General features: G+C 46.3%; 1 protein-coding gene and 1 long non-coding RNA gene across 2 annotated transcripts in view; one reads left to right on the top strand and one right to left on the bottom strand.

Moving 5' to 3' along the window:
• CTPS1 (CTP synthase 1) overlaps positions 1-2586 on the bottom strand; it is a 17325-nt gene extending 14739 nt beyond the window's left edge. Inside the window, exons 1-4 of the mRNA XM_035345490.1 lie at positions 2401-2586; positions 1884-2061; positions 1360-1530; positions 494-594 (exon numbers count right to left, since the gene is read on the bottom strand). Of these exons, the coding sequence (XP_035201381.1) occupies positions 494-594; positions 1360-1530; positions 1884-2049 (438 nt within the window). The 5' untranslated portion in view covers positions 2050-2061; positions 2401-2586. The remainder of the gene's footprint in view (positions 1-493; positions 595-1359; positions 1531-1883; positions 2062-2400) is intronic.
• A 14732-nt stretch (positions 2587-17318) lies between these two features.
• On the top strand, positions 17319-44623 carry LOC118177621. Its single transcript, XR_004755879.1, has 4 exons — positions 17319-17646; positions 21925-21931; positions 33913-33919; positions 44613-44623. It is a non-coding gene; the product is annotated as an uncharacterized LOC118177621 (long non-coding RNA).
• Positions 44624-72089: the final 27466 nt, after the last annotated feature.

Genomic DNA, 72089 nt, shown 5'->3' with positions numbered 1-72089 from the left:
TGATGACACATACGGTGTGCAGGCAACAGAACAGGGTTCATCACTACTGACTCATGCAATTTATTCTTCTATGTCTATGCTGGAGGTAGTCACTCCAAGGGTCATGTTACTGCTAAGGAGAGACAAGTACTTGTCACCAGACGGTCACTTACCTACCCTTCCCCTATCCAAGTAGGATGAGGGCACAGCACAATTAACTCAGACTTCAATGTATAAAATTACGAGAGCTAAAATTCATTCCATAAACTAATCTGGATTATTCTAGAGAACAAAGGACCTAAAAAATATAACTGTCCAGGACCTAAGCCTTTCTGTATACGGATTCAGACACAGAGCAACCAGAAGATTAAAGTGAGGCTAACAAGGGAGATTTTTAACCATCTCAACATGCAAAGTCAAACATGACTGAAAATTAAAGTTTTATTAAACAAAATATATGTATAGTTCAGTTTATTCCACACAGAAACAAAGCTATGTTTTAAGAGCTACAAACCTCAATCACACACACTTGGGGTTCAATACCATCTTCATCTACAGGAATTCGTGCCTGCCTCATTACCCATTCTTGTATAGCATCTGTGATGTGGGGAACAACTGAAGAATAAACCATGGAAAGGGTTAAAATCACAACCTATCTCATTACAGACCAAATTATTGAAAATAACTAGCCAGTGCTTCCCATATCACATCAGCACTGATACATGTCTTTAAAGAAGTATGCATTTTTGAAGTGGCTATTCTTGGCTGTGATTTTCAAGAGAGGTGCTTTGGCAGGAAATGTAATCCTGCTTCAATTTAAGCATATGTAAACAATGATCCTTTTTAAGATGGAAGCTTCCAGTAAATTCAGTTCAATGTACTAAGCAGAAAGTTAGCCTGTTTTAAACCATCTATAAATTTTTTTTATCCAAAACAGCTGTGGAGGATGCTTAAAAAGAAAAGACTGATCTAACCCTCAGAGATCCTTTGGGTGTTCTTAAGACATGACAGTATCATTTAAATGAGTTACCAACAACAGTACCAGTCTTAACAAGCTACCAAATAATCCACAGATAGATTGGTGTGAAGTCTGTTCACATTTAGGATTGGCTGCTAGGAAGTTGGATCCAAGCCCAAGATATAGGTCATACAACAGGCAGTATGCTCCTGAGCACTGTACAGTTTTGAGGGGGGTAACAGGTAAACTTTAGCATGCACCCCAAAATTTGCACTGACGTGCCTTCTCACATCAAAATCGTCACAAAGACAGCATAGATCAGAAAAAAAAAGACCTCGAATTAAGATGGAATTCAAAAGCATCTGACCCGTACAGAAATATGGATCGTATATCTAAACACCAGAAGCAAAGCTTCACATCACCTTGGACAGTTTTGCCAAGATAGTCTCCCTTCCTCTCCTTGTTGATGACATACTGGTAAATCTTCCCGGTAGTCAGATTGTTGTCTTTGGTGAGTCGGATATCAAGGAAGCGCTCGTAGTTACCAAGGTCCAGGTCCACCTCCCCTCCGTCATCGAGCACAAACACCTCGCCTGCAGGACACAGAAAGGCACAAGCACACACATCACAGAGCCATAGTCCGCATCAGCAACTTGCTGATTTTGCATGTGACAGCTAAAGAATCCAACACAGGGTAACACCTCTTTGGTTGCTACAGCAAATTCAGGAGCAGCTAATAAAACTAGAAGGCTTGCCCAACAAAGAAGACTAACGCACTGATGACCGAACCCATTTACCAGGCACCGGCTTCATTTGCAGCGATAAAAGACCAGAGTCCAAAGCCTGCGAGAGCCCAGCTTGGCTGCAGGCTGCCTCGCACAGGCTCCGCGGGCAGGTCCCAGCCGCAGGAGCCGCCAAACACCGGGCGCTGCTCGGGGCCGCTCACCGTGCTCGTAGGGGGAGAAGGTGCCCGCGTCGATGTTGATGTAGGGGTCGATCTTGATGGAGGTGACGTGCAGTCCGCTGGACTTGAGAATGGTGCCGATGCTGCTGGCGATGATCCCCTTGCCGATGCCCGAGATCACGCCGCCCGTCACCAGGATGTACTTCATCTGCCCGCCGGCCTGCGACGCCTCACGGCCTCAGCGGGGGCCGCACGGCCGTGGCACCCGGCGAGGCTGCGCCAGCCCCGCTCAGAGCCCCCGGCCCTGTGCCCCCGCCGCCTGCAGCCCCCCGGCACCCCCATCCTGACACCTCCCATACCGTCCCCCCCCCCCCCCCCCCCCCCCCCCGCTCCCGCCGCGGGGCGCGGCCCCCCCCGCCCCTCATCCGGCCTCCCCCCCCGCGCCTGCCCGCGTGGTCCCGCCCGCCCTCCACCTCCTCCCCCCCCCGCCCGAAATGCCCGCGTGGTCCCGCCCGCTCGCGCCTGCCGCGCGCCCCCTCCCCACGCCGCCGCCCCTCACCTGTTCCCGCCGGGCACTCGCGGCGGCAGCGGGAGCAGCGGCGGCGGCAGCGGCGCGCGGAGGGCGCGGGGCGGGGCGGGGAGAGCAGAACGGAGCGGCCAGGGGTGCGCGCGCGCGCCGAGCCGCTGCCAGCCGGCGAAGTGCTGAGGCGCATGAGGCCGGCGCGCGGCGGGGCGCAAGCGCGGGCCTCCCTCGGACGCCTGCGCAGTGAGGCGGCGTGGGGGGGGTGAGAGGAGCCGCGCTTCAGCCCTGACGGGGCGGGGCCCAGTAGCGGCCGCCCCGCCGCAGGGCCCGGCCCTCGCTCCCAGAGCCGTTAAAGTGGGGAAGGCCGCCGGGAGCGCCCGGTCCAAGCGCCCCCTGCCACCGCCACCAGCACTGAGCCGTGTCCCTAAGCACGTCCCCTGACACCGAGCCGTTGTCCCGTCCCGTCCTGGTCGTCATCGCCCGGCGCTACTGCGGGTCCTGGCCCCGCGGGGCTCGCGGCGCCTCCTGAGGGCGAGCGGGGCACTGAGGGGTGTGGGGGGGGGCCCGGCACCCGCGGGCTGGGTGCTAAGAACTGCTCAGCACTCACTGGAGAAGCGGAAAAGAACTCGCGAGGCCCAAAGAATTATACGGGTTTCTTTGCAGTTGTTTCTGTGCTCTTTTCCAGCAGGCTCGTGAGCGGGACTTGGGCAGCTGGCTCCTGCAGCGACGGGACAAAGCCCGAGAAAAGGGGGCTAAGGAAAAGGAAAAGCGCCCAGGGAAAGCCTGGCTGTGCCCGACAAGCCCTGCGTGTTGTCCCCTGCCCGTTGTTGGCTGGTGGGCTCTCGTGATGGATTTCTCCCGATGGCTGAGCAGAGCAGCCGGCTGTGGTGTCAGGATGCTGCTCTTGATGCTCCACGTGTGTTTTCTGCTTACTGCTTGCTCAGTTTTATCTGGTCATAAATTATCCCAGACGTACTTAGCCGTAGTTACCGAGTTGTTCTGTGTACGCCTTAATCACCTATCTTGTCTGTGGCAAATGTCACTGCTTACATGGAAGTACAGTTGTGAGAAACAAATCACTAGATCTCTTGGTTTCGTCTTATTACCTAATGCTGCCTCAAACTTTTTATCTCCTTCGGTTTTCCTCTACCTTTCTTTTCTCTGTCATGCCCCATCCTTGCAATTGGGGTTTGGCCTCTGAAGAGCTCACTGACATTTTGGTGGGTGTTGTGCACATCAGAGAACTTTGTGTATATAATCACACAGATAAATGTGTTTCTACTGAAATTCATTTCTCCCTGTCCTTTCTGTCATCCCAGTACTCTGCCAGCTGCTCTGCCTGAGCTCAGAGGCAGCCCTGACCTGTCCCTAAGAGCCTGAGATAATACCTGGGGTGAGCCAAGCCCTCTGAGTCACGTGAAATCAAATGCCCTTTACTTTTATTTTAAAACCTTGCTGTTTGTCCTTATTGCACATTTATAATGTTCTTGTACATATATTTTTGACCGTGCCATGCAGTTTGAAAACTTCACCAAAAAACATGTGAAGCAGTTACCCTGGTGCACCCTCCCAGACAGGAAAGCATTGGCAGCACCCAGCCGTGCACCAGAATTAAGATTTACACCGCATTAGCACACAGGCAGGAGGTGCACCTCCTCCACCCCTTTGCTCTCCTCTGTGCTGTGCAGGGCACGCCAAAGCAGCCTCTGCAGAAAGCGGTACTTGGTACAGATGCAGAGAAATGTCCACTAGATGGTGGAATTGGACAGTAAAAGAAGAGTTTCCGAAGTAACAAAGAACCGGGGCCGAGCTACCTCGGCACCAAGCGGCGGGGCACCACGCGTGCCCTGCGAATGGCAGGCGGCATCTGCTCGCACCCTGGGTTTCAAGGGGTCTGTATGTTTCCTCCGTCCTGCCTGTTGCTGAAAGTCAAGTAAGATTTCTGGCAGAGACTTTGCTGAAAGTCATACAAGATTTCTGGCAGAGTTAAGGGGTGAGATCAGATGTCCATGTTTCAGTCCACAACATAACTCTGACAGGATCACTCTCTCTTGCAGAGAACAGATGACACAGACTCTCACCGAAGCATAACTTTCCCTCAGGTTCCTTTGACTTGGAAAAAAAAGTAGGATCCTTCTTCCATTTTAGGAGCAGAACATATGTGATTGTCAGCGGGAGAGAATATACTACTAACACAGCAATGTGTGCGAACTGTGGGGACCTGACCTTGGCTGGAGGAGAGCTGAGCACAGCTCAGCGCATGCAGAAGGAGCTCCGCTGATAAAGTACAAAAGAAACAGAGGAATTGGCATGAGAGGACACCAGCATGAGCAGAGGGTGTAAGAATTCAAATGACAGGAGAGTTTTTAGGCCAGCATGGCTGGCAGAGAAAGACTACATCACACGGGTAATGCTTTTGTAAATCTTTTCCAAGCAAGCCAGGCAGGGAGAGAAAAGAGGTAAGGAGAAAGGAAAGAGGAAAGAAAGATTCCAGAAAGAATGAAGGAAATTCATGTTGGCACCAAACTCCGAGACAGGAAGACTGCGCTTGGGAGATTCTTGAATGGACTGTTACAGGAATGAAACTGAGCTCGCAAGGAAAGCTCACAGAAGCAGCTGAGCCTGCGCTCTGCCCGGATCAACTGCAGCTTGGAGATACATCCTGCAGTCAGCTGAGGGGAGAGATCCATGGGGTCAGTGTCAGCTGGGGCTTTTGTGGTCAGTGCCCAAAGTCAAAGGACTGTAACAAAAGGCTTTGCCTCTACCAGCATTTCTGGCTGCGTGCTGGTAGCAGGAATAGGATGTCAGCAGGACTGTTGTGGTTGTTTAGGATCTGGATGGGGTTTGAGCTACCACATCTAACACCTTCTTATTAAAATCCTGAGTATCTGCAAAACATCTGGCTGTGTTGGGTAGCAGGTATACTAGAATATAAATTAGAACAGAGCAGAAGACCCCATGAAGAGCTTGGCACTATCAGGGTGCCATTTCTTTATCCAGTGTGAAGGGTGATAGCTGCTCCACAATGCTGTCATTTCAAAGACATGCCAGTCTGAAATGTCTTCCATTCTCTTACACTGATTTTTATGGACACAAACATTTTGAACCTAATTCTGCAAGTGGTCTCCTTTCTCTACCCTTTAGTTTCTAATTTAGAAGAGGCAAGAAGCTGAGGAATTTAATTTCCTTTCAGAATGCATATATATGCTACCTTTTTTGGTTGGTAATTAGTGTATCATGTAAGGAGTGTGAAATCTCTCAAAGTGGACTGCATGGAAAAGGATGCGTCATTCCTTGTTCATATAGTCTTAAAGGGAGCAAAATCCTGCTGTAAGTACTCTGTGAGATTTTACATGATTGGGTTATTCATCTGTATGAAAATTATGAGAAATACAGTGACTTTCAGTTAATTCGGTTCTCAGATAATTTGAACTTCTATCTAATTCAGTCAAAACTCCAGAAATACAACTCTCTCCTTCCTTGAAATAAAACCATTTACACTCTATTCCTACTGGCTGATCTAACTGTAAGTGGGTTTTTCATTTAGAGGCCACTTCACAGCTATTTTTTATACTGTTTTTGCTTAACTGTCAATGAAGAAATATTCACATACTTGAGCTACTAATTTCTGCCTAAATTTATAACAGTTCCCTGCACAAAATGAGTCATTATAGAAGAAACCATCAAGTTCAGTCAAAGGATTTTAGTGTGCTTTCCTGCTGAGCTGCAGTCACACTAATACTTCCAGCTCATTTTGTTAAACGTTCCTGCAAACCCCCCTCCATGCCTGCAGATAAGGCAGGCTGTTATGTATGAGCAGCTTATAAACTTGAATCCTTGCTGAGAAGAGTCCAACATTACGAAAGAATAAAGAGCTCAAAGGAAGTGAAGGTGTGAAAAGACAGACACCACCTGCATGCTGAGCTACCCACACCTCGGCACGGATACGGTGAGAACAGCTGCAAGCTATACAACCTGTGATATACTGACTGAGCGTGCAGGGGTAACAAGATTTATTTGTTTCAGCCAGGAAGAGCAGAAGAAACTGGGTCAGGAACAGAGGAAAGCTCTGCACAAGCACACCTGGGTTGTTTTCAGATATAAATGAGTGCTATTCGTCGCCTTTGTTTTAGGAGAAATGGAACAGCAAGCGGTCCTGCAAATGGCCGAGCCAGGTGGCCAGAGTATCGGGAGCGTAAACTCAGCAATATTCGCCACATGGTGAAACAGTTGGCATTTTTATTTGATCTCTCTCTCTTGATCTCTCTAGCATAAGGCTGAGCATGGTCTTAAGAGTCCAGTAGTGAGAAGGAGATGTGCCGCAATAGCAGATCAGAGAGCAAGCTTTTGTCCCTGCCATCACCCCAGGGCTGCAATCCCGCTGTGTCTGCAGAGGGGCAATCTGGATGGGCCAGAGGAATTTTAATCCTGAATGATTTCCACATTCCTTCCAGCATGGCAAAGGATTCTGCTGAGGCATCAACTGCCTTGTCCAGCTCAGCCTGTCCTACATCTGATACGTTAATTGAGGATTTAATTGAGGAATTAATTAAGGCATTCTGCTGGTTACCACAACATAATCAGTCAGCTTCCCAGAGCCAGAGCCCTCCAGTGCATTTGGACGCGGTCCTTTAAACAACTAAATACCATCAACATCCTTTGAAATCCTGAAGTGGTAGGTGCTGGAAACCTCAGAGATAGTCCTTTTTGCAAGACTCACTGTCCCTTTTATTCTCACAGTGCTTGCTTAATGGCTTAACTGTGTTGTGTTGCCTGCAGCTCAAGGGAGAAAGTTCACTTAGGAAGCAGAACTGCTGAAAAGTCTTTTTTTTCTTCGTGTGCTAGTTTTGCAGCTGCAGCTGATTGTGCTTTTTATTAGATCTGATTCTGGCATTTGTCTTAGTATCCCAGAAAGATGTTTAGCTTTTGTTCTCAAAAGAATACAATACCCAGAGAGATTTCTAGCTTCGTTTAGTGCATTTGTGCAAATTGTAGCTGTACTATGTAATGCAGCTGCAAGGTAATAACTGGACTTTGATTAAATTTGACTTCCTGAGCTGTAACATGTAAAACCAAAAACTTGAAGGGATTATCTCAAAACCTTAGGGGCTTATTCTGGTTTCATTCAAATTGGTGTGAATGGGAAAAAGATAATGGGCTAATCATGGGTTGAGGGGGCAGAAGCAGGTGTGCACTTTCTTTCCTTTACTAGACTTTTATAGTCTAGTAGACTATATACAACATATACACTTATATATACTTATATATACACTTATCGTCTAGTAGACTACTGTACAACTGCAGAATGTTGTTCCAAGCAATTTTAAAATCTTTCTTTCCTTGTCTTTCGTCATCCCTAAATTATAAATAATGTACTCCAAAGAGGAGCAAACACTTCGAACTTACCAGGTCTCTGCCTTGGTGACTTGGCTGTTTAAGATAAAGATTTCTTTGGGCTGACACCATGGGTATTTTATTAGTATGAATGAAGCATGTTCCTGTCCATGTAGACTTTACATTATTCAAGTTGCTAATAGGCTTTTGTACCCACAGTTGTGTTGTCCTCCTAGCAGAACAAAGGTCTTGATGCTCTTGCTACAGGTTCAGATACCATTCCCAGCTGTCTGAATGTGAATGATCCAAAAATATTTTTTTTCTCCAGGAAAGTGATAAATGAAAAACTGAAAAGAGTTTCTGTGAGTCTCAGCTCAGGTTTTGGCCTCAATAATTTCTAATGGAGTGAAAGAGGACTTTTGCTTTTAGCTACTGAGAGTGAGACTGGACTTCTCACCAAGTCTCAAAGGTGAAGCTGTGCATCTTCATCTCCACTATTCCATGTTGGCACAACCTCTAAGTAATGAGAACCTGAGACTGCATGAGGCCCCTAAGTATCACTGGAGCTTAATGGCAATACTGTTTTTTACTGTCTCCATATTTCAAGACAAATCAGGTTGTTTCACGATTACAGGAACTGAAAAGCCTATTTTTTCCAGGTTTATGTGCTATGGCCCTGACTACATTTAATTGAAATAATGCCCTCTTCCATGACCACGTGGCTCTACCCATGACCCCAGACCACGCCACAGCACCCCTTTTCCTCTAGGTGCCCAAACACAATTCCCTCAGCTCTCTGCCCTGTCTCCTGTACCACTGCAGGACCTCCATGCCCTGTCCAGGGCCCTCAGGCCCATCCACTGTGCTACAGCCACCCCTCACCTACCATAATTCACCCACTGAGTAGGTCCGTGAGCTCATGCTGCGGCTGTCCCGAGGCAACACGTGCAATACCTGACCAGCGAGGGTAAGTGCACATACCCTGACATGGGGCTGCACAGACAACGAGGGTAAGTGTCCTGGTTGGCCTGCTGGCTGTTGCCCAGCAGAATGCAAAGTCTTCCACTACTGGTATGCTTGTGTTCTAGACAGCTGTTGTTTTTTGTATTTACATGAAGTTAGGACCTTTGAGATCTTTACCTCTCTGACAACATTTACAGAAAATTCTCAACAGAGTAAATTGGACTGACAGACATCCCCTCGGATAGACGTTAGTGGGCTACTCCCATGACTCCACATACATCTTGGTACTGTAATTTTTTTTCTCTGTTTCCACCTTTCTACAGAGGGGAACCCATCTCTGTGTTCCCTGAGTAGGGAGCATGTTCTCCTGTACAGCATGGACCTCTTGCAGTAAGGTTTGGTCCTGGCATGCAGTACCACACACTGCTGTCCTCCCTGGTGGCAGGGGGTGCTGGTGCCGGTTCTGTGCAGCTGCGGAGTCCAGGGAGGGGACCACACTTCAGTCGTTGGAGGATGAAAGGTAACCTCAGGACCGGAAAGGTGATATTCAGAGAGATGCGTGCCAATCTCGCCTGTACTTAACAACAAGATGACTTTGATCAGCCATGATATAAACTCTGCTCACTTGTGTTAGATGCTCAGCCAACAATGTTGTTCTGAAGGATCTGAACCCCTGGCTAGGCCAAATCCACATACTGTCCTTCTAACCGCCCATACATCAACATGAAGGAGTATCCTTCCATCCTGCTTTGTGGGCTGCCATAGTACTTCTCTCAACACTGGCAGGACACCTAGTTTTCCACAGCTCTTGGCTGACAAAACCATGCACCAAGGAAGTATGTGGCTGCTACTAAGCCCATCAACATCAACAGTCATTGTGTCAGCCTTCCAGCAGGAATTACTTCCCAAACATGAGATCAGTTGTCTTAAACACATCATCACACAAAGCAATACCGTTATGTCTGATCACAGCTAACTCAGTCACACCATTGTATCAGATGTGCTTGCCAATTCACAAATTGATCTAAAGATGAGGTGTAATGGATGATGTCCCTTCCCTGCTGAAGTACGGGCACTCATCTGCTTACTGTTTCACTTCTCAAGGGGTCTTTCAAGGAGTTGGCAGCAGGCCAGTGACATATTAGGGTAGATCACCGAAGAGGTGTGCCGCGCATTTCCGGTGTGGTGAGGAACTCCATTATTTAGAAGAAAAAGATAAATCTACACAAATGAGAGATGGAGTCTTGATGGACAGACAATGAACCTGAATGGAGTCCCTGAAGGAGTCCAAGAGATTCTCCAAAAGTCAATCACACATCAGGAAATTTATTCTCAGCAAATGCTGGCTGAGATGATGGATTTGCAGAAAGACAGGGCCCCAACCCCCCTGTGTCTGAATTTAGTGAAAGACATTCCAGATAACTCTCACTGTCAATATTTCATTTCTTCACTTTTGACTAACATGAATGTATTTGTAACCAGTTGTTGCATGTACTTGTTGGTCTGAACAGAGAAGCATGGCTGCACATCTGTCTGCTCCAGGACTCTCTCCACAGCTCACCCGCAGCACTTTCAGTGCAGACCCTACACAAAGGCTGCTGGGTCCTTTGCTCCCCACGCTTCATCCTCTATACTTTCCAGCTTTGCTGTGCAAGAGCCTTGATCTGACACACAGGTTTGGGGCTTTTTCCCAACAAAAAATAATGAAAACTTTTCTGGATACTTGAAGTACAAGACTTTATGAAAAATACAGTCCATGAAGCAAAGCCATGCAGATGATCTATTTTCAAGGAAGGAGAATGTCTAATTATTTACATATGTTCACAGCAATGCAAAGGTTTGAAATGAAGATTTGAAACCAGAATCATGCTTCTCAAAAGCTCTGCGCTGAGCTGGAAAGTGCTTCCTGCATTTTGCCTCTGGAGGGCAGAAATGTCTGCAAAGAGCAGAGGACAGGAGGTGCCTTCTTATACCAAGTGGTGGAATGGCTGTGGCCACCGGGGTAGCACAGTGGCTCAAGTAATTTCAGTGAGGGCACACTGCTATGGGTCGCGTTGAGCCTTGGTGCACTCCAACACCCAGACAGCCTGCTGCTCAGCCAGCTGGGTCCCAGACTAATGTGAGGGATTATTCAGCCCCACGTGCTGGACTTTGCATTTCTCCATAGTCAGCTCACAAGGCTTCTGTTTGACTGGACCCCCAGTTTCCGAGGTCCCTGTGAAAAGACATTGTCTCATTTATGCATTGGCCGCACACCCTAATTTTGTATCGTGTGCATTTGGTGAGGATGTTCTCTGTGTCATTTTCCAGATGTTGACTGAAGTAAACCCCAGTGTTACCCTGGGGACACTCACTCCTCACAGGTATCCCACCGGTATCCCACAGATATCCTCACAGGTATCCCACTCCTCACAGGTATGCCCACCAGACAGGTATCAGTCCATCGCTGATCACCATTAAGCCTGGTGGTCTGGCCAGTTTTCAGCCACCTAAGTATAGGTTTGCCCAGCCTGCACTGCATCACCTTCCAGATCAGACTTCAGCAGGACACAGCATCAAAAGCTTTAATGAAGTTAAGACATATTGCATCTACAATGTTCACCTTGTCTGTAGTCAGTTATTTAGTTGTAGAAGGCAATGAAGTTGCCTGACCATGATTTACCCTTGGTAGGCCTGTTCTGACTGTTTCTGGCTGCTTCCTCATCCTTCACTGGTCTGGATAAGGACCCCTTAGAGGACACGCTCCATGACCTTTCCAGGCACCGAGGTGAGGCTGGTAGGCTCTAGTTCCCAGTTCTTGTCCCAGCTGATGCAAATTCAAAATGAATACAAAACCCTGCCTAACTTGCCTAACTCGATGTCCCTAGTTATTTCTTCTTGCTTCAAATGACAAATTCACCCTAGTGAATACAGGTATTATGCAGCATGAAGTTTGCAAAGCTGTTTTGGGTCGGAGGTGCTTTCCAAGCTAACAGTCCTGTTGTCTCTCTGTTCAGCCAGGCAGCTGCTTCAGCTGTGCTTGTTCCAAATTGCAGCATGATGTTAATTTTCTAAGATCTGCCTATCAAGGAGGATTTTATTTCAGTTGGCGAAAGACAAAGCACTGAAACAGCTACAGCTGAGACAAAGATGGAAATTAACATTTGTAAAGGGAGAAAGGGACAAAAGAAATGTTGGTGACAAGGAAGAAAGTGAAACAAAATTGAAATCATTGTTATTATCTGACTACAAAGGAGAAGGATGCTGTTCCAGAGAAGACTCCTGCCACTGCCAGCCTGCTGCCTGGGACCCACTCCAGGGGGAAGAAGTTTTTCCACATCCATCTAGGAATGGGGCACAGCTGTGAGCATAAGGGACTGACTTGCTCACTGTCAGCCCTGGAGAAGTGGCTGCTTAAAAGGTCCACTCCCATGCTATTCAACAACAGAGCTGTGCATACCCTTTTGTTAGGCAGGATGTTTCAAAGTGCTCCCCCAAGAAGAAGGAGAATCCTGAAGATGACTGCCCGAGCCGGGTTGCCGACTACTGACTGACCCTTAATCTTCACTTGTTGCTGGGAGGTGGTGAATTAGGCAGAAGCAGTCCTAATGCAGTGACTAGGAGAATATTACTTGTGCCTTGTGACAATGTCCACTGGAAACACACATTCCTCCTCCTTTTCTTTCCAGGAGCTTTTAGAGTTACCCGTGCTGTGTGCCAACGACTACACAGCAAGTAGCCATGATGGCACACACGCACACAAGGCGCTCTGTTGACATCCCACCATGATGGATGCCCTCTTGCAGGTTGGCAGTCATGGCCCTCACGTTGGTACAGATGAGCATCTCTGTCAAGAATCAGAAATCAGTTCGTTTGGGGGAGTTTTGGCAAGACCACAGGCACCAAGCCTGGGAGCACAAGTGGCCATAAACTTGAGTGGCTCCTGGCTTTGGTTTTGCGGGTGGACTAAATCCCCGTGACAACATTGCCCTGACTGTGAAGGCTGAGGACACACAACACTTGCTGAATACCAGCTGTGAAATAGCAAGTGCTCTTCTAGAAGGATGTGACTGTTTCTGAAATGCTTGTAAGTCTCAATTCTCACCCTCTCAGGGCAGGTACTCTCCTGTCTGCACCCTTCCTGTGCCTAGATGTCCCCGGGCACTGGTAGTGTTTGTTTCGTCAAGGGGAACTGTGTTTTGTTTGTTTGGTCAAGGTAGTTTGATCAAGGGGAACTGATTTGTGCTTGGATCTACACTGGACATGAGTGGGCTGGTGTGGAGATCATGGGGCAATGTGGCTACGCTGTCTGTCTATAGGTCTTATTCCAGTGGTCCTTGTGTAATCCTGAGCCTGGAGATGACTTGGGGCCCTCCCTGCCCTGGAGCAGTTGCACATCAGGGAACTCACTTCATAGACCCAGAGTCAATAGAAACTTTTGGACCATAAATAAATAAATAAATAAATAAATAAATAAATAAATAAATAAAGTCTTCTTTACATGAAGATGGAACAGTTCTTCAAATTGCAGCTACTACCTGCACCTCGGCAGCAGATTCCCCTGGCAGCAGGCACATGCTTTAACAGCGAAAGCTCTGCCGAAGGACAGATGTGAGGATTTCTGTGTTGCTGGGAATGAGCTTTGCTGGGGGAACCACAGGGACTCATTTACAAGTAATGAATCATGAAGCAGCAGGAAGCTAGCTAGCCAAGAAAAAGTGTGAGCTCTGCAATTAGCTATGGAGTGCTTAGGTGAATAACAAAGGGATGCGATACTAAGGCATAAAGCAGGTCTCAGAGCAGTTAGAGCTGGGAGTGTTGCAAGACTAATTTCTGTAAGCCACAGTTTTCCCAAAAAGCTTTTAGTCAAGGAAATTGCTGGTTTCTATTGAACCAAAACAGAACACATGTGCATGTAGTGATCAGGCAAAACAGCTGACAACTTTTAATTCATGTTTAAATTTATGAGTGACCCAGATCAGTGAAAGCTAGGAAATTATCTAAGCCAAGGTAAGGCAGCAAGCATGAGATATGGCCAATGGAGTCAGTGAAGGATGGATTTCCACTACGTAGGAGACAATTGTTGTGGGTGATCAGCTTACAGTGCAGATGAGAGTGGGACAGATCAGAAAACGTGGTATTAACCCCTGGGTATGGGTAGGGGCTGGATGTTTGGGTGACCAGGAGCCAGAGCTGTGTGCAGGAGCTGGCACTATTCCTGTTGTAGGTGCCCCGGGGAATGAGACCTCTCTTTGTAAGGAGCTAGGAGATACAAATGAAACTGCTGTTTCAGGAGTACCCTCTGTTATTAAAGTCACTCAAGTCCCAGTAAATCCACACCCACCTTTGTCCAAGACACCGTGCCAGGAGCAGCTTTGTCACAGCTACTGGTTCCCAGTGCAGTCATGGAGAACTGACGAGGAGACTTCTTCAGAAAACGTTAATTTCTGCTGAAAACACTTGTATTTTTGATCCTTGTCTCCCATTCCACATAACTCCACAGATACGAGTATAAACCAACCCAACACCTCTCCTGGGCAGGGGACTCTGCATCAAAGCTCTGTTACCAGAACTGTGCCTGGGAGGAGGCACCAGAAACCACGGCCCTCTGGACAAGGGGATGCAGAGCAGCTGGTGCCTCACAGCCTCAGTGGATAAAATGAAGATCCAGTGGATCCTGCACCCCTGTCATCAGTCCAGATGCAGCACAATGTTTTACCTGCTGTCCCTCTCCTGCTCTGTATCCACGAGGTTTGGGTCACTGCAGCCTTTCACATGCTCCAGTCACCCTTTTGCTGAGGAACATCAAAAGTGGTTCTCTCCTTTTACCTGTGCCTCTCAAGAGGAGCAACTGGAGCGGAAACAGGGACAGCAGAGATTGTTTCTCTTTGTGTCCCTGATGCAGCATCACCTTGAGAGAGATGTCAATTTGCATGTACAGCTTGGGTATTTGCTTAGGCACCGAGGATAACCTGGAGAGTGATGAATGCCCACTTGCTAGAATAATTTCTTCCAAGCATGCAACGGAGACAAGGTACAGCCAGAGGCACAGCTTGTGCTAAAACTGAGCAGTCAAGAGAACTGAGCAGAAACCCGAGGCAGACTCAGCTCGTGGCCTTGCTGGCCTGGGGAAAGCAGAATTGTCACACAAAGTTCATCGTGGACGCTGCTGATGCTTGGCTGCTCTCTGTTCCCAGTGATCACACTGTGCTCACTCCTGCTCCAGTGACTCTTGCTGCTACAGGACAAGTTCTGGGGTGGGAGATGTCTCTGCCCTGTTGTTTCTGGTCACGCTAAAAGCAGCATTCACTGCAAGAGGTGCCTTGCCACAGCTGGCGAAGAGAGAACCTCTCCTTTCTTTGCATTTCTTTTCTCACTTTGCTTCTTCTCTATCCTCTTTGTTTTCTTTGCACCCTTTGCTGGTTTCCCAGGCCCACGACTTGAGCAGATCAAACAGATGGATGCTCCAGGCTTGTTTCCCAAGGCTCAGGAAAGCTGAGTTAGCCAGAACAGGGACGTTAGTGCCTGTGAGTGGAAGTCACTAACCCTTTGTGTAGATGCTGTCACTGAGAAGTAAAGCAGCCCTTGCTCCCCATGGCTTAATCCTCTGACCTCAGACCTGTATCACTCCAGTTGGAGCAGTAATTCTTGGTGTTTACATGGGTCAGCAGCTAGACAAGGACTTGACTTAGATTTTCCCAGTGGGTCACACAGCTATTCACTAATCAGTGATAGCATAAACACTGCCAGAATCCTCACGGGTCACTTGCTGGGGACAGGCTAAACAAACCATCCCCAGACGAAAAGTAGCATGGGTGAGTGGATGAGATTTGAAATGGTACTGCAGTCCTGAGTCTCTACCTGGAGGGGTCTGGGGACTCATGAAAGGGCGAGGAGGTGCCCAGGGGACCTGGATCTCAGCCTCGGTCCTCGCACAGATAGGACACTGCACATGGAATAGCTCCTGGTGTGCACCCATGAGCCGGAACATGCTGGGGATGTGGGGAGAGCCTCCTCTTCCCTCTGGCTGTCATGCAGTGCTCCAGGGAGATTTGTGATAACTTTATTACCACTGCTCTGTGTTTCCTCAGTTGTGTATATCTGTTCACCTACAAACTGCGGTCCTACCCGCTCCCCCATCCGCCAGGATCCTGCAAACTGCAGCACAGGCAGGCCTCAGGTTTCAAGGCTGAACCTAGAAGGGCAACACTGACCTAATTAGTCTCTGAAAAAAATGGGGGAGAAAGACTTGCAGCCGTATGTTACAGTAAGAAATCGTCTCCCTCTCCTTTCGCTCTTCTGGCCCCAGGGATTCATCCCAGGCAGGTGCTGCTTTGATTGCAGCAGGTTTTGAATCCTCCTCCCTCTCCTCGCGGGGATGCCACATGCTGTCTTCTGACCTCGTTAGCTTCTCCTCCTGTTCCATTTCCCCACTCCGCACTCCCAGCCCCACCCATGTGCTAATTACTACAAAGCAATCTGCAGGAAGCACTGCTCTGAGCGGGCTGAGGGAGCGGGATGGAGAGAGGGATGCTGTCAGAGCACTGTGGGGGATGGAGGGAAGGGGGTCAGATCGGTTCAAGCAACGCTGATGTTTAGGCAGGCTCCAGGTTCTTCCCCTGTGTGCGCTGGTGCCAAGCGCAGCCTGAGAGATGAGGGGGACGTGTGGGTTCAGAGCTGTGCTGCCTGCCCCGAGGCTCAGCTAACGCAGGGTCCCATCACCATGGAGGCTCACGTGGTCCTAGAACCTGGTGTGCCTCAGCTGCCTCCAGGGCCTCAGCTGTGCTGTGCAGAAATGATGTGAATCTCCAAGTCCGATCTTCACTGATTCATCATCATCACCCAGTTCTGGGTTCTTCTGGGACTCATTCACGCAGGCAAATGAGGCAGGCTTACATGGTCCTCATACACGATCCCTTCGCCCATTCTCAAAGTGGGGTGGACATGAGCCAGTTCCCTGCGGGAGCTGTGGAGCATGGTCAGTGCACTGCTGCCTGCAAGGCCATGCTGCGATGGAAGGCAGGGTGCTCGCCCCGAGACTTCATCCCTTGCAAATGCAGCTCAAGGACAGACAGTCTGCAGCTGGTCTGTGCTTTGTCTGCTCCAACAGACAGAGCTGCCAAGTGCTCGGCACACAGGCAGAGGCCCCCACTTAAGTCCCCTTGGGCAGCAGTGGCTGAAACTGAGGAACATGGAATGGGGTTAGAGCTTGTGTTCATTTTGTCTGGCTGGAATGACAAGACTTTCTTCTTCCTCTTTGATCAGTGAGATATGGTGTTTGGGGTTGGAGACAGGTCAGAGAGAGGAAAGATAATAATTAAGGAAAAAAAAAAAAAAAAAAAAAAAAAAGGAAACTGCCAGATCCTACTGTTCTTCACATTGCTGTAAATCTGAAGTCATCCTGGTAGGGCAGCTGGAACCATATTTATATTGAACTGATGCGAGTGAAATTGTTAGCCCCACTAAACTAAAAGCAGGAGAAGGGAGAGAAAAGCCAGTGTGTCTAAGTATGGCTGATGGGTGAATTCAGGGAGAGGGATGTTACGGTGACTGTCAGCAAAGGCATCCTTACTCTGAAGTCTCTTTGGCAGCAAGGGAAGCAATAAGGTGCCACCTTACCCAAGTGCAAGGCCGTGCTGACATTGAGATGGTGCCCTGGGGTCATGGATGTCAAGGACATGGATATCTTTGTCAGGAGGCTTAAGGAATTAAATGTCGTCATCACTGACATCTAGTGGAGAAACATCTTGTGCCTAACAATGTGTTAATTATTTTTTCATTGTGAAAAAATAATTTCATTAGAAAGACTGTATGAATATCCATTGCCAGTGATTCCTCCAACCATGGATATATCAAAGCATTTTAAATTGTCTGTTGTTGCACAGTTAAAATATTACCCACCTTGTGCTGCTTGATTGCAAGATAGCAATGAAACATCACAACGTGTGTTGGAGCATTTAGGATCTGAACTACAAGAAAATGTCTTCAGCTTTGAAAATGTATATTGTAGGATTCTAGGGTCTTTTTTTTTTCATCTTCTTTCTTCATTTAGCAAACTTTTCAGACTCCCAGGATTTACTGCCATAGATGTACATTTTTACAGATTTACATTTAATTTTACAGATTCAATTTTTCAAACTTTAAAACATGGAAGTGGCCACTGGACATAGCTTTTTTTTTAGACTGATATTGAAAGGATGTTAAAAGGGTTTCTCCTTATTAGACAGTATTGCTTTATGTGCATTGAGGCTTGCCCAGTCATTATTTTGCTTTTTACATAGGATCATGGAATTAAGTTTTCAGGGAGCAATGTAGTTTTCATGTGTATGATCCACTTCAAACTCCTGGTCTTCCCATTTCTTTTTACGCAGGGAATTTCTTATGCCTGTTCTTATCTCACACAGGCTCTGGAATTAACACTCTCCTGGAAGGGATGCAGACGTGCCCAGTGGGGGTTCAAATAACACTAAGAGACTAATCAGACCTGACCCCACCTGTACTGCAGAGTTTTATGAATTAGCTGAAAAATAAAGGTGTAAGATGTGTAAGAAAATTGTAAATAAGAAGCATTTAAATGAATACATCATTGTCTCTTATAACTAGATTGTATGCAATGGAAATATATAATTGAATGAAAATCATATACTGTATTAGGGATTTTTACCCTTCCCCAATATCTCATGGAGTAAAGAAGTAGCACTTCTCCTTCTGATTGTCACATATTTCCAAGGGATGCTAAAAGATACACTGACTTTTTGAGTAAATATTTTACTTCTGGTACATTCCTAACCCAGACAAGAATTATCACTTTCACAGAGCTCATGACTTATTTACAAATGCCAGCTCTGGTTCAGGCATGGCATGTTCCAAGCAGAAACTCAACTATTTCAGCAGCATCTGTGTGCACAAGCCAGGTGACTAGCAGAGTAGGTCCTGCTGAACAACACCTGTGGAGACCTCTGTTGAAGCAGCAATATGCTGCTGACAAAACTGCTCCTGCCCCTTAAGGGTCTTTGTAGATGTCAAAGCATGCTGTTAGTGGACCAAAACATTTACTGTGGGACCAGAAGCAATGATACTAATGGCAAAACTGTGTACCCCAAGAGAAGGCTGTGCTGGACAGCTCACAGTGCTCAGTGACTCATTAAATACTTATTTCTTTTCCAGAGAAACTTGGTCCTCTCCCACTCGCCCCCAGTCTCTTTGGTGCTGTAGAGTAGCATTCCTCCTGCTTTTGCAGGTGTGGTTAAAGGACACTTTTGCCATGCAGGATGGACAAGGCCCACAGCCCTTTGCAGCCAGCCTTGGTTGCTTCCCAGCTCTAAGCTCCAGGTTGCCCGAGTCACTTTTGAAACTTCTAGGGCAGGCATCAGTCCCCTAAATGGTTTTGGAAGTGCTTCTCCCAGTGTTGATGCAGATCACAATGCACACTGACCTGCTGTAGGCAGCCTGAATTCCACCCTTCAGCAGCTGATGGGGAGCTGCATGGAAATAGCTTTGGGCTTTAAATGTCAGGAGGTGGAGGAAGCGTCTAGGCAGTTGTCCTGGTTTGGGCTAGGACAGAGTTAATTTTCCTCCCAGTAGCTGGTAGGGTGCTATGTTTTGGATTTAGGATGAGAATAATATTGATAACACACTGATGTTTTAATTGTTGCAGAGCAGTGCTTACACTAAGCCAAGGACTTTTCAGCAGCTGGGTGGTACTTAGCTGCCTGCCAGGGCTAAACCACAACAGCACCTTATTTTCCAGGCAGATGAGGCTCTGCACAAATTCACAGCCTTTCCTCCCTCCAAAGCCCACTGGGCATCGCTGTGTGCCTTTGCACCTCTCCTGCCCTCTGTGTGCTGCACCACATACAGCTTCCCCGAGGCTGAGCCCCGTCATCGCTGGGTCAGTGCGTCCGTCCTGCCTGAGAGCCAGCACCAAGTTCAAATCCTGCAGCTGGGAGGTTAATCAGCAACTGCAGAGGGAGTACTAAGGAAAAAACACATGTCCCTTCCAATTAATTTTGCTCAAATCCACTGAAATGAGCAGAGGGCCATAACACTCAATTATTCCCAGCAATCAAATTAAATTTATGCTTGTCATTAAAGAGTCACTGTTTGCCCTCAGCTGCCTCATCGGGAGCTCTGATCACCACTGTGTTATCACTGATGTGTGTGTGTGTGCATGTGTGAATGAATTCTTATGCATGCTTTATCCTCAGTCAATCTTTGGGGACTTCATTTGCCTGCTTTTTAATGCCATTCTCTTCATAGGGTTTGGAAAATACCCCCCAGTCTGATGTATTGTAAAAATGACTTGGTGCATAATGTGATTTGTAGTCCAGTGGAGAAAAATCAAAGCACTCCAGCTCACTTCCTCGTTTTAAATCCAACCCCAGCAGCTGAACTAGGCAGAAAGGTCTGAGCAGACCACGACTGGGGATGGCACAGCAGCAACCACCAGGAGCACAGAGGCAATTCATTGTGTGATGCTGCACGTGCAGTCAGCACTGTGATTTCAACACCTCATGGCTCTTGAGCTGGGCAGAATGTTTGGCTGAAACTTTTACAAAGAAAATATAGAGCAGCAACACAAACTGTTTTGTGGGTTTGTCTTCATTTTTCCAAGATCGTGGTCCTATTTAAAATATGATAACCCAGACGAGGTTGTGATGCCAAGGAGATGACTTCATGCGGTAGCGTTGTACCTTTGCCTCTTGTCTTCCTTCCTTTACTGATGTTGGCAGCTTTTGACTAGCATCCTGGTCCCCCTTTACTGCCCCTCTCTATCAGCGTCTTGCTATTTTGCATAATATCCACCTCACCTGATTTTATATCGTGTATGTATTTGTCGAGGATGCTCACTGTATCATCACCCAGACATGGAATAATGTGAACCTGAATATCACCCTGGGGCCCTCAGTCATTATCAATTTTGAAGCAGACAATTTCATTGCTTACTGCCTATTTGAGCCTATTTTGAACCACCAAAGATTTTTTATTTTTCTTTTCCCCATCCCATTCTGCTTCAGCCCTTGCAAATGAAAATGTTGTGAGAGAGCAGCTTGTGCTATCTTCTCCATCACAAACACAGTTATACTTACAAATGTGCTCTGTCATTGCAATCCCTCCTTAGGTTCCCTGTGAGCATAATTTTAGGTCCTTAAAATAGATTCTTGATGTTTTTAACTTTAAATAACTAGTATCATCCTCCCACTTTCCCAAGAAAAATAACCCACTGATTTTACTCCACATGCACACAATCACATTTCTTTCCATGAAATCCTATACTTTTTTTTTTTTTTTGAGGGGGGGGGAATTTAATATTTTTAGAAAGCAACTTCTGTAATTTGATTGAATGTTGTCAACCTGATCTTGGTGAACCAAGCTTTAGTCGAAGGAGATATACAGTTCAGCTTCTGCTCCCTTACTAAGCCAACAAAGAACACTCAGAATGTTTTTTTCACACCTTATGTGTTTTCTCATGAAAATGCATATTCATGGTTGTTTGATATAGGAGCTCACGTGGGTAAATGTATTTGCATAAACATTCAGATGAGAATATTTGCTGAAGTAATTAGGAGTTGTTTGTTTTTCACAAGTGTTTATTTGCAAGGAAATGTTTTTCTACCAAATATTCATGAATAAAGGAGGTCACGAATACAAACAAAATGATTCATAGGGATTATCTTGAAAGAAGATTTCCCTATATGTCTGCAATATTTTCACTCACCTCTAGTTGCTCTGTAGTCAGTCATCTGCAAAACCTGACGAGATCTGACAATGCATTTCCAAGTATGCAGGATCATCTGCAGCACTGATGGAAGAAGTACTATAGTGTCCCTAAAGCACTGAGCTTCAGCCAGTAATTAACAATAAGAAGTTAGAATATTAATTATAATAAAATAATCCTTGCCTGGCATGAGACCCTGAGTCTGGGCTAACACCTGTTCTTTATCCTCAAGATGCTATTCCCAGTTAATGCTTCCTGAGCACATCAAACTGAATCCAAAGAACAGGGTGTTATTCTGTTTCTTATAAACCCAGGAGATTTACTGTGAAGATGCTGCTTGAGTCATTTCTTCCACTTCGGAGCATGCCTTTGATTCCAGAGCTTCCTGATGTGCTGCTCCCACTTCATATAAGGAGCGTGGCTCAAGCTGCACAGCATGGCACCATGCTGGAGGTGGTGGATCCTCAAAGTGCTGGGACTGGCTCCAGCATGGTCCTGCCACCTCACACGCTCACCCACGCTACTCTCATCACAGTCTCATCTGCAGTGTCGGTGTGTCAGCCAAGTGCTGCTGTGCTGCTTCCACTCTCTTCCAGATAACAAAGGTCATTTCTGTGTGCGTTTTCTTCTTTATTCAAGGTAATGAGGAGAAGCATGAATGGATCTTTGTTCAGGATATAACAGCCATCTCATTAGCCTTCTACCATAGTGGGTTTCTGAATCATGTAGGTTGAGATTGTCAAAGTAGATGAAAGAAAGATGTTGGCCCCAGGGCCTCTGGGATCTTTCAAAAGCCTCAAATGAACTAGAATTACCAAATATTGGTGCTGCAGGTTTGACTCAAAACAGCATGAGTCCATCATCAACTTCCTGGTGCACTTCTCCCCCAAGAAACCCACTCTGAATCCAATTAGTGCCCATCAGGCTGGTGTAGGAGCTCTTGAGCATGCAGAAAGGGAACTTCAACCTTCAACTGAACCTCCTGAGTGTTGGCACAATGGCAGCAGGTTACTCGGATAATTAGCAAGAGCTCTTAGTGATGATGCCAGGATATTGAACATGCAAAGAGGATCCAGCATGGGTCCTGCAGCTAGAAGATGTGAAGAAGGAATGGGAGGGCCTAACTTCACGGAGTACCAAGAACTAATCTGCTCCACAGATATTCCAGCACTGTCCTCCACCAAGCAAACAAAGCAGTTTGGGTGACGATGGGTTAAGAGGCTTTTACATTGGTGCTCGAAGGAGAGATTGGAGCCAGAGTCTGTGGGATAAGTTTCCTGGAAGCAGGGGTGGAAGAGCATAAATTGGAGAGACAATGTCAATTTTGGTATTCTACAAATATCAGCTATTTTTGACTCTGATGGTAGTCATGGGAGTCTTACCAGACACTGTCTCCAATTTGAAAGTTGTATGTAGGGTTTTATAGAGTGACCCAAGGCCCAGCAAAGCTCTTTACAGATATGCTACAACTGCTCAACCAAATTATCTTAAGAAAGAAATGAGAAAGATACAGTCCGTAACAAATGCAAGTGAATACAAGACAAACTGACTTCTGCCAGATTGTTAATCTAGTAGGGAAAAACATAACTGGATCCACTGAATGGGAGCTGCAGCAAGGCAAATTCAACCTAGAAATAATTGTTGAAGCAAGGAACTCCTGGTTAATTTATGGTGTCTGAGTTCTGGCACACAACATCTCTCAAATCAGTTTTGATGTCTCTTTCCCAGATTTCCAGTTTGATTCAAAGGGAAAAGAGGTTTTCTCCAGGAACATCTATTTGAAATCACTGCTGCTGTTATGCAAGAGCTCAGGTGGGCCTGGAAATCCTTTGCTGGCACAGGCAGAAGGATCCCCAAGGCAATATAATTCTGAATTCAGTCTTTATAATGCAGGGTGATTTCTAGGGCAAAATAAGGGGTAGGGGGGGGGGGGAGGGGGGTTGGGGGAGGTAAATTAATGCTACCATAAATGTTTCTATGCCCGGATTTTGCAGGTGCAGAAATATTGCTTAAGCGTCACAGCCTCGGCATACCAGAAGAGCTCCTGCTGTGGCTGTAGCCTGGCTGTTCCCTCACAGCACATCGGGTTCGATGTCTGGGGGAAGATGTTCAGCTGGGGTGACCTTGGAGGCAGCTGGGGTGACCCAGCCGCTGCCACGCGGCTGCCCCTGCCCAGGGATCTCGGTGCACAAAAAGAGCCTTCTAGGAGGCAAAGTCCTCATGCTGCTCCTGCAATCCGAGGTCATGGATTAACAGGAGGTACTGATGCTTGCTTGACTGAGTACCTATCTCCAACATAAACCTCACTTGCACAACTGGAAATTGTAGCTTTTGGGACATCACCATTTTTAGGAATTGCCAATATCCTCCGCTAACACCATTAGCTACTCACATCTCATTGGAAAGCAGCTCCAGGAGAATGATCTGAGCTCAGACAGGGTGAACTGGAGCTCTGTGGCCTACTTAGCTGGTGTATATATTTGTCAGTAAGTGGGACACTCAATAACCTGAGATCTGACAGCCTTCAGATCCTGTATGGAGGGACGTCAATCATGCTGGCTTACATTAAACACCTTCCCTAGCATCTGGGCCATATTATAATATTCCAACCGTGCCAAATTACAAACATGAACCACACATGCTAATCTCCTGATCCTGTCTTATTTCCCTTTTGGACAGTCCCTGAGGGAAGGAAAAAAATCTCTTTTGTGAGCATAAGAAAATTATAAGCCATGCAGGGGGGAGGGGGCGCAGACAGGCACCACCCTGTGTATCTTCTGAGCCTAAGGTGGATTTTTGCAATTGATTTGAGAGTGTGTTTATGGCCATTTTCACGCTCTACACTGGTAATAATCATAATGGAGATATCCAGTAACTGGTAAATGGAATTAGAACAGAGGAAATCATCTGACATTTTGTGTGCTTCCCAGTGTGAACCCATGGTCTCACCTCTGCAGATGGGGAGCTGGGCAGGATCAGCTCCCCAGGAGGGGCAGGGTGCAGAGATCGCAGGCAGGGCATTGGCCATCAGCTTGTCCTGCCCTGGGGCAGCACGTGAGAGCTCCTCAGGAAGCATGTGGAAACCACTGGGTTGCTCAGACCAACTCAGAGGTGAATTTTACATCTTAAAGTAGATTCTGGATTATTTTGAATATACAGCTGACACAAACATATCCAGGAAATTCCTACGGCACGTTGAAGATAACTTCTTGGTACAGGTACTAAGGGAGCCAAGGTGGCCTCCTAGATCTGCTGCTTGCAAACAGAAAGGATCTTGTGGGTGACGTGGCAACTGTTGGCCGCCTCAGCAGCAACGACCACAAAGTAGCCAAGTGCAAAATCTTTACTGGCAGAAGGAAAACTGCCAGCAGATGATTCTGTGATTTTCTTCTGAGAGAGTGAATTTAGTGAGGGTAAAGGACATTTTTCTGACAGTACTGGCGATGGGATTCTTGGTGTGCAAACATGCTGGTGTAACTCAGGCACACCATGCCCCTTTTCCCCTTACAGCTCTCGCCCATGTCCAGGAGCACAGATCAGTATGAATGTACCCACAGTTCATCTGTTTCTAGACAAGGGCACAGTCAGTTAAGCAAACAATACAACTACAACAACAGGAAGCTTCTTGCATATCTTAAGGATACTGAGATGGAAGATCTGGCAGCACGTTCTGAGAGATGTTCAGCATCCCCAGGGACTCAGACAAATCCTTCTCCAAAAGCTGCTTCTGCCTCATGGAGCATCAGAAGTTGCACAGTGAGGACCACAAAGTCTTCTCAGTTCAGACAGGATCAAATGTGAGGAGCTGGGAAGGCCCTTCCCAAGACAAATTTTAGAAAAGCAGCAGCACACTTCTGAGTCCTGGTACATCTCCCCTGCCACAATGACCCTCAGGTGATCTTGCTGCCCAGTGTGAGAGTAGCAGTAGAAATGGTTTCAGTCCACTGCAACTGGAATGAACTGGGCTGTTTGCCAAGCGAATATCTGCTGGGTTATTCACTTTGCAAATCTAATCAGGAACTGGAATGTGCCAGGCTCATTACTGAAATTAAATTCACCTCCAATTAAAGAGAGAGCTACAAGCTTCCATCATACAGAGGTGCCCCCAGGCTGTCCATCCCCAAAACCAACCCCAGCCCTGCTGAAATGCAGGTTTGCTGAGCACCAGAGGGACTTCCAGGTGCAAGGAAGTGAATTGCTTCTTGTACTTTTCCCCAAAGCTGTGTAAGTAGGGAGTTTGGTGATGTCCTTAATAAGTCACCCTGTGACTCAGAAGCAACTTCAATGGTAGGATTTCCAAAGAACCCTTGCCAAGAGAAAGCTGAAGACACAGTCAACAACTGGAACATCTCCCATGGCAGGATTGTTCCTGGCATCTGTAGGCACCTTTACAAGTTCTCACCTTCACACGCCGAATCTTTCCTTGGGACCTACGTGTCTTGTGTCTGCATTTCAGAGCAGAATCACTCAGCTGGGAGTTCAGCTCTGGTCTTTAAATAGTTTTTCTAACAGTAGTATAAAGGTTTAATTCCTGTTTGTCATTTGCCATTCCAGGGTCTATTTGACAACCAAACTACCTTCCCTCCTTCCTCCTTTCCAATTCTCCCCCCTTCCTCCCTTTTCTCCCCTCTACTGAAACCCAGCGTTACACTGATGGGTTCAGGCCCTCTCCTACATGAATGGTGTTCAGATGTGGGTCTCACACTGGGGATCTCGCTCTACTTCTTCCAGCCTACGCTTGCTGTCTGGCTGATGGATTTAGCTGAGGATCTCTTGCATAAGGTAGCAGGCAGGTACCATTTACAGCCTGCAGAACCTATACACAGTTCCCAACACAACTGCCTAAATAATCCCCCAGGAGCTCAATGCTGGTTTTATTTTGGCTCTGTTTCTCTGGTTTACTTAGCACTAAATTACTTTCCTCTTCTCTCATGTGCTCTTGGGCAGCTTTTCCACTCATTCCCTTTGGCCTCTGGAAATTTGGAGACCCTCATGGTGACTGGTTATTGCATCTGGTGACTGTTTGAGCCTCTCTACGTTTCAGTCCCAAACTTAAAACCTGCACAGCCATTGCTCATGTCAGACCGCATGGGTGCTGGTGGTCACCCGCTTCACTAGTTGCTCTCTCAGGTGCCCTGTGGAGCTCAGAAGGGAGGTTTGTGTAGCCATGGGCCAGAGACTATTCCTGCACCCTGCCCACCGAAGGGACAGTCCTGCCTGCAATACATTATATTCTGCTCCCATTGCCTCTTGCACTGAAAATTTGACATGAAATTTCTGCAAACACTGCAATTATTCAGGAGCTGCTAGTACAAAGAGGAACTATGAGGGGTCAAGTGAACACCTTCCGCATGTTAGCAAGTACCATTCAAAGAGAAAAGCTGCACTGCTTGCCAGCTCTGCTCGAGGGCTGCGAGGGGAATCTGGAGTGCAGGTATGAGGTAAAGCCCAAAGAGCCTTCCAGTGGGCTGAGAGGGATGGAAGGCCCTTGTTATGGAGCAGAGAGCTCAGCACTGCTCCAAGCGTTAATTAGCAGCATCCTTTGCCTTTGGAGGTGTTCATCTAAGCACTTCCTTGGTGAGGGACAGCCTGTTTTTGTTGCCTAGATACAGCCTTGCTGGGGGGTTTGAGGAAGGTACCGGGAGCTTCATTAGAAGGGGATGTTAGTGGGATTTTCAGATTTAGCTGCACTATGTAAATTATTACCCAGGGCAGCCCTGAGGCAAAGCGGCTGCCTGTTACTATCAGCCACATATCACATCCAAGCACTGACAAGACAAATAAGGGTAATCGTCCCTCTCTCCTTAATCAGGGGGATGTGATTAGCGGGTGGAGGCCTTGGCCAGGTTCTCACAAGCACTACCCAGCTTGGCAAAGTGAGGGAAGGGAGCATCCCTGCAGACACAGGCTGGGATTGAGGACCAGCCCATCGGCTTTTGGAAGGGGGCAGCAAGCAAGCAGCAGACTTTCATGTCTCAGTGGAAGGTGGTGGGGTATAAGCATTAGAAAATAAAGAAGATCTGAGAAAATGGTGGTTTGTAGCTGTTTTTTCCATGTAACACATGCCTGTGCTAGAAGGCTGCACACCCAGCTCTGGTGTCTGTCTGTCCAGCCCCGGGCATCCCAGGAGCTGCTTCTGGCAAACCGCAGAAGGCCTGCAGTGATCCCTGCTCTCTGCCGAGGCACCGCAGGTCTCTGCGAGGTGATGCCTGCAGGGACTGGACCACAGTCAGAGCTGGAACGAGCAGGTAGGTGAGAGGAGCTGAGCAAAAAAGATGGCAGGAAGGAATGTAGACCAGGGAAGAAATGTGTGACTTCAGGGTGCTGATGTCCTCCAGAAGTCAAGGGAGTTGTTAGGGGGAGACTGAGCATTCCCCACAGCTGTATGGAAACATGGGAGCTGCTGAATAACAAAACAAGGCCAGATACACCAAGAAGGAAATGTTGACCCATCTGCCAGGAATGCACTGAAAGCCGTGAAAGTTCAGAGGGCACTTTGGAGATAAAGAGAAAACTGGACTGTATTAACTGTGGAGCTGAGTGTTCTTGAAATAAGTGTCCTGCAAACAGTGAATTTTGCAACAACTGCCATAGAAAGGAGCATTATGCAAATATATGCAAAGTGAGCAAGGGATACCTGATCACAGAAAGTGACAATGCAAATAGAAGGTGAATTGTTCACTGGGAGATGTCCTAAACAAAAGAGAAAATAGCTGAGGAATTATAGACCCCCACACTGCTAAACTTGATCAAGGCACTCAGGTGATGTGTAGGCAGTACAAGGCATCCTAAGAAGTAAGAAAGTCTGCAAATCAGAAAGGAAAACAAAACCCTGAAAAAGGCTAACTTCAGGGATTACAAAGATTGAAGACCAACTAACTGCAAGACATTTGTTTAATCAATGAGGCATCTGTCTGCACTCCACCCTTTTGCACTGAAGAGATCAGGTTTTGCAGGAACTAAAATGAAGAGAGGATTGAACTGTTTCAGAAAATGGCTGCTTTGTGGTGACAGGATACATGAAGTGATAGAATCAGCAAAGGGTAGTGTCCCTCAGGAGCAGCTTCATATAGGTGTGAAAATATACCAACTCTGGGAGTACTAAGTCTGGAAATAGCTGAAGAAAAGTACAGAAATGCAGCTCAGTTCTTCAGATATCCCAAAATTATCAGTTTCTCATTAAAGTACCCTTTAGCCCACATTTAATGGATTTGACATCTTGAAATGGCCCCAGGTTTGTCCCATTCACTGTGCTTTAAAGACAAGCATCTGAGATGTCTTCAAGAAATAAGAATATACAGGGAGAAAAAAAAAAAAAAAAAAAAAAAAAAAAAAAAAAAAAAAAAGGAAAATAACTTGCAAAGTAGTGAGGAGCAATGCCACAGAGTAACAAGTCAGCAAAGAACCTTGGGAACTGCATTGTATATGAAGGATAATTATGAATTAGTGCATTGCTTTATGGAGATTAATTAATTGATAAATAGAATAAGGACAGGTAGCCCTAATCTGGGGCAGGGTGCCATCACATAAACAACAAAATCAAAGATGTTGCACAGAGGAATTCAGCCAATGCAGGAGACAGCAGAAAGGAGACCTTGCAGATCAGTTATGCTTAACCCAAGTTATGCTACGAAAACTTCATCTGGAGGTGGAATGGCATGATCTCACATTGTTAGCATCAGCCAGCTCAATGCGTCAGCATTGGCAATCAGTTATCCCAGCTTGTAAACAAGCTTGTAATCACAGCACTCCACGGCAGCATTCATTGGAACACACCTGGAAAGGTATGCTTGTTTTTAAAGAGAAATCCAAGAAGCAGCTTTTTTTGATTGCACTTCCACAGACGTAATTATTGAATGCATTGATTTCATTAACCATAATGAGCACTTCCTTACCCGTTTGTCCATAGCTTCCTTCAGTGGATGGCATAGTGCTTGCGTAGGAACAGGTCCCTCAGTCCCACCTGGCAGTGCATGACTCAGTGCTGGATGGCTCCAGCACCACGATGCGATGCAAACATGTAGCCCTCCATTATCCCTTTTCACCCAGATGAATGAACCCTGAATCAGATGTCAATAACTATTTGACATTATTGGAGATCTCTGCATGCTGGTGAGTTTATCTCCATGTAATTTCCCTGTTGAGAAAGCAACAAAGGGCTTCAGCAACTGCTGCTCTGTGCAATAGGAAGCTGTGGTAGAGATTGAGCAATCCAAGGAATGCTTGAAACGCCTACTTGAGTTTTGGCTCTGGAGCCCTGTGTTTTGCCTTTTCTATGCATTCTGTTGGTTAGATGTTTCAGTTCTTCATTTCATCTCACTTGGCCTCACTTTTTGGCGGGATCCTTCCCTCCTTGCCAGAAGCCCGGTGCTGTGTTTGTGGAGCAGAGTGCACAGAATGGAAGCAGATGAACATGAATGCACATGAATACATCACCAGCTCTTACTGACCATTACATGAAGTTGTCTGGACCAACAGAACAACATCCTGTGCGTGACACAGCATCTTGGGTCAGCATTTGCATCATTCAACCCTTTATCTACCTAGGTCACTTTTCATTTCTGCTGAAGCCGAGGAACTGTGGGCATGGCTTCACCCATGAGCAGCTCACCCAGAGCTCTGGCTCTGCAAACACTGACAGTAACCAGGTAGCAATACGTCTCACTGTCTGGGACCACAAACGTGACCTCTGTGGAAATCACCGTTTCAGATAGGTAAGCAGCTCCCTCTTCTAGCCTGTTGTGGGGAGCGAACTCTCTAGCAGGGCAGTGTGCATGGTGCTGGGTACTGCAGGTCTCTCTGCCCAGGAGCTCCTAAAGGCAGAGAGTTTACCTGCAGGTGAATTCGGGGGGAAGAGGGGAAGGGCAGTGGTTTGCAGTGATTCATGTCTTTGCTACCCTGCCCGTTGTGCCAGCCCTCTGGTAGTTACATCGACACACCTTTCAACGGGAAATGAACAAATGATGATACAGTCTTGTGATGTCTCCCAGCAGCTACGTTTTGAAATCCACATGTCAGAGCCTAACCTGAAACTTCAGCAGTCTTTGTGTGTATTCCTGCTTTTCCAAACCATGGTCTCCGTGTCTGACAATTCTCCATTCAAACCATCTCTTTCCAGCACAGCATACAGGCACAATGAGGCTTGCTCTGTTTGGTACCAGGTCTGTCATAAGCCTGTCTTTGGTGCTGTGACAAGGGGACTTGTGTCTGCTGGAGATGCAGGAGGGGGAACTGTCTGGTGCTGTTCCTCCACCTGGGAGTTTTGTAGACTCACAGTGTGCTGGGACCTGAGCTGTTACTATAAGCCCTGTACATCCTTTCTCATGTGCTGCTTTTCCAGGTGAACACATTTGACTGCCGAAAACCAAACCATGACCACAGCACCAACACAAACCATGACCATGCACCAACATGCACTGCAGGCAGAAAACCCTTCTGAGGAATACGTGTTTCAGTGCTACCAACTCTTTTTTGCTTCTCTCCCAGAGCCCTGCAGGGGCTTGAGCATGCTGGGTGTCTGCAGCCTCTCCGTGTTTCCTGTTTTCATTCCAGTATCTGAAATGCTAACATACTGCATGCCTTGAATTCCAGCCCTGACGCACCAGGAAAAGGGGCCAAGAGCAGATGCATGAGAGTCTTGGAGCCTTTTGTGCCCTTTCCTCAGCCAGGCTGGGGATATTGATAACTCCCTGACTCTGTCCTTCATTCACTTTCCTCCCTTCTCTCATCTATTTACAAGACTTTCTGTATTATCCCTCACTATTTAATGCTAGCATATTCTTCTGGCAGAGAAGTGCTCTGATTTGTCCTTCTTTTCTAAGGGTAGCAGCTGGAAAGAACTCCCTTTCTGAATCAGTGCTTTTAGTCTAGTGAGAAAGCATGTACAAAAGATTGCTCTGAGGTCCAAGAGGTTTTGCAAAATATGTAGTATAGTGGACATAATACCATTTCCCCTTTGTAGTGATAACTTGCTAATTCCTCCCTCTTAATGGTACAAATCAGGAGTAAAACCCTTTAGGCAGTGGAAGTATTCTCTTAGCAAATATTTAATAACACTGCTTTCTGCACAGTGTCAATCAGACGCATCCCTTATGTGCCGTCCTTCAAGTCCCCATCCAGCACACACACCGTGTCCAAGACACACAAAACATGCAAACTTGGCAATTCATGATTTAAGGGACAAATCCTGACAAAATTACAGTGCTTAGTTGAGGCCAGATGTTGAGAGCAGAAATGTGGACTCTAAGCTGTGGCCAAGGCAAAACCCAAGCAACGTGCAATGGCACAGGAGAAGCTTTCCAGCCCCATCTGCAGCACCTGCTGTTGGCAGGACCTGCTCTCATTTCATCCCCTGCTGATATCTGCAGGAGCTCATGTCACTGCTCAGCTTTGGCCCAGCCATCAGGGCAGCTGGTGGCTGTGCCCACAGATGGGCAAGACATGTACTGCAATTTCCAGAACTGATGGCATCACTCAAAGGATTTCTTCCAAAAACTGTGCTGGCCCAGGGCAGCTGCCTTTCCCCATGAGGAAGGTGACAGTAGTGTGAGAGTGAGTGATGGAGAAGCAGCAGATTTCCACCCAAGGTGGAGCTTTCTCCACACATAACCATCCCACTCTGCCCATGACTTTGAGCTTGCAGCTTTTCTGTCCCAAAAGAAAGTAGCTCCACTTTTTTATGTACCTACTGCCTGCTCCTCTGTCACTCCCTGCCTGCCCCCTCTCCCAGCAACTGCTCAGCTTCAGTGCCCTGAATATCCCAGACTTGCTGTCAGAGTGGAGAGGAGTGGGGCAGGGAGGAAAGGATCATCTCCAGGTGGCATAAGAGATAAGGACAGAGCAGCAGCAGTGAAAGACCACTCCAGCAGGACAGCAGGTCTCAGCCCAGCCCACAGAGTTCAGGTTTCCAGCCTAGGATCATCTGTCTTCAAGGGCTACTACTCAGGTGTCTCTGCAAGATCAGATAACCCTTCAGATAACAGCAGGTTTTAGTCCCAAGGCACAGCCCGCGCTCCTGGAAGTGCCTTAAGGATGTGCAAGCTGAAACCCCCTGTGCTGGACAAGAGCAGCTCCTGCTCAGGGAGATGTTGTGAGGCGACGCGATGCCCTGGGCTCCCCACAGGCCACATCCCCAGGGGGGTCCTGAACACAGCGCCCAGGCGCTTCATGGGGTGACCCTAACTCCTCTGAGCCCACTTCAGCTCCATGTCAGTAGTCGGTTCCTTTGTTTTGGGCTTCTGATGAAAACTCCTCTTTTCCCTTGTTTAAAATCATATCCTCTTCCCAGCATCTTGAACTGAGAGGTATAAAAGACAAATGCTTTCTCTCACAATGTTTTAATTATTTAGTCAAAGGAGGGGCTGTATTTTGTCTTATTTTACTCACTTAGAGACACAGGCAGTTTAAAGTGGACATGTGATTAATTAAAATTGAAAGCTCTACTTTTTTTGGAAGTGTTATTATTTTTTAAATGTTGCTTTCACTAGTGTTTTCTTTTTACTACCTTCACCATCCCCTCATTTTTTACCTTCGCTGCATCTGAGACACATGTTTTTCTTGTGAGAAAAGCAAAACTATTTTTGAAAAACAGAAAACTTTGTGACAGATGAGAAAAGGTGATCAAATCGCCTATTTCTTCTAGGTTGAAATCACAGAATTGGTGTGCAAAGTTCTCCAGCGTTCTTGCACAGCTTTAGGAGAGAGACTTGTTCTGAAAAGGCTGTTCTGATGAAATCACATTTTCCATTACCAAAAATAAATAAATAAATAACGTCTTTATCAAAGACATCTTGACAACTTGACCTTGGCTTTGCTAGCTGGCTGGAGCAGGGAGTCTCTCAGTTATTTACATAAGTGTTTACAGGGGCTGAACTGCCTAAAGCGGAGGCTGCTCCTGTGCCCATGTGTGTTGTGACCCTGCTTCCCAGCTGGGCCCTTCCAGGCTGTAATGTCAGGCAGGGCTCAGTGGTCACCATTGATATCCCAGCCAGAGAGGAGCTGAGGCCTCAGCAGCCACAGAGAGAGGCATCTCCTTTCTCCAGATGAAGCTTCTCCATTGCAAGAGACACATGGGCAGGAACCATGTGGTTGGAGCCTGCCGAAGTGGGGCAAGCCATGGATCCATGAAGTCCTTGTGCTGGATGGGGCCAACGCCCAATCTCCTCAGAGCCTGTAGGTGCAGTCACAGCTGGTGGCAGCAAGACCAGTCAGAAGAATCCAGCTCTGTTTGCTGCCTGTCCCTCAGCCTCGTCTAAGGCTGGTCTGCCTCCCTGCCAGAGGCAGTTTGTGCATCACGTGCTGGTGGCTGAACCCATGTTGGCAATGCCTTCATGCAAAAATGAAGAACAAGTGGAGAGGGGTCTAAAACAGATCCTCTGATGTCTTGCTTGTGTGTGCCTTTCCAAGTGACCTACTACCATTTAAACAGGGTAGACATTAGTGTGAGCCACTGCTCCCCTTGCTCCGATAAACTTCCTCCATCCCAGGCTTGGTCTCGCATGGTCCTGCCCTCCACTGCTGCCTCTCCTGCAGGCCAAAATCAGCATTCTGGGGAGGAAGGTGGTTAGTGCTGAGGTTTGTAAGCAAAATAAATCAAGAGCCTGGAGCTCCCATCTGTCTCTCCCTGAACGCTATGCAAGGCAGAAGCCCAGGCATCCCATTAGCCCCTCTGCTGCTGGCAGGACTCCCAGCTCCCTCCATTTGTGACCGGCTAACATGCCCTTCATTTTTTCCTCTCAACCTTTATTTAATGCATTTGGGATTCCAATGTCAGCACTGCTTCCAGATAAAAGCATCTGCTCAAGATAAAAGCATCAGCTGGAGACATCAATGTGATTTCTAAGTACATGAAGAACAGAAGACGCCCTCACAGTGGGTCCGACCTTCACAGGAAGGAGCCAACAGGACCATCAGTGGGTATGATGTAGGGCAAGGCTAGAGGAGGGGCTTGATGGACCATGCTGGGGAGCAGGGAGGAGCAGGTGTGTTCCCTTTTGTCAGAACAGGTCTTCCATGCTTTAAGAGAGCTTGCTGAGGAGCTGGTCACCATTGCAGCCCAGGGGTGAGAGGAGGTGACGGGTATCAGGTAGGGAAGGGCCAGAGAGGTCTGTGATATGGCGGCTTTGGGGGCAATCCTCTTGTGTGTCCTTGAGAAATAACTACTGCTTGGTCGTGCCTCAGTTTCCCTATCAGTAAAACAGGATGTGCCACACTGCAGGCCCTTGGGGGTGACAGCAGAATCAGGCATGATCCCCTCACCCTATGGCCAGCTAGAGCTTCTCCTCAACAGCCCACCTCCAGGGTCAGCTGCCTGCTTAGCCCTTCACAGAACCACTTTGGAAGAAGCAAAGGAGACACTGATGCTGCATAAGGGAAGACCCCCACTTTTAAGAGGAAGGTGGGGGCTAGTGAGGCCTGGGTTTTTCACTTTCAGACCAATCCCAACTCCCTGCTGAAGGTGGCAGCTGCCCCTGAGAAGTGATGGGTCTCCCAAAGTGCCAGTCACGTCACCCCATCAGGCACCATGGCTCTCCAGAGCAGGCTGGACACAGGCTCAGAGCAGGAACACGAGCTGGCTGGAGGGGGATCTCGCGCCTCCAGCCACAGGCTCACCCCACGGAGCAGAGAGCAGTAGGAACCAGAGTAAGGAAATGCCACTGGAAGTGACTGACCATGAATCATTCCTACACTCACATTTTCTCCTGCATTATTATCCTTTTTAAAAATTGAAGATAGTAATAGGTTACTGTCGTTGAAAGTTAGATAATGGGAGATTTTAGGGAGATAAAATTCGAATGGTATCCAGGGAGAGAAAGGGATAGGGAGAGAAAATTGAAAGGGATTCATTATGAACTTAGCCTAACTTATAAATATTCCCCCTGGTTAGGACCTTATGGTGTTAATAATTAACCAGAATCTTATGAAGGCTAAAATAACTGCAATACACACGAAGATCATCGCTTCAGCATTCTGCATGTGCACAAACCTTGCCTACCACTCATCTCAGTTACTGTGGCAACAGTACATCTGCTTTCCACAATATCCTTCATTAATCATTTACACTCAGGAAAAATAACGTCCTGGAGGAATGATGCCACACGTGCTGTTTCTGCTCACCTTCTGCCAAAGCATTGGACCAGCTTTTAATACAGCCTCTTGACCACTATTTACAGACAAAACCCTGCACCATGCAAGGTGTGGGCTGGGTGCTCCTCAGCTTCATCCATTCACAGCCTTGATGGGTTTGGGTTATTCACTCATTTTGGTGAGCATTTCCCAGCACAGCAGGAAAAGCCTATTCCCACTGCAGCCAGGGTGATGGTGCCCACCTTCACCATCCCATCCTGGATGCTCATCTCACTGCTTCACACAGCTTCTTCTCAGACTGGAGCAGGTTATTTGAAGATTACAAATAATCTGAGTGTAAAATATCTCCTTTTATAATCTTTCCTGAGCTACCCAAAATAAAAGAAACTGCATATTCAGCAAGTAATCAACACCAGACCCTCATGTTATACTTCCTATATCAGAGTACAGTGGTGTTTTATAGTACTGCTCCGTAAGCCTCCTGGACCTGCGCAAATGTTATCTCCAATTTACTTATGGAAAAAGTGAGGAATAGGCAGGCCAAGTAATGCTCCCTGATGCACGTCGTACACCCCAAGGACAAATAGATCTCTGTTTTCTCCTGCTTAGTACTCATGCACTGTACAATTGGGTCATTCCTAGACTTTCTTGAAAAACTAAACAAATTTATCTCTTTTAGACATTTTCCTCAGCTATCAGATAGTTTATATATCTTTTCTACACTCTCCCCAGCACTTGTTTCAACCAGAGGGGCCTCAGAGCTGAAAATTATGGCTGCGGGGAGCATGAAGGCCATTGGCAGAGCAGCACAACTACAGGAACCAATGGTGGAAGAACAGTAGAGTAAGAACAGGATGGCTTTTTGGGAAACCCTGGTCTGAAACAATTGGGGGCATGGGGTGGTATCTGCCAGTGGGCAGGACATCACAACGGCTGACATTACCTTGGGCCTATACCTGAACCATTAGGTTCAGGTGTAAAAAGGTCTGGAGATGCTCCTGGGCACTGGGACCAACAACCATCATGGGCAGCCCACACTATCTCATGGACTTTCTGAGTCTCTACAGAAGGACAGATGCATCCAGAACAGTCCCAGGAGTGCTCTAGCTGCTGACTGTGGGCAGGAATCTCTTTGGAGAGAGCTGTCTGGCACAGGCCAAAATTTGAGGCCCTTTCAGTCAGTTTAGCAGTGCAGACTATTGCACTTTGAGCCCTGGCAGCACTGTCAAACTCTGTTTAATGTGTCTGCCATGGTTTGCTGCTCTGTAGTAGAAATGAGGACTGAGGGTTTGGCGCCTGGCATTGGTTCATCCCAGACAGGAAGCAACAACTCATTTTCTGCCATTAAATTCTGCAAGAATGCTTTAAAAATTAGTTATGTGCTAAAATATCCTTTCTGCATGGAGTGGGTAGATAGATTCATTAATCAACCTGCTGAATGCTTAGAAGGACAGCAAAACAGACCATTGTCACCCAAGGCTGAATGGAGATCAGTGAGATGCACAGTTGTAGCAATTTCACATTTGCCAACATGCCATGGGGCTACCATTTGCCATTTTTATGATCATCTTTGCCACATTTGTCAATTTGTTAGCATCACATTCAATAGCATTATCCACCAGTTGAAGTAATTTTGAACACAGTTTCAGTTTTAAAACTTTGTCCCTGCACAGGGTCACTGAGCTGCCCCAGGAACACTGGCTTCTGTAGCATGGCATGGATGGATGAGGTCCTTCGAGCTCTCCTCTGGGGAAGGACAGGGACAGCAGGAGTGCCTGCAATGGGAGAATGGAGACAAATGCTGGTGCAACACGTGATGGAACCAAGAGACTACTGAAGCCATTTTTCTCCTCTGGGAAGTATCCTGAACCCCTTCCCATGGAGCATTGCCCCTGTTGCAAGAGAAGGTGGAGATAGCTTTGTACTCAGTACCAGAAACAACTGCTTTTCATGCAGAATACAAAGGAAATCCCCAGGCTGGACACAGCCTTCCCATCTCATCAGCCTCTCCCTAGGGACACAGGGTGCAACCACCCCTAGCCCCTCCACCACTCACCAATTATCCCAAGCAGACTAGGAAAGGATTTATGGGATGTGATGCTATTTCAGGCAGTGGACACAACAACTCAGCAGCTTTTCCCAGGTCTTGGTTCCTAATTAAGCCGTTGTCAATTCTAACACCTTCCAAATGGAAAAAGATATCTGCTATGTCACTTAGTACACAGCACTACAGATAATAAGGTGGATGGAATTTAACAATCAGGAATCCCCAAATGGGGGTTATTTTATTGTACATTTCCCAGAGATTTTACTTCAGGACTGTTCAACGCCATGGCACAAGGAGTATGAAGTAAGCAAGCTAATTCAGGCCAAGCAACTTGCCAAAAAAAGGAGCACAGCCATTTATCTTCTTGCTTAGGCATGCCAAAGAAGACCCACTGTAAAGGCAAATATAATTTGCCCAAGGCTTAGCCCCTCTGCATTGATCCGCCCCCAGGGCCAATATCTGTCAGTAAGCGGAGAACAGGGTGGTGCTATCTGCATGTGCTGAAACACGCCGGTTGTGGAAGATGCAGGAAGAGAAATTTCTCCAGCCCCCCGCTGCTCCCCAGCGAGTGATGGGGCTGGTACCCTGTGCCTTGGGTCCAAAAGGGGGTCGAACTTCCCTGGGGGGGGCAGAGCAGGAGGGGGCTAGTGGCAGGTGGCCACGGGCGCCCACCCACCAGTGGAACCTTGACTGACAACTGCACAGGGCGAGATCCAGAGCAGTGCCTCTGCCTCTGCCCCACGCAGCCCCGAGCGGGAGGGAGGGTGAGCTGTCGGTATGTGCATGTTACATGGAAACCTTCTGGGGTGGAAAATAGCTCTAAGCACCAAAGAGGAGAATTAAAGTGCATTCTAATGATATGTGTTTTATGTCTGAATGAGTCTCTCGGATTACAGTATTATTTGAGTCCATGTGATGAAATCCAGCCAGTAAGAAATCTGCCATTATCTCTTTCTATATTAATAAACGTATTTACATTTTAGAGCTTAAATTTAACTGTTACATTCTTCAACAAGTAATTAAACTAAGCTTCAAATGAGGAAATAACTTCACCTACTCTCTGCTCCCCCCAACCACGTGAATATTAAACAAACCAGTTGGAAACACATCTATTTATGGGGGGAAAAAATAAATTATAAATTAATTAAATGCAGTTTTCTTTCCCTGCAGCTTCATTCAACCTTTATATCAAAAACGACATGAAATGCATCTGTGTTCATTGTTTAAAAAAAAATAATAAAATAAAATAAAATCCTTTGAACACATTTCCATCTCCATTTAAATTAAAAAATTACTTAGCACAAAGAATAACAAAAAGCCTTCTGTTCAGGAATACAATGAGTAATGAACTTCAAATCATATCTGCATGAAAGATTGTCAAGATGGATACTGTTTTTTCCATATGACCTGTTTTTTTTCTAATTATTATATTTTTCCTGGCTCTGATCTTATAAACAGTGGCACCTCTCCCTTTTGCTTGCTTAAGAAGAGGATTGTTTAATCTCTGACATTTCCTATTTCACAGTCTTCTTTGCAAGTGTCACACAATAGAGCCTTGTTGGTCTCAGTTTAATTAAACACAATTACTTTGCTTTAAGTAGCAGAGGCAGTGACACTAAAAAGTTCCAGCTCAGTCCCTTGTCTTCTTGAAAAATAATACAGTGTCAGTGAATAATTAAAATATACACAGCATCAGAATTAATTAGCATCTTAACACTTTTAAGTACTTAATAGCCTTTAGTTCTGGACTTTTTAGTTGAAATGGTTTTGGAGACCACTAGAATTTGCAAGCGGCTTTCTGTGACATTCTCCAGGTCACAGACACCTTCACCTTTCTCAGCAGCTGGGCTACAAGTTAAATCCCCGTGGCGTGCCACAGGGTCACCTGCGATGTGAACTCCTCTGCCCGTTTCCCCTGAATGTGCCAAGTGGGCTCTGGCTCCAGAAGGAACCCCCTGCACCTGGGTGCTCAGCGGCATCTGGAGTCCTGAAGGAACCAACACAATTGAAATCAGGGCAATTTCAGATCCATGCTGCTATTCTGGTTTCTCCATGCAAAATACCCATTTCCAAGCAGTGCTGCATCTGTCATAGCTGGGAAGAGGCAGAGAGGCTTTCTCAGCACTTCACCTGCCCTGCATGGAGCGGAGACCACAGCACACTGAGCTGTGCCGGGGCAGGCTCCAGCACTTGCAGCGGGATCCCAGCCACTTATTTCTATGCAGTTCGTATACACTTGTATAGTAATCTGTCAATATCCCGTGTGGTCATTCCCATACACCAGCCCATCAATATTTATTGCAGTAATTTCCACTCATCTGAATAATAGAAATTGCAGATGAAAAAGCTGGTCAGCAGTAGCGACAGGAAGGAAATTGGGTATCGCAGTCTCAGTCGAGTGCCTGGAAGAGGCTGCTCTCTACTTGAAATGTAGCTGTGTGCCTTTCATCCCATTATACATACTTGCTCCAAGCCAGTTCTTCCTCTTTCATGAGTACACTTTTCAAATGATAATGGGCTGGTGTCATGACCTTGCTGAAGCAGAGACTGCCGTGCTAAAAATATTAACGCTTTTCATTTTTGCTTCCAAGTCCCAAATGGTTTTGCTGTTTTTCTCTGAACATTTCAAACATATTGATGTCATTATAGAAATGAACTTACCCCAGTCTGACTGTAATATGATAATACACAGCATATGCATGCAAAAGCTGATTTCATAACAATTTTGGCTGTGTGGCACCCGAGCAGCCCCTCTGTGCCCTCAGACTGGTGCATCACATCACAGACATTATTCATGGCCTCGTGGCAGAGCCAGGAACAGAGCCCTGGATGTTCACAACCCAGCATGATCTTCAACACACTCACACTTCCACTGAACATATGGATGTAAGAACTGACCAAAATTAATATTAAAATCCAGTTTTCAAGTCCTTTTCATGGCCAAGAAAGGCTTGCACAAACCCAGAATAACTGGCCACAAATGCACATGTGAAATGGAAGTCCTTGGATTCTTGTCTTATCAGAACCAATCTCAGCTGACGGCCTTCTTTCAGCCTCAATATTGGCAACACCTTATGGGTGTGTGAAAGCATACTGTGGTCAGAAAATAAAATCCATGTTATAAATGCATTCAGTGGACTATAAAACAAATGAAAATCAAATAGCCACAAGGATAATGACTAGGGGGTGGAAATGTTAACATATATTTGAAGCAAATATGTATTCTGAAAATTTCACAGGTTCTTTATTAGATGGAAATCACCAGGTTGATGCTAGCAGTGTAGTGTGCTTTCCACAGCTCCAAGGAATTCTGTAAACTGTTTTGCTAGCATCTGCAAAGTGGGAGATACTTTTCTACCAAGCTGAGATAACACAGAAGTGTCTGCTCCGCCACTAAGAGAAGGAGGGTGTGAAGCTGTGATTGAGAAAAACAAAGTTTAACTGATTGCTTAAACACTTCAAAGTTAAACAGCTCCAATAACCTGCAACCAAGGGTTTGGAAGTGGATGCTGTCATAGGATGATGATATTTTTAATAAATCTAGAGAAGTCATGAAAGATGTACAAGATGGGGAAAAAATAATAAAAAGAACAAGGTAATTAGAGCTGTTACCCTGCTATAAACTGAAGGAAGGGCAGACACATACTGAAAGATGGCTGTGGAGATCGCACACCATCATTAACAGCACTCAGTAAATAGGCTTCTCAAATTAAGTTCTTGAAATTTGTCTCATGGTGAAAAAGGTGAGATGATCAATGTATTTGATTTATCTATGAACAGGCTAAAGGGTGAATTGAGGGGATTGCAAAGTGAGTTGCAGGTATTATGAGTGCATATAAGTAATCACAGGAGTATCTGATCTTGGCACATGATGCACTCTCCAACAGGTAACATTTTTATTTAAAGACTCTAAGCCTTTAAAAGGCATGCCCAATTCACTGGGAGAATCCATGGGCTGATATTCAGCCAGTCGCAGAAGCAACAGGAGTCATCTCTTGTGATCATGATATCTATGGAGATCTTCCAGAAATGTCCCACACTGAAAGATTCAGCAGATCTCCAGTAGATTTACTGCAGTATTTAAGAAGTGAATGTTTGTACTCCGTATCTTAATACAGCACTATCTATAAAAAGCATAATTTAGTCCTCCTCAAAGAACCACATTTATTAGGACTTATCTTTAATCCTTAAAAAAACTAGAGAAAATAAACTCATCATAACTAGCTAATTACACAATATATTTATTAGAAAAATAAATAAACTGTCAAGAAACTGGAGGAGTTTCCTAAAGTAGGCATAAACCTCAAACTGTGAAAATAAAAACTACTCTTACAGAAATTGTAGTGCTTTCCAGCACAGAGTTAACCAGTTTGGTTGTGGTGCCAATGGTGGGACCAGCCTGCCAGGCATGCTGGGGGATGCTGGTGACAGGTGTGGGCAGGGCAATGTCCCCTCGTCCCCCTGGCACAGTGTGCACACCACGCCTGGGGCTAATGCAAGACCTGAACTGTTTGTGGCAATCCCTCTTTGTGAGGCACCTCTGGCTTCTCACAGCTGCAGTATTCGTGGTTTCTAGCTGCTCTCAGCTTAGGGCCTCTTAGCAATGAAACTGCTGTTTGTTCTGCGTTGGAAAATACCAACTCACAAAGCCCCACTTTTTTCCTGGAAATATCTCAGGCTGGGAAAATCTGCCTGGGATTCAGCTCAGCTGCCAGGCTGCCACACGCGTGGACCTGGGATTCCCAGGGCTGCGGGTCTGGTGGGCAGCACTTGGCTACCAGCCCCATGCTGTCTTCTCTGCAAAGCCCCAGCTCCCACCACCACTGAAACCAGCCAGCTGGGTCCATCTCTGACTGGGGACACTGGGAAGTGCTGGGAAACCAGGTCTAGGCAGAAGGTGCTCTGAGCAGTGACGCTGACAGTCAGCTGTTTGTCACACAGCCCTGGCAGCATCTGGAGAGTTCCCTGTTCAAAGGAAATGCAGAAAAGTTTCGTTTTCAGCCCGGTTCAGATGAAAATCAAATTTCGACTACCCCAAATATTCATTTTCTTGGAAATCACACTTTCTGATCAAGTTTCATTTTCTTTTTTCAGTTTTTCTCTTCAGTGGTCAGCAAATACAACTCTCCTCATGGCTGCCCCAAATAGAGAAGCTTCACATAAATGGGGACCATCTGGATTTCTGAGCAGGTGAAATGTAAAGATAAGTTCAGGCTTCTATAAGCAAGAAACAAGATATTTGCATAAATCCTCCTCCTCTGCACCTGTGTTATTTCCGCCCTGAATGATGAAACCTTGCCCTGTTGGTACCATAACAATCAGAATGCCCAGAGCTACTCAGGACTCTGAACCATTGTGACAGCAGATCAGCAGGGCAGGCTCTCAGAAAACAAGCAATGGAGTTTTTCAATATATATGTTTATTTCTTTGTATCTTTTGCAGTATTTCTCCACTATGAGGACAGAGCTGTTAATATTACTGAATCTTAAAATCTCAAAAGGGGAATATAAATCTTAACAGTTACCTACTCCTGTGCAAAAAAACATTGCATGGGGCATTTAGCAATTGCATAGTTTTCCTTCATATGTTATTAAAGCTCTGGCCAAAATGATTTTCAAAATCGCATAGCAAACAAGTATATAACGAGAGAAGGAGAACAACTCAGATTAAATCCAGTTTCTCTATGGCCACACAGCTGCTTGTAACTACAGAATAGCTGCTGTAATCCATGATTTGGATAACTGTTATTTAATTACGTGTTATGTTATTTTATTATTTATCAGTCTGCAGATCAGTGGAGGCACACTCAGTTGTGAACCTCAGGAGTGGGCTTAGTGTTGCCCTCAGTTTTTCTGCCTGCACTTGGTTTGCAGCAGCAGCGGCTCTGCCTGGTCTGCTGCTTATTCCTTAACAGCTTTCAACTTTTGTCCTTGTGCCCTTTGCCTCCCTTCTCCAGAACTATGTAAGGGATGAGAGTGCTAAATCAGCATTTTCAGACGCACAAAATAACAAAATAACATTAGTGATAGAACAGGGCACTGTGCTCAAGAAAAAAAAAAAAAAAAAAAAAAAAAAAAAAGAAAAAAAAGTAAGCATGACACTGTTAGAGTGCAGAAACTCTCTGTTTCAGTTCAGCTGTCAGTGCACAACAAACTTCTACTTTTCAAGTGGATGGAAAATGTCCCTGTACAACTCATCTACAAAGATATTAACAAGATGCTTCACCTCCTGAAGACCCTGTTTCTCTGGTCCTGAGTTGCCCTTGTTGCAGAAATATGAGAAACCAAGTACAAGAGGAACAATAGGAAAGAAAATACTCTGCTTTAGCTGCTGCACAGCATGTTCCTGGCCAGCCTTGTATATTGCCAACAAAATATGAATTAAGTACATTTACTGCTATTCCTGCAGCTGAGCAGAGGAGCTGGCAACCAGGTCCATCAGGAAGATTCCTGAATAAATACATGAGGAAAAATGTTTGTTTATCAGGGACAACCCTTCTGTGAGATAGGCATATCCCACATGGTGCTGGCCCCTAGTATTGATCATCCTCTGGTCTCTGCAGCTGTAGGTACAAGCCAAGGCCACCAGACAGTACTGAGTGTGTATGTAACCTCGAAGCAGTTCAACCTCATCTCCTCCCTTTCCTTCCTTCTAACTAATTAATTTGGGAAATTTATGGTATTTAGAGCTTGGCTCTGCTCTGTTGTTTGTGAGGATGCAAATGAAACGTTGTTGAAGCTTGTCTGGTGCTGGAATACACAAAGCCTTTGTGATAAGCTGATTTCTCACACCAGGCTCACCCTCCTGCCAGGCAGCTGATTGAGTTGCCACCTTACTACTCTTTTCCCAGGCAGCTGGAGGGTGTGTTGCCACCAACATTTTTTTTAGTGGCAAAGCCAGTTTAAGAAATTCTTTCCCCCATCCCTTCAGTTGTGTCAATACAGCTGTCCGGGGAGCTGTGGCAATTTGGATGGCTGACCTGGTCACATAAAAAGAATAATTGGAGGAGAATTTTTTAAAACTGACTGAAGTCAGAAGGGAACCTACACTGAAGGGGGGGGGGGGGGGGGTGTTACTAAGCGAAAGCAGGAATGGATAGCTGAGAGGTGGGAAATCCTTAAGCCAACTTTGCCACCAGAGAAAACACCGTCAGCTCACACACTGATGGATTTCCAGCCTCCATGGCTTCACAGTAACCTACAACTCACATACTCGATGAGCATTACCTATGCAACAGTATGTCTCACTGTTGGAGACTGATCACAAGGTTTCCACAGGCAGCCCACATGAGACACTGGCAGCAGGTTTTCATGCAGTTCTCTTTTCACCAGAGAGCTAGAGAGCTGGGTGAAGACTTCTCATCGGTGCATGGAGACCCTGCAGGCCTCCAGGACGGGCTGCTGCTCCATGGGATTTATAAGAGGATCCTGGGAGGTGTGAATCCCATGAGAAATCAATAGATGGAGTATGAGGCACCTTCAGGAAGAGGGTTCGATCCTAGAGCTGCAAGGAAACCTTCCTTCTGAAAATGCCTGGTCAGGTGAAGCTACAGCTCATTTGAAACCTGAGGCTTGGGACTCTAAGCAAAGCAAACACTGTCCCTGGCAAACCCAGAAGACCTGTGCCCTAGGATGAAATGGATAACTCACATTGCTTACACAGCAAAGTAATTTAACTCTCCATCTTGACCTGGAGAACTTGGAAATGGAGGATGGAAAGACTCAGTGGATACTGAAGTTGGCCAAAGCCACAGGGTCCTGGAAAGGCACAAGGTCCTCTCCTGTGAGAACCTGTTGGTGTGTTGGGGGCCTGATTCTTCCCTGGGGGCATCAAGCAGACAGGTGGGAAGCAGGTAGCCCCATCCAAGGTACTCCCATCCTCAGCTCTGAGCAGCTGGTTGGTTCTTATCTCAGAGATGCTGAGATTTCCCTGTGTGACACCAACAAGGGATTCAGGATATACAGGATTAATGGATTTCTAGGGTAAGCAGGTGCTTTCAGAGGGGCTGAGGCTTACAAGTGGCTTTTTATGCTGAATCTTTGTAAGCTGGGGGAGGTGAGCATGCAGTTGTGTCAGGCGTGGCTGCCACAAACATGACCACTTACACTGGGGGCAGAGGTTAGCTTTTGTAGCTGAGGGTGACATGCACACAGGAAGTCTTCTGCCTTCTTTTTAGGCCAGCCTCACTGGGTTTTCTTATTCTTGTGGCAAAAAAAAAAAATATCTATTATGAAATGTTTGTAGATCAGAATAATTTTCATCCCCATCACCCTTCATACCTAGTTTAAAGCCCTCTTGATGAGCCCTGCCAGCTCCTGGGTTAGATTCTGTTCCCCCCTTTGAGACTATTATATTATTCCTTCTATAAAAGAGGGAAATACAAAAGGCATTGTACAAGACATCAGCAAGACCATATCTGCTCAGTGAAACATGAACTCAAGAGAACTGATGCACAGAAGGACAGCAACTGTAGTGCTGGGGAAATAAACCCTTTCCTTAGAGCAGATGCTATATGGGCCTGACCTGTTTAGCCTGGTAAAATAAAGACTGCAAGAGACTGCAGTTTTCTGGGGAACATTAAGGTGTCTGGAAGGGAAGAATTCAGCTACTGACCAGATAAAGTTTCTCAGCAGTGCTCTGCAGCACCAAAGTCTTGCTCATGAATTTGCTGTGCCCATCTGCCTCATCAGGAGGGTTTGCATCAAAAATTGCCTGGGTTAAGCTAACAGTTGATACCTGTAATTTGCTGTCCTCAGGTATTTCTCCACTGATTAGAGAGGGATGCAAGACAGCCATCTTGGACCAGCTGCCTGATGTCTTCACAGCTAGAGTCAGGTGAGCTGAATTTCCCCTAGCGTGTGCTCTGCAGCACAAGTTGGTTTAACCCGTTTAACAAAACCACCCAGCATGTCAGTGTTGGAACACGCAGGTGCATCCAGGCTGATAATAGTCATTTCTATTAAGCAGACAGAGGAAGTCAGGCAACAAGCCTTAATGGGATGCTGGGTGCAACCACTGCAGCAAATCCCAGCCAAGCTGTGGAATCTGGCACGGGCAGTACTACAGCTCTCCAGGCCTGAGTCCCGGCACACCCAGCAGTATACAAGGGCACGTATGTAGCAAGAAGTTTTCTTATCAGTGACCTTCTTAGTGTGTAAACATGAATGAGAAAGCATACATGCCTTTTAGCTGGCAGTCTGGTAAAGCACGCTGCCTGCTGAAGAACTGAAGCCATGCAGGAACTGTTGCTTTGGACTGTGTTTCTGTGTCTTGTAAGATTTGAATGTGAGTATCCCTTTGAATGTATTATTCGAGCCATTAGTTGTGCTTTGCTGCCCCAGTCTTGATGTTAGTGTCTCTCAGCGTCAGCCTAAGCAGACATGCCTGCTCTTGTTTTACCAGGAATCCTTCTGGGGCTTTGGCTGAGATGAGATTTTACAATGAATGGATCCTTGCCAATGTTTAGCCTGTGAAGGCACTTTGCCCACCTTCAGCAAAGCTGAACTGCACATTACTGTTTGCAATGTGAACCAGCCATCAAGCATGAGTTACATCTCCTGCCCTGAAGGGAGCGGGAAGAGATGAGGCAGGGAACATCTATCCAAACAAGTTTGTACACACATATGATTTTGTAATATGCTGCCTAGAAGAAACTTGAAGCCATGGTGCGGGAGAGTGTGGAAACTATTGTAAGGATCACAGCCCTGTCCCTCCAGGAGGACGGGATAAGCACGTGCAATGTGCTCTCCTAGCATTTGGCCACAGGCACCTGGTGGTTTAGCTCTGTGGATGGCTTTGAGAGCAGCACAGCAGTCCCGTGAGGACACAGTACAATTCAAACATGGCAAGCTGGTGTCTCTTGGTTTACCTGGCTCTGCAGGAAATTTCTCATGTGTTAACAAGGAAGCTGCCTGCACTGCACATGGAAGCTGTTTCATATGTAGACCAGAGATGATTTCAGAATGTAGACAGTGTTTTAAGGTTCCATGTTCCCTTGGTCTTTTGCCAAAAGAGAAACACTGGGTTTTACTACTACCAGGAATAAACAAAATATTTGTAATGATCATGGTTAGGGCCCAGGTGGATGTCACTTTCAGATATGCTACTGGTTCCTGTATCATGCTGGGGAAAATTAACAAAGTACTAGACACCTCACCAGAAATCACAGCAGAACTTCCCTGAAGCATCTCTCTCCCTGGCCAAGCCACACTCCTTCAGGAATGTGAGCAGAGATATCATATCTAAAATAAAGTGCTGGGGAAAAATAAGGTTCTGAAGAAAATTCTACCACTGAAATTTATTCAGAATTTATTTTTTACCCTAAAAAATATTTGCAGGCCACAACAGTATCACAGAATCATAGCATAATAGAATGGTTCACGTTTTAATTGGCCTTAAAGATCAAGTTCCAACATCCCTGCCATGGGTAGGAACACTTCCCACTAGACCAGGTTGTTCAAAGACCATCCAGAAAGGCCTTTAGCACTGCCATGGATGAAGTAGAACAGCCTCATAAAGAAACTAGGAGCATCCTTTCTATTTGATAAGGGGAATGAGAGGGAGAGATCCATCCCACTGGTGCATTCCTCATCAAAGTCACTGCATGACTGAGAGCACCAAGGCACAGGACAGGTTCAGAGGTTTTTCTTCACAGTGGGATCTCTTGCTCTTTGATTTCTGAGCTCTCTTCCTACTCTATTCCCCAACAGCAGAAGGCTTCTTGATTCCTACCCTGGCACGTTGGGACAGCTTGGTTTCCTCTCCCGTCTTTCCAGAGCTTCACATGAAGGTACCGATGGCAGGCATTTCAAATATACTTCCCTGCCTCATTGCCCAGCCCAAGCATGGCCTCATGGATTTTCCAAACTTTATCAGCATTTTCTATATCACACAATTTGAGAAGAAGTCACCACCCAGTGCACGTTGTCACATGCTTGTAGCTCTCTTCTACCATCTCCAGCGCAGGAACTGCTGCCTGCTCCCGATGGTTGCAATGTCTCAGCACAACAGGGCCCCATGGCTGGCTATGGTCATTGGCTCATAACAGCAACAGGAGAAGAGGACACAAAGGACCCCGAATAAGGAGGATGTGGACGAAGTCATCCCTCCAGCTGGCACAGGGCCGAGCACAGTCAGCTTTCTGCTGCAGTCCAGCACGATTCACAGCCCCGCAAGTCCGACTCCCTGGAGAAATCAGCTCAATCGGAAACTCTCGCCTCTAGGACTGGCTTCAGTACAAACAGCTGCTGCTGGATTAATTTCACTCTGGGCTGTGATCTGCATGAGCTGCCCTGTCCATGGCTGCGGAACAGATTTGTTCTGCTGACAGGTAGCCCTGGCAGGAGGACGTTCCCGATCAGCTTCTGGCACAGAGTGTTGTTTTTACTCCTTTCCACACTGGTGTAGAGCAGAGTAAATCCTCTTTGATCAATGCAAAATCAGGTGTAAAACAAGAGAATCCAGCCTGGGCCATTTAATTCTTCTAGATCTAAGCAGCCTCATAATCTTCATCAGTGTTGCTTCCTGCTTGAAATGCTTTTCATTAGCTGCTCATTCAGTGAACACAACCACTTCTGCTACCTCAGCAAAACACATGCCACACTTCTCGCTCAGCAGCAGAAGGCAAACATTTTATTGCATTTTAATCACTGGAAGTTTCAGCAGTTGCTTCCTGGTCTGTTTCTTCCACCCATCCCACTGAGAAGCCTCTATGAATGACTGCAGGGATGTGCTTGACCAAAGACCTCAGTACCTCCTCAGACTCCAAGTAGCTGCAGGGCTGATGCAGGTCCTGGGGAAGCTGGAGGCTGAATGCCTGGTTATTTCAGTGGCCTTTTGATGCAGCCTTGAAAGAAGTGGGATGAGAGCATAGCTGCTTGCTTGCAAAGGTGTGCAGCCCTGCCAAGACCTCTGCCATATCACAAATCTTGCTGGACCTAGCTGCAAAATTTCATACAATTTTTTTTTCTTCTGACAATGATTTCTTGAAGCTGAAACCTTTCAGTGTAACAGACCATTTCAATGACAAAAGAAAAGAAAAAAAAAAAATGATTTGTGTTGCAAGAGGTCCCTTTTGGAGGAAACCCACTGACAGAGTGACCTACCTCAACCCTGCCATCAAAGAACTAGAAGAAACAGACAAGAAACCCTATGTGACAGGGGTGCAGCCCACTGTCAGGACAAGGTTACAGCTTACTCTGATGTTGACAATGCAGTTTCAAGCCAAGAACTTCTGTATGACTAGAGAAAGGTATGTCCCAGCCCTGGCTGATAGGGTTGAGCCCAGCTACCCAGGACATATTTGCTGGTCAGCTTCCCTTGCCCTGGGCAGCTCCAGCACAGGCTCTCCTGGATGATGCTCAGGGATGGGCTCTTCTGAGTTCTCACCTGCCATCTGTGGGGCCTCTTTCCCCTGGGCAGACTGTGCTCTGCGGAGTGTGCTCTGCTGTTCCTCTCCAAGGCCCAGGCTGCCTGTGCCTCTGACTCACACCGACTGCTTAAAGGAAAACGTTGGTGCCTCATTTCTTCATTTTCCTGTGTCTGGGTTTTTTCCAGCCTCTGATCCACGCCCTTCATGGTGCTGAGGTGGAACTGGTTCTCCTCGCTTGGGCATACTTCTTAATGTGCCCATAATTCACTCACAGACCCTGTGCTAAGGTTGACATCCCTCTTCCTTTGTTCCATAGCTTCTTCTATGGCACAATATAAGCATGCAGGAAAATGGGGCAAGGAGTGTGTTTTAGAGCCCCACCAGCTGCTGATGGGCCACTGACAAGCAGCCATAAGCTGGCTGGGGACACATGGTGGCCTTTGGCAGTGGGACCACAGCAACCCTCCAGTGCACTGTTCCTGCTAGGGCAGCGCACTTAATTTCATTCTGTTCTCCCCCTTTTATCTCCTTGAGAATGAGTGGCCCAGTACAACCATCAGCCTGTGGCTGTCAACTGTTGTTCAACACGTACACTGCCCTATAGAGGAGGGTAAATGCCATGCAGAGACTTCGGTGGGACAAGAACAAAGGCAGATCCCTTCTCCCTCCAGTGCTATCTAGAATCGATCCCCGCCTGGTAACACAGTCCCCTGCTCTGCTGCCTGTCTCTGCCATGCAGAATCATGTTCAAACTATTTTGTTCCAGGCTAACACTGAGTTAATTTGTGTGAAGCCCCATGGGACTTCCAGACAGCCCTTCCCAGCGGGGAGATTTTGCTGAGTTTGCAAAATAATTCAGCCAGGGAAGGGGGGCATTCATGGTCCCCAGGTTCTCCAGGTTTCCCAGCTCTGATCTCTGGATCACAGATTTCTCAGGTTGCCCCCGGACAGAGCTCACTGAAACAGCTGGATTTCAGGATTTTCTCCACTGCAAAAATTACACACTGTCCCCCTCTCCTCCCACCATCCTCAAGGTCAGATGGGGAGGTTTTGTGATCTGATGAAAGGGAACAGGGAGGAAAAAAGCCCAGCAAGGTGAAATCTGATCCCGACCTCTGGCTCCAGCCAGCACTGCCAGCCCAGTCCCTTCAGCCCCTGTTGGCTTGCTCTGTGCTGCCCTGGGACACTCACTCTCTGCACCCAGGATGCACTTTTGAAGTGATTATGAAAGGAATTATGCATTCAGGTATTCTAAGGACTGGTGGAGTCTTTTGTCCAGAGAATGTTTGAGAAAGCTGATGCCTTATTGCCTGTTCCTTAAGCAAAGCATTGTGCAACCCTGCCATGCTACAGTGCTCTTACTGGCAGGTGATGAGAAGCTGGGTAAAGCAGCCTTTGAAATTCCCAGCTGGAGAGGAAAGGGTCTTGCTGGGCAGCCCTGACCCTCCCTCACCCCACTCGTAACCTCATAGCTGCTTCGTAACCTCATAGCTGCTTCGCTGCACAGGAGCTCAGAGATTTGCCAGCAGCCACAGTGCTTGCATTTGAACTGGTAATTTAAACATGCCTGGCACTGTTTTCTGGCCCTGAAGCCACCAACACAGAATAATCTATTAAAGTTGCTTATCCTCCAAACCAAGTTTGTCTGCATCTGAACACACAGAGCAATAATCCCAGCTCTCCATTCTGCCCTCAAACTTTTTCTAGGAATTGTTTCAAAGAGCACTATCTGGCTTGCCCCAAAATCGTGTCAAAGGCCAGTCTGAGCAACCACCATGAGACCTGGGAATATTCCTCATAGCCTTCTAGCCCAGGTCCCTCTAGTGCAGCCCTCTGTCACCCCTGGATTTGGCACAGCTGCTGCAGGGTGCATCAGGATAGACAACCCCAGCAGGAAGCAGTGGCTTGCAAATACTTACCTGGATAGCACGGAGCAGATGTATCTGGCTGAAGTTGCGTGCCGGTCTGCTCAGTCCTCGAATTTTCACTGCCCTGAACCAATGGGTGCTTTGTATCCCAACAGCAGACACCTGCAGCTTTCTTTGCACTGCTCTCACCTGCAGCACATTGCTGATGCCCCAGCATGGTCAGGGACATGAGGCAGCACAAGTATTTTCCCTTCCAATGCTGTCATGGACCCAGCTGCTTGAAGAGTATTTGGTTTTGGTGTGTCCGTCTCTGGCCATATCCACCAGTGCCTGTGTATGGGCTGTGCACAGTGTGAGAGGGGAATAAACAGACAGAAAGGGGAGAAAAAACTTTTGCTGAAATTATGTGGGAGAGATGCAGTGGGACATGAGTGTCCAAAAGCAGATGAAGACAGGAGAACAAGCTGTGTTCTAAGCCAGCCGGCATCAGGAAAGGCACAAGGCGTGGGACACAAGGCTGCCTCCCACCCCAGCTCCTCACCACAGGCAAGCAGCATTGCTTGGCTCTGCTTGCTCAGGAGGCAGTCACAACAGATTTCACATGAAGGGGTGAGGTTAGGGCTTCTGCAGCACAAAAGTCACTGGCAAGTCTGTACATTTCTCTGAAAATCCCTGCTATTGTTCGAAGCTTTCTTCAGCACCGGTGGGTTTTTCTGTCCTAAGATCCGCACCAGGGTTCTTGGTGCCAATGAGGGGGAAAGGCAGAGTACTTGTGCACATGCAGCAAACACAGGGCAGCAGGACAGGGAAGGGTCAGGAGCTGTGGCTTCACTGCTCTTCCTCCTGCTGATGGCAACAGCACTGCAGGCTCCAGCAACGTCATGTGAAGGGCTGAGCTGGCCCAAGGTTAAGCCCTGCCCTGGGTGAAGCTCCCCATCCTACAGCAAAAAACATGGAAGGAGCCTCTGCACAGATGCAAGCTCTCTCCTCCCAGGAAAACCTTTCCTGATTCCCTGTGTCCATGCAGAGAATCTGAGCTTCCCAGAGGCTGGTGCACAGCAGGATTCTTTGGGGGTTTGGACCAGGACCATCAGACCAGACTGCCATCCATCCTAGAAAGCTAGGCAATGGTTAACCTACACTAAGTCTCTCTTTCAGCCTGGACAGTTACATCTACAACCTGAATTTATCTTGCTTGTGGATAGGGCTGTGCAGGTCCCTAGATACAAGGTACCTGGCTTTCTTTTGCCCAGGAGTACATTGATCAGCTCTCTCCCCTTTCTTCCTTATATTTTCCATCTGCACCTATTTTTTCCAGTGCACCAAGCACAAGTGTTTTGCACTGGTGCCATGTTCCTCTGCCTAAATTGCTCAGATGATCTACCTGATATGCTCCTACTCCTTAGCTGGGAGGGTGCCAGAGTGCTTTCTGCAGAACCACAGGGCTCTTTTCTAGCAAACATCCTGTCAGTAGCTGGGTTGTTTGAATATCCAGGGAAATCATGCACAAACCGCAGATTGGCCAGGCATGTTCCCAAGAAACAATTTTATCAGAACTTCTGGCAGAAAAAAAGTGCCTGGTTTGACAGAGGCTTTTCAGGGCTAGGTGTGGAAAACAGAGATTCAAGCGTCTTCTTTGTTTGAGTGAAATCAGAAGCTTGGCTCGTACCTCTCAGTCCCAGTGCATGCCCTGGGCTCAGGCTGCAGAAACAACCACTTTCATCCAGGGCATGTAATTAAATGTTCCGTGGGCCAGAAGGCTGCCTCTCATGAGTGCTATGTCGTTCAGATAACTCATTCAAGTACCTTGAGCTGTTTCTTTTCCCAAGGTGACATACTAACCACAGAACTGTCTTAGCCTGGCAGGACCCAACTCACATCTTCACAAGGATGATTTCAAAGGTCTTAGTTTCTTTCTGTCTCAAAAATCAGTCATTTTGGGAAGCTCTGTTTTTTGCCACCTTTTCACAAAACTGAGCTTTCATTTCCTATAAGCAGAGAGCACAAGTTTGGCCATTCAAGCCTGCTTAGAACGTCTTTGCATTTCTGGTTTCTGTTTTCAGCAAGACATCACCAAATACCAGCTGGAGCAATACAGAAGTGCCCAAGTGGCTGTTACATGCCACCACACAGAGCCAGCAGAGAGGTACGTAGCTGAACCAAGAGGATCTTCTGCGGCATGGAACATCACAGTGCCCAGTATCGGAAAAATCACACTTCTTCCTGAGTGTTTTATGTGCTATTGTTAGCCACAGTAATCCTACAGTACGAGGGATTAGGAGGAAGAGCTTTTTCCCTGTGTAGTGGTGATTGCACAGTAAATTTCCACAGATTAGAGCGCAGTGACCTGAGGGTTTCTCAGATACAGCAGTCCTGTAATTGCTGTTACTCTTGTGGCTTTTTAAACAATAAAACATTGAAGAAAGAAGTTGTACCAAAAGCAAAGACACTTACAGGGTTTGAATCTGGTTTTATAATAATGTTGTTGCTTTGGCCTAGATTTTGGTCAGGTATGCACCTTCAGGACTGCTTTGCTAGGAGCACAGAAAGGACAGTTTATTTATCAATGAGTTTCACTGCTGCTAGTCACTGTCAAGCCTCAAAATTATGAAATCAGGTTAAAAGAAAGAGACTGTAGCACTAAAAATGCACGTTGAATCCCATTAGTTTCTTACCTACTGCATTCTGACCTTGTCTGTGTTTTCAAGATTTTGTCTACTTCAGCTAAGCTGAAAATAAAGAAGAGGCTCAGTTGGCCTCCCCATGTGGTTTTGTGCTGGGAAAACTGTAGGTACCCACACTCTGTTCTCCATGCAGTTCCCTGCCAGTAGACATGTCCCTGCCCTCTGTAAGGACATAGCCACAGCTCTCCCACTGGCCCCAGGCAGCCGCAGCCATCCAGGTCTGCCATGCTGGCACCTACAGGAAGAAGAGTAACGTGCTCACTGTCCGTGTGCCTGGCTCACACTTATTAGGTTATGTTGGAAATCTGGGTTTGTCAAAGAGCAGTTGCCCATCCATCACCCAGCGTCCAGCCTAGGCTGAGAGTGCAGTTTCTTCATTTGCAAGTAAAACCTAGCAAGAAGGGTTGTTGTTTTGTTTTGTTTTGTTTTTAATGTTTTGTTTTGTTTTGTTTTGTTTTGTTGTTGTTTGATTTCTCTTACTTAAAAGACATTAAAACAGTTTGTCTTTACATGGGCACAAAGGAGGTACGTGTTTGCACCCATTCTGTGCCATGGTGCATATTCCCCACTCACATGGGTGTCAGCAACAGCCTTGTCCAAGCTTCCCCAGTGTGACCAGAGCTATTTTCTGTGGTCTGCAACACTCTTATTTTCCATGGGACTATAACAGGCATGGTGCAGTGGCATGTGACAGACTGATTTAGGCCCTGGTGAGAGGATGTTTACAGAACTGGGACACCAGCAACGTAATACAGGCAAGCAGGATGGCTTTGCTCCTCTAACTCTGTGGATCAGCTGAGCTTAACCTGTTTGCTCCTTCCTTAAAAGCCTCAGGTGCCGTTGCTGATACACCCAGACCAGACTGACAGAGCATATGCTGATGTCAAGATTTGGACTCAAAGATCCTTTTGGGTCCCTTCCAGCTCAGGATATTCTATGATTCTATGAAAAATTGGCTCTTATCTAGGCCTTATCTTGGCCCCTAACCCAATATAAACACCGTTCAGCCAAGGAGCACAAAATTTAACAGATACCCCAAATTTTCCTTGGTGTTACTTATTGGGATTGTGGATACTAATGTTATTCTATACATAGCCATTATGATTTCAAAGCTACCTAAACTGCTAACCCCAGCCTCATGAATCCCACAGGCAAATGACAGATACTCAGTTCTTATTTGAACACACTTTGAGTTGCATTGGTGACATCTTTGTTCTAAGAGATATGGTCCTCACCTTGCTGAGCCAGACCTTTTAAATCTGAGCTGGGAAGGTGAGGAAATACCATGCCCCCTTGCAGACATTCAGTGCCCAGCACCTGGCACTTCCCCTCTTACCCCAAAACATATCTTTTTCCTAGGCCTGTCCTCCACCTGCCCTTCCCCATTGGGGATTTTCCTGAAACCAGCAGGTCCTGAAAAGTGGGAGCTGCTGCAGTGTGGAGACAAACCAGAATCCATGCGAGCTGTGGCAGAGCAGAGCCAGCAGCAGGCCAGTGGGCTGAAGGCTGGGAAATAACAGCTTGAAGGAGATGAAGGCATTGGACAGGATGCCCTCTGTGATGCTGAGGACTATAGCTGTGTTTTCAGAGGTGGTACCATATTTCCGAGTGCAAAGACACTCAAAAAGGAATTACTGGTCGGGCTGCATTATAGGCGCTCACTGGCTATGAGCGATGGTGAAGGAAGAAGATCTGGCTGCATTAGTTACAAAATGATTACAAGCTGCTTACAAGGTATGCCCATAAAATGCAAACGGATGATAAGAAAACAGGGCTGGAAGACAACACAAGATGCCAGCTAATCCACTTTTTAGCACAGTGGTGCTTCTGTCATTTATGAGGGGAATGTGTCTGACCTGAATTTAAAATCCTCTCATGCTGGAGACACAAGATTTTCCCCAGACAATTTCTCCAGCATTAGCCTGTCCTGGTAGTCTCTCACAGTTGCTCTCACAAAAGTGAGACAATTCACCAAGAATCTGCCTTGTGGGGGAGTCATCTCCATGTCCAAGCTGAGGCCATGATCCAGCAGGAAAATCCCTTGGGCTCTGTTCCCCCATTCTTTGGCCACTCCGGTGTTTAATCAATGGTCCATGGGGCTGGGCAATTCCTCAGAATAGATTTTTAATCAAGAGTGTGGGCAGGTCTACACTGGCCAGCAAACACCAGGGCTGTCCTCAGGCAGGGACCCATCAAGACTTTTCTGTAGATTCAAAATGTGTGTGTTTCTGATGTCAAGTCCTGTGTCAGTTCTTAGTTACTGGTGTTTGAAGCACCTGCATGAAGACAGAGCAGAGCAGGCACCAGGCACAGGCTCTTGGAGCCAGATAATCTCATTTCATTCACTAATGAGCAGGCTTAACCCCATCCTGATTGGCAGGAAAAGCTTAGAAACATGGATTAAGTGAGATGGAAGCATGGCCTGGATTCCAGCCAGGCAGGGTTGCACCTTTGGAAAAGAGAGACCCTCCAGCATAATTTCAACAAGACCTTTTCCAGGAGCAACACTTGCTACCCAAAAACCAGAGGCTGGGGGAATTACCCAGCAGGATGGACTGGCCAGTAATGTCCCAGCGGTTACTTTCTTCAAAGGGCTCAGGGCTATTCTAGAGGATTGCCTTGTCTATTCCAGAGCAAGGCTGAGGAGCAGCATGCTCCATGGCCATCCAAGGTCCTGGCCATGCAGGATTCACCTTCTGTACAGCTCAGAAGGATTTGGATGGTGGATACTCAGGGTGCTTGTAATGAGAGCAGACGTGCAGACAGTGTTTGGGCTGAGCAATAAATAGGAACAAAAAGTTAGGGGTAATCTACCATGGGAAGACAGTGCATAGGACCAGTCAGACAGCCAGAATTTCTTCTGAGACTTGCAGAGTAGCCCCCCAGAATGAGCATTTAAAAAGCAGATTTTGTAAGTAGCTTGAGTCCAAATTACAGATCAACAAACACAGGCAGATGGACACTGCTACTTTCTGGACATCTGCATCATTTATTGATACTATCAGGAACCAGCCACGGTGCCAAAACTGGAGGCAGAAAGTGCTATTTGCCTAGTCAATATCCAGCACATCCTTGTGCTCTATCACAAGGGCAGAGAAAACTAACCAGGACACAAACTGTGAACACGAACATGTCTCAACTGTCCAGTTGTGAAATCCTGTCCCAAAAGCCACTCTTCAGTGAAACACTGTCCTGCCAGTTGAAGCATCTGTCTTGCTCCAATTTATTAATGAGCCACAGTCTTACTTTTTTTCTGATGGAGTTTTTGAGCTCTGGTAGTTCTTTTCAAGTACTTTAGCTTTACATAGAAAATACAATCCTTGCAATCTGTCAGTGCAAAAAATACTCACATGTGCAATCTTTTCAGGTCTCTATGATCGAATTAAAAGTTCACCAAACCACTGGCAAGAGGTGAAGCACTCCAGACGCTCCCACATTCATACTATTAAACTCTCTGAGACTCCGGAACAACGTGGTAGATCCAGCCTGAATAGCAAGACTGGAATCTGCACTACAAGGAGTCTTGAATTATGCCCAGAAATAATTTGGAAAATCATCAGCTGGCCCAAGCAAGCCATGCCCACGGTGGCATGGGCTGTTTCTTGGCATTGTTACTCTACCACCATAATGGTGCAGAAATGTTTTTTTTATTATTATCAGCAGCTCATCATGCACTCTGATTTAATCCATGTAAGACTGCTGCAGCAGACAGGAATAGTAGAGCCTGCTGCCTTCAGAAACCTTCCGGAGTGCTTGCTGGAGCACAGTGATCTCCAATACCTACATAACTTTAGTGATCTCATACAGCTCAATATATTTATGTTTATATTATATTAAAATAATAATAATAATAATTTTAAGCTTGTAGCATTGTGAAGAAGGCTGCCTTTATGCCAATGTAGCCAGAAGATCCTCAAATTGTATTCCTGGAGGCACTGCAAAACGAGACTGCACATAAAAGCTCTGGCTGCCTTCTTCCCCCTGTCCAGCAGTTGGTTTTGTCTGGTCCGGATTAGCACAGCGTTGAACCCGTCAGTTAGTACAACATTGTTGTCAGCACTAGGAAAATCACTCACGCTGTGGACAGGCTTAGTACACAATAAGCTGCTCTGGAGAGGGCACAGATGCAGCACGTTTGAACATGGAAAGTGAACCAAAGAGCAGTATTGCTTGTCTCTCTGCTGAATGAACTGCAATGGCCAGATTCCTTGTTTAAATGCCAAAGGAATCTTCATTTCTTAGTATAAACAGAAATTTAAACAAATAAAATATGGCACCAAGTCTGTACAGAGCCCCAGGACAATGTCAGCCAGTCTCCCAGCAATGCTCAGCACTGTTACTGCTGCACTAGTGCTTCACACAGAGAAGTGGTAACCTGCTTGAAAAGGAGAAAGGGCAGCAGCAAAAAGCTGCTGTCTGCCACACAGCTGACCCTGAGCCCCTCCACCATGAAATGGTGACTCTGCTATCAACAGCAAAGCTTTGCTTCCGAGTGTGAAACACAGAGCAATTGACCTTTTGGTGACAGTTTGCAGACTGCCAGCTCAAATGACACTGTGTGGAGGGGTGTGGGTATTATTAAGGTATATGATATCACCCACAAGAAGAGAAATGGGAAAATGTCCCCTGGGAACAAAGCTTGGGATTTCTACCAGTGTTAGACTTCTTGGCTCACTGATTTGCAGATCCTCTGCAGGAGAGCTTATCACCAGGGTACCTGCATTTCTCATAAAAAGTAAATTGCCTTTTAACTTCTCTCCACTGCTTTATAACCATCCTACTTAGATCTAATGATGTGCAAAAGTTTACAAAGCATTTTCAGATGACCTGGAACGCCTGCCAGCTTGTAAGTAGAGCAAATAGCTTAGTCAGGATAATAGAGAGGAAATCCACTGAATAGCTCAAATCATTAAGACATTTGCATTTGATGAGACAACCACTACCAAGGGCCAGGGAAAAAGAGACGAGCCAGTGCTGCTCGTGCAAGGTGCTGTCAGGCATGCCCACATCCATCTCTGCCCTCTGCAGCACTCAGGGGCAGGAGTGAGGTTTGTTAGGCTCCAGCCTTCTCCCAGCGTGCCAACATGATCGCTTCCTGCACAACATCTTGAAAAGCTCAAATGCACAATTCAGCAATTCCACACACATGTAAATAAATAACAAATTTAACTCCACACGAACCACAACTGCAACCCTCCAGAGTGCTGCAAGGAGAAGGGTTGAGGCAGTGGCTGTACCTCACTTGTGCTTACTTTGTGAGGCATCATCAACCTGAAATTGTAAGGTGGAGTAAGGCCTCTTCCCATCCATCCCCATTCTTGTAGCTTTCAACTATATTTTACAGCTTTAAGGAAACTTTTCCCCCCTGTACTGATGAGCGAAATGTGCTGCCCAGAGGACAGGGAGGACCGTCAGAGGACAACCAAGTGCTGACCACTGTGAACTGGGGCACCAGGGAGGAGACAAACAGTGTGCAAAGGTAGGGGCCCTCAGGCTCCATTTGCAGATGTCCCTTCACTGCACCCCAGCTTGGAAAGTGAAACTGAGACAATCACAAAGGTCTTAGAGCAGATGTGAAAGAGAATTTTATCTTTGTCATTCAGCCTCAGGGACAAATGTGGAGGCAGAAGGGATCAGGACAGCCAGCAAATGAAAGCTGTTTTGCACTGATAGCCTCTGTGAAGGGGGCTAGGGGTCAGACACCTTCAGGCAATGTGCTATGATGACAAGGGCCCTTGTCCCTACCCACATCTCAGCTCTGCTGAAGGAGAGACTGTGACACCATTAGCTCGACCTTCCTCCTGTTCTATCTCTCAGTATTTTGCTTTCTCACTCCAGACACCAGTTCCTAAAACAGAAAAATAAAAATAAAAATGAAAGGGTGGGATAGAGGAAAATGCTAGTGTTCAGGTGGGCAATATTGTACGAGAGCTTGTCTTTTATCCTGAAATGTCAAAACACAATTTGAGAGATAATTCTGGGTGGTTATAACAGGGAAAAAAAAAAAAAAAAATCCTCCAGACCAACTCTTCAGTTTTCTTCAACTGGCTGTGGCAACTCAGCATGTCCAAATGGGTATATGGAAGGACAGTGGAAAATGCATGCCCTTCCAGCAGGACATTCAAGTCATTCCTAATTGGGCTCATTATGTGCTGACTCCATATGTGCCATTTCAACAGCTCTTGGGCCCCTTTAGAGAAATTCATGAATTTAGAGCAATGTACATTAAACACCCTTATGTAGAATTCTTTCCCAAGTCTCAGTTTCCTCCATAGGAGTCACAACATCTTTGCATTTTTTATTACTAGATAAACACTGTGACAGCAGCAATTGTCTGCGATTAAAAAAAAATAAAAATAAAAAATCCCAAGGCAAATTAGATTAATCAGAGGTACAGTGCTGAAGCCTTCAAAATCTCTTCTGCACCAGAGAAGCAGTATCCTTTGCAAAGCCATTGCCTTCTGATGTGATCCTCTTCTGAATCAACACAGGTGCTGTCCCAGGGCTACAGAGAGGCACCTGCTCCTTCACTCTGGCAAGAGCTGTGTTCATCTCTTCTCCTTGGCTGTCTCTTAGCAGAGAGAAGCCAACATTTGAACAAAACCCCAGTCACCACTGGCTCCTTGCATGATTGCCTTGCAGTGACAGACAGATGTGTCTACCCCAGAATATTCTTGCAGTTCTTTGGCCCATGGCTTTGTCCACCAAGAGGAGCTATGAGTCCGTGGTGAAGACAGCCTAAATGTAGCAGGACCAAATGAATCAGGCAGGCTCTTCACAAACCCCTCATGAATCTCAGGCCCCTTTCCGATACTGGTAGGAATGTTTGACTTCAAGCAAACAGATAAGGCAACACCACTGACCCCAGCTCTGTAGGAAATGTTCCTCTTTCTGCAACTAGAACGCATGAAGTTTTCAGACAGACAGTTGCTGGGAGTCTGAAAAAAAAGTGCATTAGGAGCAGTTTCATGGGCACTTAGTGGATACTGGATTTGCACATATCCCATTCCTCACCATTCATAAATATATGCACAAGCATCTTCTATTCACAGAGATTTTGGCAAAAGGCCCACTGAATTCATCAGAGAGAAGTCCATTGACTTTGGTAGACTTCGCACATAGTGGGTGAGAACAGATGGAGGCTCCATTCACCAGTTGCCACTTATTACTTAAAGCTTATTATTGTCAAAGAGTTTTGTTAATACATTCACAAATGAAGTGTGATCCAAAGGTCTACAGCAGAACGTGTAACTGCTGCTGAGTGCTGGTGAATGGCAGACGCGCCATTCACCATCAGACAAGGATGGTGTGAACGAAGGACACCTTATATACACAGAGCTTACAAACAGGAGTTTAGTGACCCACATTATCACCCAACTTGCAGAAGGCAGTAGGTATGTAGCTAGTTCTATGTGGAAGGAAAATGCAATTTCCACAGACCCCCATGTGAGGGAAGGGAGCACAAACAGCTCTGAAACAGGAATAGCAAGAGGGAAAAGAATGGCTTACTCCAAAATGGGAATGCAACCAACAAAAACAGGCCAGTAAAGAATGAGGAAATTTTCTCTTGCTGGAAGCCAGAGGTCTAAGCCTTTGGGACTGTTTCTCCAACTTTAGGAGAAACACACCTGGCGCACTTAACACAAAATCCATCCTCTGCTGCAGGTAAACATCTTGAGCAGGTCTGAGCCATTACCAGGCAAAACACCCTCTGAGACAGATACAAATAACTAGCATTGATCTATGCAAATATCCCATAAGATAGCACTGCACACACATATATTAAGAAAATTCAGCTCCCAAATATCTGATAAAGATGACATCAGTACAGCCTCCTAAAAGAGTGACAAGTTCCTGGTTGTTAATTACTGGAGCGACACAGCGGGGGAACATCTTCACCTAGCAACTGGGGAACCTTGACACTGGGCAGCCACACATCTCTTTGTGCTGCTTCAGGTTTTAATTATAAAGTAGGAAACGTTAGCAACAGATGAGTTTGGGGACTACCCCTGTCCCAGCTGCATTGCCTACAACTGAAAACTAAACTTAGGTTTCCTGATTTTGCCTTATTTTGTGGATTAACAAATGTGCCATGGGGCAGTGGGATGGTGTGAAAGTGTCAACAACTGACTGGGTCTCGCTCTCACAACCACAGAAAAGCACATTTCTGATCCTGGGAAGAGAAATTCTCCCTAGAAACACAGAAATAACTTGGTAGTTATTACCTCCTTCGGTAGGCTTTCATTTCTTGGGCTGTTGTCTGTGGTTTGGGGTTTCCAAGATGGGAAGCTGTTCCCAGAGTCAAGTGTTTCACAGAATCTCAGGTATTCGCAGAACTGTGTGCAGTGTTCTGCTTTCCTTCAGAGAAAGGTCTTCTTGAACCTCTTTTCAGGTTCTATGTCATTGCTCAGAGCTGGAAAACCAGGTGAATGGAGCTGAGAGACCTCTGGGACATGCTGGGTGCAATTCCCCTGAGAAGACCTCTGTTGCCTGTGCAAGAGGCTATGAGGGAAGCCAAGAGAAATTTGCTTTTTTTTTTGTGGTGTGATGGTGACTCAGTTTGTGCCAGGGCCAGGAAAGAGCTAGCTAAGCCTTGGGATGGGACAGAACAAACAGACCCACTGAGAAATGGATGTGTGGGGAAAAGGACCAATTCTTCACGTGCTAGGAAACCATCTCAGTTCAGGCAGCAGTCGCATCGACTGCTCAAGTGCTTCAGGTCCTCCTGTTGCTCGCAAAGACTCTAGATATGGTCTTGTGCCCTGTCAGCTGCCCAGATGGCTGCACATTTCTGTATGAGCTGCAAGGACAGACCAACAGCCTGAACAGCAGAGCAAACAGGGTGTCACATTCCTCTGGCAGAGGTCCTCTTGGTACTTGATTAATGCTCACACTGCCCACACAGTGGGAAAGAACATGGGTCCGTGCAGCATCCCTCCTGGCAACTCCGTTCTGGCCACTGAAAATGGACTTCATACCATATCCTCACAAGACAGGGTCACAGGTGACAGTGAAGTCTGTACGGGAAATGCAAGTGTGTCCCCAGAGGACATGAGACACCCACGGTTTCCAAGCAGACAGTCTGAGGGATTGTCTGTTTGCAAACTTCCTCATGAGATTTATCATTGCAGACACGGCTGCAGTGTACACACTGGTCTGGACCTGAGACACAGATCTTTGAGGTAATTTCTGCATAATCACAACCGCTTTCAAACACCATGAAGTATAACACCATGGCTTCCTCAAAGTGAGCTGCAGGCTGGAGGGATCTTCAGTCTGAGAAGAGTTATTGTCCAGCTACTTTGTTTGGTTTTCAGTCACTCTGTGCACCAGGGCAGCACCACCTAAGCCAAACACAGCCCAGAAGCAGGCCCTTATCATACTGCAATCTGTCATCAGCAGCAGGGAAGCTCATTTGCCTAGATGTAAGCTCACATGCCTTACCAACCACCAGAACCAGACAAAATATCCTTTATGGTAGCCAATGGGATTTTCCATTGTAAAATGTCATTTTGTTCTGTTTGAAATAAAAATGTCTAAATAAAAGTACTATTTCTGTACTTGGAAAAAAAAATTAAAGTGTTATTCTAGACCTTTTGCAAAGATTTTTCCATTGTCCCATCTCCCATTGAATGTTCACACTAAGGAGCAATAGGAGACAGCAGAGGAGCTAGAGGAAGCATTTTTCACATTTGGTTTTCCCCAGTAAGCTGAAAACGGAGACGTAGTCCAGTGGGAAGTCATTTGTGCTGGCATACTTCAGCATCAGGCTGTGTCCTGCCCATAGGCAGAGTGGCTCTGAAGCCTGTGTAAGGCCACCAGCCTGGAGCTGCTGTAGCATTGTGGACTTCTTGAGGCTGAATCCTAGCAGCTAACGCGCTTTGAAAAACACTTTGCCTTCTACACAGAGACTGTGTTTAGAAAGCAATGTGCTGCATTCACTGTTGAAGAGTGAACACCAGAGTTATGTAAGGTGAAGGAATGGAATACTGCTGTTTCTTAAAATGGTTCAGGGAAGAAAGTGAATATATATGAGTTACAGAAGCACCAAGTTCCTCCAGTCCCTGCTTTCTCTTTCTGTTTTTTTTTTTTTTTTTTTTTTTTTTTTCCTCTCTAGGGTAGAGGAACAGCATCTCTTTGGTCAGAACATGCTCGGCTTTTTTTATTCCATCAAATGCATTTCCATCTCATCCATCTCTCATGCTTCTTTTAGGGCTGGACATGTTCTTGTGGTGATTTTAGCAGTGTTTAATTAGCACACTGCTACACTGCTGTGTAGCTGACAGTATGCAGTGTCTTTCATATAGTAATTTATAGCTAGCCGAAGAAAGGGAGATTTACGTGCGTCTCAGACAGACTGCAACTAACCTCATTATACAGCAAACGCTGCGTGTTCCAGACAGGTTGCCTACAGCTCAACTCACTTCACTGGCAAGCTATTTTTACAGCATCTTTTCTTTAACCATTTGGGTTGACCACATACCTGCTGCCTTCCTCTTTGTGCTAACCCACGCATCACACGGCCTACGGAGACACATCTACATGGCATCTTGTTTCCCCATACAGAACCACCCTGCTAGGCTGTGGAAGTCTCTCTCCTGCCTGATTGATAACTATGGGCAAGTCCAAAAGTTTTACTGAGAAAGTCATTTTTTTTTTTCATCCAGAATTAGCGTGCTCTCTCTCTCTCTCTCACACACACACACACACAAAAAAAATGCTGAGTTCCTGTAGACTGTTGCTGCTTGTGAACTAGCTTTTCTTCTCCAGACTATAAGACACAGCATCTCCCAGCCATCTTTCCAGGAATTTGGCCACTCCAACCCAAGTGTATGCAAGGCCATGTCAGGCTCAAGACAGGTCACTCTCCAATCACCTGTGCTCATCGGCTTCTAGTGGAGATACTTAAAAGTTTTCTACTTTCTACTCCAAGCTTTCTACTACAAACAGTTGCCTTAAAATAAATTAATTAATTAATTAAAAAAAATAACAAACACACAATAAAATAGAACCCTTACATTTCCAGGGAAAAATGACACGAGCCGAACATCACTGCTAATCCCTCTGCAGTACTGGCCCTCCTTGCCCAGCCACCCTCCTGCTCTGGCACAGAGGGCATGTCAGGAAGGGACAACTGCCTTCACAGCCACAGTGGCTGTCACCAAGGGAATGTGAGAGGCTCTGCTGCCCCGCTCCCAGGCTGGGCAAGACGGGTCAGCACAGCTGTGTCCTTTCTATGACGGTGCCACTCCATGCACCCAGACCTGGACTCACTCCATGTTGGTGTCGAGGTTTCGCAACAGTAATCCGGTGCTGAAGAGCAGCTTGGCCCTGTAGCTGGTATCAGTTAGTGTGTGCAGAGACTAAAAATAGAGGCCCACCACTCTCGCAATGACTCAGAGATGCAGAAGGGAAACCCGCAGGCTCTGTGCTTGGCTGTCCCTTGAGCTGATTGAAAAGTTTTCATCTAAAACTTTGTTTTGACACAAAATGGCTTTTTGAAAAACAAGCCTGCCAAAATAAGTAAATAAATAAATAAATAACACCATCGCTCATCACCAAATTTGCTGGGAAGACTTCTCATTTTGTCTGAGTTTGGATTATATGCTCTTATACTCTTTAGTTCACTCTTTTTTTTTTTTTTTTTTTTTTTTTTTTTCTTTTTTTTAAGTAACTAACTCAAAGGAGAACTTGCTCAGAAAAGCATTTTTCCTGGGCTTTAAAATTAACCTTCCAACTCACTCCTCCAAGACTGCAGCAGAACTCCACTGTATAATGGCTAACACTTTGCTCTTTGCTAGTACTCAATACATTAAATTTTGCCACCACTGTTTTTCTAAATTTCCATGCAAACAATGGTACCATCCCTGAACAGTGCACAGTATGAAAGCTCCAAGCATCAAAGAATCTGCTTATTTTTAAAAGGAGCTGATCCATGTTTCCCAGTCTCAGGAAAAGGAATCTAAGGTGAAGAACATCATCAAAGCAAGAAGGTCTTCTTCCTACTGATGTGGTCAGTGTGGCAGTTCTGCCTCTCCTCCCTTCTCCCGTGGCTGAGGTCAGGACTGGACCCCTGGGGACCAGTGATGTCCCTTCAAAAGGTTTAAGTCAGCCTCTCACCATTCTACCATGGCATAACTCTTCTGGTTGAGAGGCTAAGTTTGGATGTCCAGAATTGGGGATTACTGAAGAAATACTCTTTTCTGAAGAGCTGCTTCAGTGTTTAGCAAAGCTTAGTACCCTTTGTCTCACAGCTCAGATCTCCCTCACAGTGGGGTGTGTGGACATGTCACAAGCAAGAATGTGTTTGGTAGGGGGGCTGACTCCATCTACAGTAGCCAGAAAGGCAAGTTCAAGATCAGATTAGTGATTGGGGGGAGTGCCCCAGGGACTGGCTTTGGGGCTCCTTGTCTTGCTTCCCTCAGGGATACCTTCATGTCTCCAGGCATGGTGACCTCCAACATCAGGGTAGTGCCCAGCTACCTGGCCTGGCAAACCCAAGTCCAGCTCAGTCTTTACAGATGCCTGGCATGAAGCATCATGACAGGCCCTGGATTCACAGTTAAACATGACTATACGTGCAGCACAAGAAAAGCCAAAGGAACCTTTCTGGGTATTCAATAGCTCAAATTATCCATTTTCTCCTTCCTTCCTCAATCACTTCATGAGAGAGAAAAGAGGAGAACAATGAGTAAAACCTATTGAAGATCTGCTAGGTTTAGATTAGGTGACATAAACATTTTTATCAACAGGAAATCAAGTGGGTTTAGGGAGGTATTTCAGTTTTGTAGGCAGCATTCAGGGACAGTACTGCCAGTTACAGTTTTTACCCTACACACGCACACACACACACACAAAAAAAAAAGGGGGGGGGGCAGATTAGTAATCTACTGGGATTGTTAGATTTCCTGGAAAAAAAAGTCTGAAATATATCTTTTGTTCTTTATATTGAATAAAAAAAGAAAACACAATTTGAAATGGTAACCTCTGCCAAGCAGCTGACAATCTGCTGCTTCTTGTGGCTCTTCTCCAGATCTGCAAGTGACTCCAGAAGTTCCATGTAAGCAGCATCCCCTTTAGATGTCCCAAGAAGGACGGGTGGCTCTGAAGTCTGTCCTGTGCATGGCTTCCCTGTTAGCCCATTGAGCTTGCAATGCTGGGAACCTTTGAGAGCTGCTCACCCACACCAAAGCAATAGTGATGATCCCTCTATTCTGCTCTTTCCATCCCAGTGCCACAGAGAAGAAATGTGATTGCATCAGCACAGAGAAGCTGAGATGGAGCAGCTTCTGGCCACACAAACACGGCTGAACTGGCCAAGCAACAGTATAATTTGGCAATGGTCACATTCTGGCATGGTCTTACTGGCTTTGCCATTTCCAAGACCTGCGCTTCCATCCATAGGCAACTCCTATATTTAGTAATTGTGCTGGTGGTAAAGGCCCAGCCTCCAGGATGTTGATTCAGACACTCAGACACTCAGCCACTTCCTGTTTGGATGCACTAAAATTATTTGCATCACTGAAAGAATGGTGTTGGTTAAGGGAAACAAAGCGTTATTGTAGAGGAGGCTGAGAGCTGGGTTACGTACCCATGCACAATGGAAAAAAGCAGAACAAGTTGTCTCCACCTCCACATCCCAAAAGCAACACGCACACACAGCATGTTCCCAGGAGCCACTTTCACCACTCCTCCTACACACTGTGGCACTGTATGGCCAGGGACGAAGCAACAGCAAAGCAGCAAAGAAATGTGATCCTTTACTAAGCTTCCTCCCTGGGCTGCTTTGCCAGTTCAGGGTGATTCAATACAAATTTTAGCAATGGATCAGCAGCAGACACACACCTAGGAGATGTGGTCTGCTAGTTGGAATGGATGATAGCAAAACAAGTTCTAGCATCTGCTCCTTCTCTGCCACCCGAACAGTTATGACCAGTCTTAAGTTTTTCATAGCAAAATGCATCTTGCCACTGTCACAAAGTCTTTGCAACCCCACTGTGGGCATAAATGTGGCACCTGAAATATGCAGAAGCTTATGGTGACAACAGGTCCAGGGCATGGATCTCTACCCTGAAGGCAGTGGGTGCTGACTGTCTGCAAGCTGGACTGAGCCTCTGTCTCATCACCTCTCAGTACATGATGTCTTGCCCTTAATCTGCAAAAGCCAATGCTGCTGCTGAGTGAAAGGGCAGATATGATTCATTTTGGGCTGGTTGCTTCTGGGGAGAGTGGTGATGGAGGGGCCACCTGCTAGCACTGCTGGTTTCTGAGGTCGCTGGTGTGCGAAATCACCAGCACTGGTTGTGCCCCAGGACCATCTGCTGGGACTGGTATCCAGAGGGGCGGTCAGGAGCTGTGGATTCTCAGAGACGTTGCTTGCCCAGTCTAGGCTGTGCATGTGGCCAATGCTTCTGAGGCTTCTCCCTTTCCAGAAGAGAGATGAAGAAAAATATTTAAAGTATTTCTGGGGAATCATGACCTCCATCCACAGGACCTGGATGTCTGAAAATGCCCAGCTACTCATTAACCAGCTCCCAAAACCACACACACACACACAAATCAGACCCAGACTGTAACACTTCAAGGAAGCTTCACAAACCACCTCCAAAATATGATCAATTTGGCCTTTCTTCTGTTTTTTTCCAAACCTTACTAATCTATTCCCAATGTCTAGGAAGGCCGGTGAGTCAATAGCACTTCCCCACAATGTCTGCACAAGCCATCTCTGGAAAAAGGCTGTTCATGACTGAGTTGCAGATGGATTTACCTAGACTCTGCCTTCTGTTCAGCTGAGATGCAAATAGCCAAGTGGACCAGGAGCTTTGAAAGTGACTGGAAATCCTTAACTCTTCATGCCAAAACAAAAGAAAATGAAAACAAAACAAAACCAAAAATAAATAAACAAATAAATAAACACAAACTAACAAATAAACAGCTGAGCACCTAAAAATGAAGGCAGACACATTTCACTGTCCACCTGAAAGGTTTTTGCCAAAGGGCATTTTCCAAGCCCAAATTAGGTGAGTGAACTGCTTAAGCTAAGGAGTAAAAGGCAAATTACTAATAACAAATCAAAAAAAAAGGAGGCTTTGAGTCATCCACAGTCAATGACAGGAGCTCTGCAGTCAGAGTCAGAATTTAGGTCATAACTGCATTGCTTTAGTATGTGCAAGAATATGCTCTGGCACCCACCTTGGTAGCTGTGTTGAGTCAGCAAGGCAAACTAGAGTCAAAAACAGTTAAAGTCGTATATTTTGTCACTCCATTTAGCAAATCCGTTTCTGGATATCTGTCACAGCAGAGAAAACCTGCAAAGTCACAGGCTAGGCATATCTGCCCTAGAATTTCTCAGAATAAACTTCCAATTTGATTCTTGCAATGCATTTTAAACCTCAAATTGAAAGTTCCCAGCTCATGGTATCCCAGAGTTCTTCATGTTTGAATATACTTTCTGATTCTATCATGTGATAGTAACTTGCCAGGAAAGCTGTGATCATAAAGGAAGCCACAAGTCTGAGGAGACAAGGATCTCACCCTAACGGTCTAATTATGGAGCACACTGTGCATACTCAGAGCCAGTCTGGAAACCTGGAGCAAGGTGCTCCATCCATGTGCCTCCTGATGCAACTTCAGCTGGCAGCAACCAGAAGTGTCATTTAGCCATCATAACTGAGTCACAGAGAGTAGGCACAAGCTCTGGGTGTTCCTGCACATTTCCCTCTGCATTGATCCATTCTTTTTGAAGAAAGATGAGGCCTTGTATTTTCAGCTAAAATCTTCCTTCCCTTCTCCCACTGCACAATGAATCTGAGAGCAAGCAAGTTGATCACAGTGTTGTACAAAGCCAAGCCTTGATTACAGAGTTGAGAAGGGGGGGTGGGGGGGTGAATGACACGATGCAGGCTTAGAGCATTCAATTTGCTCGTCTGATAGAGCTGAGATAATACTCTCATGGCTCATATCTTGATGTGCTTAAAAAAAATACCATAGTGTCACTTCCCCTGCATTTTTCAGGAGAAGCAAATGTAAAGCAGCTCTGCACTGCACAGTTCTGGAGCATGCTGCCCCATGGAGGTTCACCCCATCCTGCAAACCCCCATTGCTGCAGGTAGGAAAGGCCTTCCTGGAGCAAGGCACCACAGTGGCATCCAACAGCCCTTGTCACAGCCCCTCTACAGACCACAGCAGCAGGGACAGCCCCATCAAATCCTATGTTTTTTTGTTTTTGTGTTATTTTCATTGTTGTTGTTTGTTTGTGGGGTTTTTGTTTGTTTGTTTGTTTGTTTTCCCACCAGAATTCATGCAGAATTTGTGCCACTAATGAAAATAACTTTCCAAAATAGAGAAAGCACAGAAGCAGGGGAGGATGGGGGGGGGGAGAGGGATAGGGAACGAGAATGGACACTACCTGGGTCCATTCAAACAGCCTCATTTGAAGTAAAGCAGGTCATGGCTACCCTTAGTTATGGTATAATTACTCAAAACACAGAAAAACATCCAAAACTAAAACTCAAAAAAAATGGGCATTCAGATTCTCTAGAAATCAAAATTTTGGAGCCTTCTCTCTAAGAATTACTTCTTGGATTAGTTTTCATGTGCAAGCAGGCAGCTCTCCTCAAGCAATAATAAAATCCATGTGTATCAAATTCAAAAAGAGAATAACCTATTAGATTGAGCAAAATAAATCAAAATCCTATAACAAAACTCTTGCAGTTTCTCCAGAACATTCTCATCTTTCATTTCTTTTTCATCTAGTTACAGAAATGTGACATTCTACAAAAATAACAACAAAAAAATCCTGTCCACTCAAATTTGCATTTTTGTCTTTGCTTAAATAAAGTATTCGATGAAAGGAAACAACACAGGTTTACAAGTGGTTAGTGGAGGCTGTGTTTGTTGCAGTGATTTCAAGCCATTTCACATGGGCTATTCACACATCCTCTCCTCTCTCAAGAACATTTTAATTTTGTTCTTTCTCACTCTTTTCTTCTTGGCTCCCAAAGCCAAGCCCATCCAGCTTGACAGTATGCAGTTGGTCTTTGTATTAAGGTAAACCTGAAGAAAATCCTACTTAGCTTATGATCAGGGACAATCAGAGCTTCTAGTGCCAAGGGCTTATTTCAGGGGGATATGTGCAGTTTGACTCAGAGAAGAGCTCAATTTGAGCTTCCAGAAACATGTCATTTAGAGAAAGACAAATAGGGAAACAGCTGGAAGTCCCAATTCCTGCCCTTGTGCATCTGCTGGGAGACAATCCAGTGTGTGCATGGGACAAGCGGACCCTGCTCCGGTGGGAGCTCATGTCCAAAGCTCCTCTGGGGAAGAAAAAGGCTAGAACAGGACATGAAGAACTCCGGCATGAGAGTTCAGGAGAGGCAAACCTGCTCCAGGGAGAAGAAACTAGAACAGGGAATGGGAGATAACCAGGAGGGCAAAAATAACCAGGGCTTCTGCACCCGCAGCTGAGCCTTGCAGTAAGCACTGAGCCCAGAGACTTCTTAAAAATAACAAGACAGTGCTGGCTGCTCATAGCTCTGGCAGTGTGGGGTGTGGTTTGCTGTTACGCCTGCTCCTGGGAAAGCCTGGTGGAGAAGCCTGCTCCTGAGAGAGGAGCTTGAAAGGCTGAGAGCTGGGGCTGTTCAGCCTACAGAAGAAAAGGATCCGGGGTGACCTCATT

This window comes from Oxyura jamaicensis, chromosome 23 (assembly GCF_011077185.1).
Source record: "Oxyura jamaicensis isolate SHBP4307 breed ruddy duck chromosome 23, BPBGC_Ojam_1.0, whole genome shotgun sequence".
Classification (NCBI taxonomy): Eukaryota; Metazoa; Chordata; class Aves; order Anseriformes; family Anatidae; genus Oxyura; species Oxyura jamaicensis.
Note: the sequence above shows the minus strand (reverse complement) of the source record. Positions and strands in the feature narration are given on the sequence as shown.